Source organism: Telmatherina bonti (genome assembly GCF_933228915.1).
Source record: "Telmatherina bonti genome assembly, chromosome: 14".
Taxonomy (NCBI): domain Eukaryota; kingdom Metazoa; phylum Chordata; class Actinopteri; order Atheriniformes; family Telmatherinidae; genus Telmatherina; species Telmatherina bonti.
In genome coordinates, this window is record NC_136612.1 from 31350723 (window position 1) to 31411670 (window position 60948).

Consider the following 60948-nt stretch of genomic DNA (forward strand, 5'->3'; position numbering starts at 1 on the left):
GAACTCCCACAGCTTAAACTCATGCTTGCACCTCTTAGGGATGTGAATAAATAAACGATGCTCTTTTGGTAAAATAGTCATTCCAGAAATAATTTAACATCTGGAATTTTATAAAAAATTACCATTTCTTTTTGCCGGTGGTGGAGCTAAGTGCATACACAAAGAAACAAATTTTTTTGAGGTACTTTTGCAGTTGGTTTTATTTTTATACCACTTTATGATTTACTTTTTAAAAAAAAAAAAAAATTGTGAAATTATTACAACTAAAACAGCCTTTATTGCATATAATGGTAAAATAAAATCTAAAATATACACGTGAAGTTAAAACAATAATGCCACACTTGATTATACAGATTCTACAGATCATCACCACTCTGAAGAATAAAGCAATACATTCAATGTATATTAATAAACAGAAGAAAATTATCTCAGTATGTTATTAAACTAAAAATGAATTGAATAAATCTAAAATGGGAGGCAGAAACACATTCAAGAGCCTGGAGGGAGAGAAAATGATAAATTTTACTAAATACAAAAATGAGGAGCATTTTAGAAGAATCTAATCAGTAAATTACCTACAGACAGGTAAGGGTGTCAAAACTGGGTATAAAAGCGTAATCCGCTGAAGGCTTTGTCCTTGCCTGCAGCAGTGGGTTTAGATTCAGTCTGAGGAAATCTGAATAATAAAGGGATAGAAAGAATATCTTTTAACCCTTCCAGCAGCACTGATAAACTTGTGTACCATCATTTAGGACAATCACATGGGCTAAAGAGTTAGTTGTAAAACTGTTTTCACTGTAAACAGTTCAGCATCCATGGCACAAACGACTTCATACGACTTCATATGTGTGAAGACTGACGTTGAACAGCTAAAATACTGTAAATAAAACAGCTTTTTTTTTTCTTTTTTTTTACCAGGCAATGGGGGGCATTACCAGCTGGGCAAAAAGTCTGTCAGATTCCTGGGCTGGTCCCGCCTCCAGGATTGCACCAGCCCCCATGACATGTCATGACTCACTTTGGATGACTGTTTCCTGAAGAAAACGGTCAGTTGAAACTTCATTCATTTTCCGACCCGCTTATTCCAATTCAGGGTCGCGGGGAAGCTGGAGCCTATCCCAGCTGGCTTTGGGTGACAGGCAGGGTACACCCTGGACAGCTCGCCAGTCCATTGCAGGGCCACACACAGAGAGATGAACAACCACACTCACGCTCACACTAACTCCTAGGGGCAATTTTAGAGTGACCAGTTAACCTATCATGCAGGTGGGAGGAAGCCGGAGTACCTGGAGAGAACCCACGCATACACGGGGAGAACATGCAAACTCCACACAGAAAGGCCACTGACCAAACCAGCCAAGGATTGAACCAGTGACCTTCTTGCTGTGAGGCCACAGTGCTAACCACTGCGCCACCGTGCAGCCCCAGTTGAACCCTGTCAAGGTAAAATTTTAGCTCCTTTAAAAAAAAAATTTTCTGGTTAAAAAGAAGGTCTAAACACCTCATTTTATTTGTTTTTAAATACAGTAAAGTGATCATGTTGCACACACATTATTTACTGTTAGGTTTCTGTATTTTTTATTAAACTTTCCAGCTTCTGTATAAAGAATAAGTGTGTGGTTTGCCCAAAACATACTTACATATTTACAAACATTATATAAATGCAGAGTTTTAATTGTAGAAAAGTAATTGTGTAAAACATTATTGGTACTTAAATGATTTGAAATTTCCTCCATTACTGCCTTTAAGCCAAATTTAGGATCTGCATTGAGAGGACCTGAGTACTTCAGGCCCCACTCATCATCAGGCTACAGTGCAATCCCCCAAAGAGGAACAGCCACTATAATTCTGTAAATGGAGCCTCCTGCTGCTGCTGTTGTGCTGAGCTTTTAGTAACAGATCTCATTGAGACAGCGCAGCCAAATCAGTCTGCCTCATGCTTCCTATGCCTCCTTCTTCTTCTTTAGATTCACAGATGATGCTACATAAATATGCTTTAATCAGTTTAAGCTCAAAAAGGTTGGCATCTTGATAGTTAACTCTTCTCTTATTTTTCTGATTTATTTTTACTTGTTTTGAAGCTTTCTGTAGAGGCAATCATTGTATCATCTCTTCCTGCCTCACTGGCTGGATGTTTCAAACATGTTTCAACAACTCCTTATGGAGAAATATCCGATATAAATATCATACCATACTATTTTTATTTAAAAATTAATTTAAAGAGAACAGCTTACCAAAGCTCTGTAAATTAAATACAATAAAATAAAATTACTGTCTAATCATTAATTTATTTTAATGGTTCATTTAATTTTTAAGATAATATAATGACTTTTAAACACTAAAAGAGAAGATTCTGGTCATTTTTCCCCTCTGCTACCATTTAAAAGCCACTTATAAAATGGTCATAATTATCTGAAAATGATAAATTTGCTCTCATCCCTTCAATGAACGCAGTGCTGCAGTACTCCACTTTAACCGCTAGAGAGAGGACTAGTTCAGTTGTCTTGACAAGTTTTAAAATCACATTAAAACCAAAATAAGAACTAAAATATGGAAAACTTCGACATTGTTGGTGTGGTTTAAATGAGTGGAAAAGAAAAACTAACAATGAGCAAACAGACAGGAATGTGAGGATGGGAGGTGAAAGCCGGTTTAAGTTTGTTTCTTTAAGATCCAGCGTCTCTAAGAGGAAGAGCGACAACGAGCTGAGATTGTAAAGTTACACAGAAACACATGAAAAAACCGGAAACGCTTTTTATACATCTTCAAAATACAATTTCAGCTTTATCGCGCTGGTTAACCTTTTTATTTTCTTTTTCTGTTTTAAATCATAAGATAAAGTAAGAAGAACTTTGTGTAACTTTGAAAATTCTGTGTCTTTTTCGAAAAATATTATATCACATTTGAGCTCCTTTGTGTGTCCTTTTGATAATTTTCTTATGTTTTGTTGTAATTGTATTTATCATGTAACATATTGTTGCCCTTTTGAAATCATGGCCTAAGTTTTAGAAAAAGCACAAAAACGCAACCAGATATCTACCAAAAAAACAAAAAAACAATCTTTTGTTTTTTACAAGCTTTAAAAAAAAAAAAAAATAAATAAATAAATAAACGGACTGAACAAACCAACCAATAGGAATGTGTACCAAGCAAATTTGGCTAATTTCATCTGTTACAGGCACAAGTTTACAGTTTTTAAAAGTAAAAATACATAAATGCCATAAAATAAATAGACACAACAAGATAAGTGCACCGCAGACTTTAAAGCATTTGAAATAAATATCTAAATTAAAACAAGCTTTTCAAGCAAAGTAAACAGACTATTCCTCACTAAATTCCACGAATTTGCAAACAGCTTTTGCAAGTTTTTCCAAATTTCCAAATTTGCTTTAGTTTTAAAGGCCTTGCTTTTGTAAAGAAACAAATCCCTTCATATAAATAACTTTTCTTTTAATTTTTTTATTTATTTTTTTTTACCAGAAAATCTTATTTATCCAAACTAAATGCACATAATTTAATATTTGACACTCTTTTTGGATGGAAAATCAATTTCTCTAACTCTAACCAGCTCTGTAACTCAAAAACACTTGATGAAACTACAAGGTAAAAATAAAAAAAGAAATTAAATAAAGAAAAAGGGGTTATTTAGAATGAACATAGAGCCAAGAGATTATATGATCCCTTTAGCATCTCATTTAAACTTTATTCTGACACTTATTAGTTTGATAGACTTTTTAAGAGGCTCAAACTGTACCTCTAATGTTTAGCAGAGTAGTACAAGAAATTATTTTGAACAAAATTACTTTTTTTTTTAGAATAAAATTTCCTCTGTTTTGATTAAGAATTAATTATTTTGTTAAACCAAATGGAGCAGTTTCTTTAATGTATTTGTGACTTTTCCGCCGGAAAATGAAATATTTTCTATGAAGCTGTCTAAAACATGGGAAATCTTGGCGCATGCCACAGTAAATCCTCTTTTGCACGTGATTTTACAGCAGGTCAAGAAGCCTTTTTAGGCTGTTTTATTGTCAACCTCCTAACCGGAAGTGTCCCGTGCTCCGTGCGCGCAGCTTGACGCAGCAGCTGATCCGTGCCGTCGCTCCCACAGCAGAGGGAGGGAGGGGACTGGGCAGGCTGGTAACCGGGCTGAAACGGGGATAACCTGCAGCCTCCGTCTCTCAGACGCTCCGGATGGAGTGAACCGGGCAAAGATGCGCTTTTATTTCCTTCCTCTGACGACCATGGAAAGGGTAAGAAGCGCGACTGAAATCTGGTGCTTGTGCCGCACGCACGGATGTAGCCGTGCGTTAGACCGTCCAGCTGTTTTTATGGGTGGGGGGGTTAGGTAGGCTGGGGTGGGGGGCAGCGGGATGTTGATAGGAAATACACGCCTTACTGTCGGAATAAAGCCCAAGTCGCGCGCCGTTTTGCGCCATTTAGCCTGATCAGACCACATAAGTGGAAATAATTGTGTCACATCTTCTGGTGTAATCTTGTTAATTAGGCCTGCATCATTTACCGGATGATTGGCACCTCCCACCATGATGTGATAGCGGTGTGAGGCTACTCGGTACAGCCTTCAGCTCTCTCAGATAGGCTCTGTTTGACACGTTTGGGCCTTTTATTTACCCAGGACAGCGTGTCAGTCTCTGTGCCAACACCTTGAAGATGATAAACCTTAAGAATATTTTCCCTGATGCGTCCGGGTGACGCTGAAAAGCACCATGGATCCTCCTGGAACAGCTTGTTAAAACCATTCATGATGACACCTCCTTTTTTTTTTTTTTTTTTTTCTTCTTCTGTACTTTAATGTAAGAAACAGCGCCGCATCTTTCTCCAACACAACAGGCCTGACACTTCTGGATGTGCGTGACGGCGTTTTGTTGGCAGAAGCTGCTCTCATTTCCGCTCATCACGCGCGTTCATCGCTGCAAACTGCGCGCGTGGACACATAAAGCCGTGACATGCATAGATGGATCAGTTACAGTTGAGTGTGGCCATGCAAGTTGGTGTCTTCATGTGAGGAGTGGAATAAAACGAGGAAAGAGTGTGTTCTGTGTGTGTGTGTGTGTGTGTGTGTGTCTTACTCAGACTTCTGGATGTGTAGCCTCCATCCTCCCACAGCGGATCTTCTCATCATGTCTGGTTGGCTTGAACATAAACTCTTCTTCTTCTTCTCCTCCAGGTTCATCTGGGAGCTGTGTGAAGCTTGGACCCAGGGGTCAAAGGTCGTCCACCCATCCTGCACTCCTCCCTCTTATCCCTGCACCCCATTTTCACCGCCTTCCCCTGAACCCCTGGAACCGCTTTCTTATATCCTTTAACCCTGGTTTTTCCTCACAACACCTTCCCCATTTGCCTGTGAGTCTCACTGACCCCCCCCCCTGAGAGGAAACACCCCTCCACACCCCCCCTCCATCACTCCCAAACCAACAAAATCATTGTGTTGTTCATGACGAGCGACCAGCCGCTCAGCGGAGCCTCCTAGTTGTCTCCTCAGATAACGCCTCTCACACCCAGGCCTGAAGATGATGTGCGAGGTGATGCCCACCATCTCAGAGGACGGGCGCGGCGGAGGAGGAGGTGGCTCGTCTTCCCCGGCGGGTGGCGGAGGAGGGATGGGTGGTGGGATGGGAGGCATGGGGGGCTACGGCAGCAGGGATCCCCGCGGCGGCGGGGGCGGAGGAGGCGACGAAGGGGGAAGCACGGGCAACCTGGAGTCGCTAATGGTGAACATGCTGACGGAAAGAGAAAGGCTGCTGGAGAGCTTGAGAGAGACACAGGACAGCCTGGGGACGGCGCACCTCCGCCTGAGGGAGCTTGGACACGAGAAGGAGTCTCTGCAGAGACAGCTGTCCATCGCTCTGCCACAGGTACAGTCGCTGACGGAGGACGCTCGCTTTAACTTGCATCTCTGTGCGGAAGGACTCGCACAGACATGCAGACTCAGCCTGAAGCTGTTTGCAGCTTGCCTGCTTTGCTTTGCAGCCAAACGCTTCATAAAAACCAGAAGTGCAACTGTAGTTTCATCCAGTGGAGAGGTTGTTGACACTAGTTCAGACAGTACTGCAGTACAGGAGCAGTTTCCCGAACACACGCAGGATATGGAAGACAGTTGGCAAAGGAACAGGTCGTCTACCTGCTCATTAGAGTAATAAATACCAAACATTATTAACTTCAGCTTTAATGGTCATGTATGTCAGTCAGATGCACGTCTGTGGCTGTTGTGGCGTGACTCTGCTTTTTAATCAGACCTCTGTTGTCCCAGGATCCATAAACAGGAAGGGGAATTAGGTTATTGAGCAAAGTGTGCCTGACTCCACTCCAGTAGGTGGCGATCTGCTTTCAGCTCCTTAGTGCTGCATGCCATTTCGTATGATGATGATGATGATGATGATGAGCACCATGGAGTCACAAAGGTCTCTGAAACATTATTACTGGTTACATACTGGTATTATATTTGTTTAAAAGCTGCATTTTCTCGTCATCTTTGTGTCTAAAGTGGTGAATTTGGCTGCAGATAGACTGTTGGTGAGCAGGTGATGCAGATCCACTTGGAGGAACTCACAGAGGTTGAAATAGTAAAAGTTGACATTCAGTTAGATATGAGGTTTCCATGTTTACAGGAAGAGTGAACCGGTCTAAAGTTGATTTAAAAGAATGTAGATGTGCGGAGGAAATGCAACATGAAGGCATGTTTTACATCTGTACAGGAGGATTTGTTAGTGAGTTAGTTTGGAAATTACATGCAACTTTTATTCCAGCGTCAGTGGCGGATCTAGAATTTTTGCAGGTCGGGGGCCATGCAAGGGCCCCTATTGACAAAAATAGAGCCAAGAGTGTGTCCAGCTTCATTCGTGTTACTTTGTTTGATAAGGTCAAATCCACACGCTATTCATTGCTATTCACTGCTTTTATATTTACATGTTTTGTTAATTTATAAAAGAATTTCCAAGATGGCAGAAAATGTCCCGTTTGCAGCAGTTTTGTAATGTGGGGAAAAAAGTCTTCTGTGATTTAAAAACACGTTATTTTGACTGGATTTGTTTGCTTGTTTGCATTATTACTCCCAGCATCACTGTGATTAGAAGATGTTCTGTGCAGGAATTTACTGACACTTATAACGTTAACCCACCTGTGGTTGGACAGGGACCAATCAGATTTCAGTGTATGTGTGGATCCTCCCACAGCATACACACCTCCAATCAAGAGTGAGTCACATTCAGCACATTTTCTGGGTGAGTTAGTCTGGAAATGGACTTTCAGCTGTACTGTCATGTCCGTTTTAGTCACATGGACAACAGTGTAAAACCCTGAGTGTGTTTCTGAAGGTTTACAGCTGCATCAGTATCAGAATGTAGTTCTAATGTTGGCCAGGGTCATTGATTAATTGATTATGAATCCAGCTGTAAATTCACTTTTTTTATTTTTTTTTATTTTGCAGAAACATGGTAATAGTAGTACATGAAGTACATAAAAATGACGTTTTTATGCCTGATGCTTGCAAGCAAACCTAAACCTACATTGAATAAGCGGATGTACAGTTAGTATGACAGGTTCAATTTTACTCGAAGTAGAAGCTGGTGACTAAAATTATGGAAATATGTCGAATCCATATTAAAATAATTTTAAAAAACTAGGGATGCACCTATATCGGTATCGGCTCAATACCAAGCGTGTGTACTCGTACTTGGTATTAATACCGATACCACACTAGTCAAGCCAGCGCAGATGTAATTTGATGACATGCTTCGGACGTGTTTTAAAAGAAATAAATGCCTTGTATGTGAAAATGTGACATCTTTTGTTACACTAAAAGCTGGATCTTTGTTTCAAAACCACACATTTATAGTTGTATTTAGGTAAATTGTGCCAAATCAAACTAAAGCTTGTTAAAATAGTTAGATCTGTAATGTTATTATATTTGTATTGGTGAAGTAACTTCAGAAAGGATGGGTCGTTTATTACAACCAAATGACATCTTACACAGTTATAACAGTAATAATAACCATAGTAATAGTTATGTTCACATAAACACATCTGGTATCACATTTGCAAATATCGGTATCAGTTGATATTCACATTTCAGATATCAGTATCGGATCAGAACTCTTAAAAAGTGGATCGGTGCATCCCTAAAAAAACAACAGTTTTGCAAAAAGTAATTCTGTCTGACTTCTCTGAACGTGATTGGCTGGAACCAAAGTGCCGGATATAAAGATGTTTTCATAGTTTAGTTCCAGTGTGAACTATTGTCGTGCGCGATTTAAATATTCCAGCTGGTCCAGGTGTCCGCTTTATGTCGCGGCATTTAAAATTAAAAACGGTTTTAAAAACAATCCGAGAAAATATTTTCCTGTTTGAATGTGATGAGTTATTCAGGTAATATAAAAAACGTCTGTCACATTTGCGCAACACCTAAAAATTTTACTTTTTTCCTTTGAAATTTAACCAAATATTACGTTTTCTCTAAAAAAATAAAAAATAAAATAAATCATAAAATCTTTGTTCAGTTATCTGAACTAAGAGATTTTGACTTTGACACCCCCGCCCCCCTATCGAGCTGTAAGACGTTTACAGGAATGAACATTTTCGTTAAAATCTGATTTAACCTTATAAATCCTGAGGTCCCTCATTAACGGTGTGTTCTGACTAAACGCATTTTGAGCGTCAAAAAAGCTCAAAACGCTCAACGCTGGTCACTAAACTGCCACTTTTGTGTCCGATGCCCAAAATGCTTCCAACGCTCCTGCCGCTTGTCTGGAACGAGCGGCAAACACGGCGGAAAAGAGAGGAGGGAGGCGGAGCTTTCCTTCCGGTCAGTCTGAATGATGGTGGATTCAGTAGAGCGATGGCATTGTTTTATTTAATAAATAAAGCTAGAGAACGTTGTCGTAGGGCAGTAATAGTCACTGTTAATGCAACAAGAGCCGCACTCAGCAAAGAACCCCACCCCAAACAAAGTGTTGCTAGGCAACATATCCTGCTACTTTGCCAAATCAGTAACATTCAGCTTTTTAGCAAGGAATGATTATCCTAAATATCGCATGGAGTAATGGCGTCTCAGCCCCGTGTCTGGGTTCACCACAGGAAACCTCCAGGAGATGCGAGCTGATCGCTCTGATTGGTTGACGCCCCGCGACAAGCGGCAAAAGTTCAGCTTTGCCCATCTCTGGCTTTTGTTGCGCGTCAAGCTTAAAAAACTTAGTAAATTTTGGTTCTGCACGTAACGCCGACGCCCAAAATGCTCAAAAACGCGACACGAGAATGCTCAACGCCCCATGGCCGCGCCTCCACATAGACTTTACATGGAAACCTGCCGCTCTTGACGCCCAAAACGCGTTTGGTCTGAACACACCGTTAGGAAACTTTAAGAACAGATGGTGGCAAAATGACAGTTTTACTGTCTGTAGGAAAACATCTCTGATTTTGTTCAGATTCAACCTTTGCAGAGATGATGTGCACATACGATCTGAGCATTAGAGCTGCGTCCGCATCGTTCTGACGGGATGTTCATGTTCATCCTGAAAGTCTTTCCTTTTCTTAACGGCAAGCCTGAAACATTTTCCATTTGTGCTATGTGCCATCTTCATTTATTCTTCACCAGTTGCACATATACTGGTATTTATCCTTCCCAGTGTTCCCTTTACTATGATGCTAAAAGTATTCCAACAGAGTTTGCATTCGCCTTGTGTTCATAGTCATGTCATTATGGGCTGTTTCTGAGCAGAAGCCCAACAAACAGGGGCTGAAAGGGTTAAGGTGTAATTTGCAGCTCCGTATAAGGAGATGCAACTTGTGCAATGATAAAAATATATGCTTAAAAAAAACTGAGAAGCAGATGGAATGTTTTATCATCCAGATGGACTAAAAGAAGTTTCTCAGGATTGTGCCGATGTGAAGACAAGGGCCAAACTGCAGATAATGTCCCCTATAGTGCCAAACAAATATTATCCCACATCCCAGCGTGGAAGAGCTAATCATGTTGTAATTCAGCTCAGCACAGAAGGAATCCATCTGTATTTTCAGGCAGGAGCCATCGTCGGACGCCTCGGGCCTCCCCGGTTCCTCCCTCGTTGTTTACGCCCATTTTTCACCTGAAATATCAAAAACCAAATAACCGGTGTAGCGACGCTGCACGTTCTAACAGAGAGGGACCGGACATTAAAGGGCTGTATTACCTCAGCAGGAGGAGATCAATACAGCGCACACATCTAATGAAATACACACACACACACTGATGGAGGAGCACATAGATTGCTGTAATACATAGATGAGTTCACTGAGTTTTCTGTGTGCCGACGCTGCCAAGAGAGGAAAACAGGAGAGAGAGTGATGGAGAGGGTGGCAGCATGGCTGAGAGAGGGAAAAAACCTGGTGATATGAAACACACACACACACACACACACACACACACACACACACACAGACTTAGAAAATGAGACCATTTGCATATTGCTGTGTATTAATGAGGTGGCATCTAGAGTCTGTTTTAGATGTTCCTCATCACAAGAGAAGATAGAAATGGAGGATTTAGATGCAGGAAAACGTGCTCTGATATCTCTGGTGTGTCTCCCAGCATCTTCCCCATGAATTAATCCCAGTATTATGATGTCCTTCAGGCCCAGAACATGCCATCTGCATGCGGCAACTTCTCTTCTCCAACAAGCGCCTTCCTTCCCCTTGCCTTCACATCAGCTCGGAGGCTCGACACACACAGTACATGCTGTACTTTTTCATGCATTTTGGCTGGAAGAGGGTGTGAGCTCAGGCGCCTGTTTGCTGCCGTGTGGGGTAAACTGATCGCTGTTAACAGAGAGTAAAGATAGCAGCAGCAGCAGCAGCAGTGCCGCGCATGCATCGGTGCTCTTTACCGGCTCGTTTGCATAAGCGCTTTGGAAAACACGCATGATTCGGCGCACACGTGTTCGCCGATGTGCTCTGTGTCATATGTGCATCACGCCACGATCACACGCGAGTCGGCTGCACTTTGTGTGCATAATTCGATTACAGAAAGGAAAAAGCATGACCTCAGCAAAGCAGACGCAGCTGGAAGCTGAGCTCAGTTCAAGCTGGTTGATCGTGTTGATTTGTCGCCATGGACACCGTTTGATTTCAGGCATCACTTTTTAATTGTGCTAATCATGCAGCTAACCTCACAATTACACATAATTGGGGGTAAAATGACACAAAATCACAGCCTTTCTGCTGGACGTCCGTCAGGAGGGAGTAGGAGTCATGGCACTGCAGGGATCTGACTTTCATTACTCTCATGCTTGTTTAACCTCCGCCGTCCAGCCAATTAAAAGGTGCAGCACATGCACTGGGATTTCCTATGGAGGCCTTTAAGACTCCTGGACTGTGTGAACTGTGAGTGCTGCTGTGGGTATGGTGCAGATTGTACTGGAAGTGCTGACAGGCTGCTTTTTCAATGACTGGAATCAAGTATGTCTGGTTGTGTAAGTTTGCAAATGAAATCAAAATTCTTGTAGCTGTTAGATGCACTGCAGGTTCAGGGAGAAGTCGCATTTAGATTTAAAAAATCATCTAGCGAACTAACATCGTGCACGTCCCGAACATGCAGCCACGGCAGCTCAGACATATTCAACTGCTTTGGGCCAACCCTGCAGGGCCCAGAGACCATAGTAACCGATCTTTCAGGCCCTGCAGGGTGGGGCCTCTGTGTATTGGGATCAATCGGATGCATCCCAGAGATACTCAGGGATCTAGGAAGTCTGGATCATTTCCTGCCAGTCATTCCTGAGCAGTTTTTGTGGCGTGGCAGGTCTCATTATGCTGCTGTAGGCGGCTGCAGTCATCAGGGAGCATCAGCGTTCTTCAACAAACCTCCTTCAAGGTTTCCAGCAGAATGTTGCTCATCATTCATTTCATCTGCTTTTATCCAGATTTTTGTACTTGATGTAAAAAAAAATAAATAAATAAAATGAAAAAAAATTTAATAAGAGTGTTGCAGCCTGAAACACACTGGCCGTCCCAAAAACATCACACATTAATATTTTAATATAAATTAGCTTGATTACAGCACAAATTTGCTTTGGCGTTGTTTCATCAAGCTTCTGCAGAGTAACATTAATTTCTGGCCAGTTACATTCATTTTTCTTCAAGATCTTGTTGTGATGGTGGGAGAGTCGGACCGCTGCTCAAAGTCTTCTCTGGCATGTCCTGAAGAAGCTCAGTGGGGTTCAGGTCGGGAGTGTGTGGTGGCAAATCCATCCATCCGTGTGAAAATGATGTTTCACGTTTGCTGAACCCCTTGAACCCTGGCCCCATGAATCCCGGCCCCATGAACCCTGGCCCCATGAATCCCGGCCCCATGAACCCTGGCCCCATGAATCCCGGCCCCATGAACCCTGGCCCCATGAATCCCGGCCCCATGAATACGTCAGCGTCATCAGGCAGAATGGAATATCATTCAGTATACTGAGCTGATGAGGTCTGAGAAAACAAATATAACTGTGCTTTTACTGACAAATACTACAATTTGCTTTGTGATTTATTTTTTTAAATTCCAACTTCTGTCAAGTGCTCACACAGAAATATATTTATAACATGATCTAGTGGATTACCACATGAGACAACATCATAATAAACATACTGCTCTATATTCTAATGCAACTTAACTTAAAAAATGGCAAAGTTCAGCTTGTGGCCAAAACCCTGAACCTGAAGGTTACATTTCCTCTAGAACAGGTTTATATTTGTCTTTGTATTAAAGATGCACTAAAGAAGTGTATTTTCCCAGTGATGCACCCCGTATTGACGGCTAAATCCGTATCCATCTTGCACCCTACCTGGACTCTGAGCTCTTTCCAAACAGTAGAAGTCAGACTTTTCTGACTCTTGACTGACCTGCCTCTTTCTCTCTTTCTTTTCCTCTCTTCTTTCGATAATATGGAACCAGATTTGTTTCAGAATCTACAAGCAAAACCTTTTAAAACTCAAGCAAAAAACAACAATTAAAACCAAAACTTTCTCAAAATCAAAAATGATCAATCATCATGAAAACTATTAGGCTTTTATTTGGTTAAATTGAGTAGTTTTGTTTGCAGTTTCCTCTTCCTCTTTCTCGCTATTTTGGTTGCACTTTACAGTCTTTGGTTTTGATTCAGGATTGTTTGGTTTCATTTCTGACACAAACCTTTCATGGGCGGGCTCTTTTCAGGGGCGCAATCTGATTGGCTGGTGAGTTTTGAAGTGACAAGTTTGAGAAAGTTTTGGTTTTGAAAGTTTTTTGCTTGAGTTTTAAAAGGTTTTGCTTGGAGATTCTGAAACAAATCTGGTTCCATACGATAATGTGTTCTTCCATTTCTTTACCGAATCAGCCTTTGTGGACATGTGTGTTTATATCATTAGCGCGCAACAATGTGTGTAAGGCTAAACTCAGCAGCAACGTCAACAAAATGCACATCATAGATCTCCCTATGCCATCAAAACAAGGCAGTTATGAGGCTGGGAAGTCAGATTTAAAAAGTAAACAGTCTGATGTTATTTATTTGATGCACATCATTTCTCTCTACATGCTTTCTGGTTTGCACATGGCAGCGTTCCACCCTGATGCGCACACACAGAGACATGCTCACACACAGGTAAACACACGAACTAGCAGACAGTAAAGACATGTTGGAAAACATGAAAGCAGACGGAAATATGCTTTTCCCAGGAAGGTGAAGATGGGAACACTGGTTGAACTAGCTACATCATTGCAGTTCCTCGGCTAAAACCGTCTTTGTTCGCTTCAGAAGTGGGACTGTTTCCTGTCCACGGTTTTGAAACATTCGTCTGCAATGAGGTTTGAGAGTGTGACGTGACTTCACGACTAAGTGCAGAGATCACATGATCCTTAAAGGTAGAGTATGTAAGATTTTCAATATTTTCAAAATAAATTAACTAATAAAATAACTACAATCATAATTAATAGTTTTTTGAACATGTAGGTTCCAGTCTGTTCATATTTGACGCGTTATTAAATTACAAGTTTAATTAATGACAAATGACAAAAAGCACTTTTTTTTACTGGTAGGAAAACATTTAAGAAGGGTCTTTGTCATTAATTAAACTTGTAATTTAATAACACATCAAATATGGACAGACTGGAACCTACATGTTTAAAAAACTATCTAATTATGATTGTCGGTATTTTTTAGTTTTTTTTTTTTAAAATATTGAAAATCTTACATACTCCACCTTTAAATGTCCGTTAAATAAGAGAGACGGCAGGAATTACGGCTGGAGCTGGTGGATGTGTAAAACTGCAGACCTGCAGGTTTGAAACTTGGATCAGGCACCATGTAACATGAAAATCAATCGCACTGCTATGCAATTAGCTAATTGCTAGATTTTAAATTCCCGTTTCGATTTACTAGTTATTAATCTGTTCAGCTGACTTCTTTCTTTGGACACATAGCATTGCTGAACTTAGACCTGACCAACTGCAGCGACCCCAGGTAATAGACCTCCCCGACAGGCTTGTACGAACGGCTGCATCACTTCAGGGTAGATCTGGACTCATCAGATCACATGACCTTCTTCCATTTCTTCATATCTTTACGCTCCCTAGCAGACTGAAACATCTTTCTCCAGTTAGCCTTAGTTAGTGGTTTTCTGTTCAGTCCCAGTCCTTTGAGCTCACATCACACTTTGTTTGTGGAAACGTTATGATGAAAACATAGTCATGACTTCTGCTGTTGTTCTTTGTTTTTTTTACTATTTGATTTCCCTAAATGTATACGGTGTCCAGCTCCCCAAGGGCTGAAGTCTTCCAGGTTTTAGACATCTCTTTGAAATAACACACCTGATTCAGGTCCAAGCATGTTGACCCGTCAATCGGGTTCAGCTGTGCTGCGGCGGCAGGAAACATCAGAAACCCTGCAGGACGGCGGCCTTTGAGGACTGATTTTGGCACGCTTGGTTGAAGTTTAACCAGCTTTCTTCCTTGGAGACGATGGTTCTCCACCTTCCTTCCTGTTTTTCATGATGGGTTGGAATATTCTTAACCCACTTTTTGTAGTGTTTCATACAAGTGTTTTCCTTGCTTCGTGCCTGTGATTTGATCCTCTGGAACAGATTAGCATCTTGTACCTGACCCCAGGATGCAGCTTCTTTTCACTGCTTCGGATGGGCTTCCATCACATTTTGCTATCTTAAACAAAAATATCCAAACAGTAATTAACCAGTAGGAGCTTCTTACCTATTTGCTTTGTTAAATCCAGGTGGTAATATTTTATTTTGGGTATTTTTTTTCTCTATGTTGAGTGATATGAGTAATATCCACAAGTCTGAACTGAATGAACTTGAGTTCTTATTTAAACTGTCTTCTGTATATGTTTTGGCTTTTCTTGTCTCAGCTGTAGTGCGAGCCAAAAGGAGTCTGACGAGTGTATTCAGGATGTCTATGCTTACTTTTCTGGCATTGGCAAGTGCACTTTTGTGTTAAGTAATCAGAGATAAAATCAACAGAGAGCTTGCGTCAGAAAAAAAAAATCTCAAAAGTAGAAAATTAATATGAAATCGCAGCAAAAGGTGGCCTGCAGCTGCACGGTATAAAAAGCAATGTAATGAAGCCTTTAAGTATACGATCGAACACCCCCCACCTAATCACACACACAAACACACACACACACACACACACACACACACACACACACACACACACTATCATGAGTGTCTTTTATTCCTCTCCTTCTGAATAACCAGCTAGGTAAATCACAGCCTTCTTGTACATAAAAGAGTTCAGAAATGGAAGCTAAAGCAGCCGTGGGGATCATGCAGAGCTTCATTTCAGCAGCAGTGGAAGCAGTGACGTTAGTTTGATAAGTGTGTGTGATCAGTGTGTGTAAACAGCCCTCCTGTCCCTACATAGGAGGAGCGCCCTGTCAATAACAGCACCCCCCTTGTGACCCTTGCAGGAGTTTGCTGTGCTGACCAAAGAGCTGAACCTCTGCCGGGAACAGCTGCTGGAGCGGGAGGAGGAGATAGCAGAGCTGAAGGCCGAGAGGAACAACACAAGAGTCAGTCCCCTCCCTTCTCCGTCCTGCTTTCTGTTCTGCTCTGAACCTGTTTAAAGATCTCACCATGTCAACCTCGTGGGTTTGCAGCTGCTGCTCGAACATCTGGAGTGCCTGGTTGCCCGCCACGAGCGCAGCCTGAGGATGACGGTGGTGAAGAGGCAGTCTCCGGCCGGGGTCTCCAGTGAGGTGGAGGTCCTGAATGCCCTAAAATCCTTGTTTGAGCACCACAAAGCTCTGGATGAGAAGGTGCGGGAGAGGCTACGGGTGGCTTTGGAGCGTGTCTCGGTCCTGGAGGAAGAGCTGCAGTCTTCCTCCCAAGAAGTAAGATCCTGATTCTGCTTGTTTTTCTACAGGAAGGATGAAAGTGACAGTTAAAGTCTCTGTAATGATTCATATCTGCATTCATCCAGGTTGTGACTTTAAGGGAACAAATCAAACGACGGCAGCAAGGACTGGACAGTGGCAAAGAGGTAACGAAAACTGTCTTCATTAAACATGCAGAGGTCACTTGTTTGCGTGTTAGTTAGTTTAATTTGCATGTTGTAAATCACCTGCTTGTGCCTGCTCATGGTGTTTTACATTCAGAAATATATGATGACAGCATACCACTTCAGGAATCGCACAGAAATCACTTGTTTTCCTCCTTAAAGAGATGAAGAGGGAAAAAAGGGATTTTGAGGCCAACTAAACATGTCTTCTTGTTTCGCTTATTCTGGCTAAATTAACTGTTATCTAAAAAAAAGAAAAGAAAAAAAAAAGGTTTAAAGCACACATTTTACAGTTCAAGAGTGGGAGATAAATATTATTTAACTGTAATCTGAAACAAAATACTGCATGAAAATGTAAAAAAAAAATGGAAAGGGAAGTGAGAAATGATTTTCGATCAAGATGAGATTTCTCATCTTGATCGAAAATCTGTCCAGGGTGTACCCTGCCTGTCGCCCAAAGCCGGCTGGGATAGGCTCCAGCTTCCCCGCGACCCTGAATTGGAATAAGCGGTTTGGAAAATGAATGAATGAATAAAAAGATAATCACTGTATCAAAGCAAAAGATGTAAAAAAAAAAAAAAAGACACGGCACAAAGACAAGACGTATCAGCAGTAAATGAAGGACAACATTTAACAAAACCGTCACTTTCTGTTGAGGTGTTTTTATTCTGTAAATTTCTAGTTTTAACCTTTCAAAACCTGACCAATAAAGTAACAGACAAAAGGGTAACTTTTTTTTAATCTACAGTATTTATTTAAGCCTTCAACAAAGTTTAAGAAAAAAGGCTCAAAATGCCAGTTTATTACTTTGTAGTAAGTTCATGTAGTGCCACAGGTGTCCACCAGGGGGCAGAAGACATGCACCAGATTGGAGCATAGTTTTTACCAGAAGGTGATGCAGTAGATCTCAGAAACCGTTTGCATTAGAAAACGAGTTAAATGTTCTGAAGGAATAAAAAGAACTTACTTTGAAGGTGGAGTATGTAAGATTTTCAATATTTAAAAAAAAATTAACTAAAAAAATAACTATAATCATAATTAGATAGTTTATTTTAAACATGTAGGTTCCAGTATGTCCATATTTGATGTGTTATTAAATTACAAGTTTAATTAATGACAAAGACCCTTCTTAAATGTTTGCCTACCAGTAAAAAAAAAGTGCTTTTTGTCATTTGTCATGAATTAATTAAACTTGTAATTTAATAACACATCAAATATGAACAGACTGGAACCTACATGTTCAAAAAACTTTCTAATTATGATTGTTGTTATTTTATTAATTTATTTTGAAAATATTGAAAACTTTACATACTCCACCTTTAATGGGATTTGGACACACATTCTCAGCTTTATATTGGCTCTTTCTGGTTTAACACCAGCCTGATGTTGGATTGTTTTAAGGAAATAAATGCATTTTGTGCCCAGAGAAAAGACCGTATCCAACATGTAGGATGTAATCCAGGTCAGTTAGTGTCTGAACTATCTCCTATCTCATGTCGACGACCAAAACTCACTTAGATGTGTGCAACTCTGTGACACTAGTCCTGAATTATGACTAAAAAGCTCATCAAAGTCAGACGCACTAAGTTTAAAGCATCTTTTAACAATACCAGATCTCTGTTACAGGTGTTTTTTTTGGAAGTGTGAAACCAGTGACTAAACATCATTATATTAAAAAAAGATTATCAATCTGATAAATATAATTTTGACGAGATAAAGGATTCATGTCGATGCTGCGATTGCTGGAACGCCAGCACAGATATGACACTTTCTATGCTCTTAAACTGAGCATTTTTGTAAGTATAGGTTGATGAATTCCACACTGGACTTTTACGGCTGGCATTCACCCTGATACTTCACATTCCTTTTGATCCCTGAAAATAAAAACTTGACCGTGTAAAACTGAACCTCTAAAGCACCATTCATAAGAAATAAATCGGTGGCCCAGCAGTTAAGGAGCTGCGGTGAAGTTAACAGGCATGAAAGATGATATTTTTATTTGTTTATTTATTCATTATTTACTATCCATTCAGGATTTCTTGAAAGAAAATTATCACTGAAGTATTTTCCCCCATTGGCAACATATTTTTATAAACTGCTTTCCTGTCCTTTCAAGAGTCGTTTCCACATTAGGTAAAGCATTCAGTAGTCAGGACCAAATTATTGGACACGTCAACTGAAAGCACAGTTTGTTTTCATGGATAAAGGATGATTTACATCAACTCCACGATGCTGCATGGGTCTGTCTCCACTCTGCAGCTGGAACCCGGATCTGAGGCCACCGATTGCCAGAAGCGATTGCATTTTTTGCAACAGTCTGCTGTAAATTCCTGGATCAGTTTCCATGCCATATGGCTTCCAGCCATCAGTGTCTTTCAGTGAGGAAGACGTTATGAAAATTCTTCTATTTTTATGAGCTGAATTGACTTTGAAGGAAACTTCAATCTTCAGTCAGTGAGAGTGGATTGTGTTTAGTTTAACAGTCTAGTTTTAGGTCTATTTTCTAGTTCTGTTATGGGACAAATAAGCACCAAAATGTGCACTTCCACTCAGACAACTCAAAGTATACAATATTTAACAGACCAAAAACACTTGATCAGATGTTGCAGTGTAAAGATGCTTCTCACAGAGTGCAGTTACTTTTGTTGTGTGTATGTGTGTTGTAAACCGGGCTGCTGTGATCCATGTTGGGGATGCCGATCCGGCCCCGTGTGCACGGTGTTGCATGTGGATCCCTACAGTACCCAGCAGGCAAACACCCAAATTAATTCATCAAACATTACTTACAGTTGTGCTCATATGTATTTATATTCTTTCATTAAAGAAGGAAAAAAACAGCTGCCTGTAAAATAAGCTGAAAATGACTAAAGTAATAATAAATGAAGATTTGATGAAAATCATTACATTATTTTCTAATTCTGGTTCAATAGAAATATTTTTTTTTTTAAAAAGCAAATAAATAAGATAATTTATTACATATTACATCACTCATAAACTAATATTTAGTTCCTAAATCCTTTAATGTTTCCGCACCAGTCAGGTGTTTTCTGTTCCTCTCAGTCAGACTTCTGCACCTGTTGACAGGTATTTTGTCCCACTGTTCAACAGAAAAGTCTCTAATTTGTCCAGGAACAATTTGTTTGGGTTTTTTTTCTTTCTTCAACTCAATTAAATGAAAAAAACAGTGTCTTATATTACTAAATTATATTTTTGCACATTTTAGTTATTGTTCCTTTTTTAAGTCTCAAGTTATTTGAGTGACTGTTGTAAATTCAGCTTTTCTTTAATGAAAGGGGATGAATACATATGAGCACAGCGGTACAAATTTCCTTACTTATTTATTTCCTTTATATTTAAATCCATTATATTTAAATATATGTAAATATGTGTGTGTGTGTTTTGAGCTAGCATGTAGCCTTGGCATGTAGCACCCAATGATGTAGTAATAGCAATCATGTAATAACTTAGCCCATTTTAGGTGTAATAAAGCCAATAATATTGTACCTAATAAATCAATGTGACATAAGGTAAAATAAAACAAAATTTGATTCAATAATGTTGTTATGCTGTTGGTAGTTTACTGGTCTAGCATTAAAAAAATCATTTTAACTGCAGCTGATTATGTAATAATACAAATATTTCTGCTAAATATTAATAAAATATCTTAGCTGTTTTTGTGCAGTTTGCACATTAAAAATATCTGATTGCATCGTTAGCAAGTCATTGTTACTGGCTTTATGACATTTAAAATAACCAAAATCATGATTAACAGGTATGAAGTTATTGCCATTATTACTGGTTGCAACACAGTGCTAAATGTGCAGTGCAGGCTGACCAATGGCATTTTAAATCTTTTGCAATATAAATTCATTTTAGCTGCATGCTTCAGCTGAACTGCATTGGACTCATTTCTTTTTGGATTACCAGAAAAACTGAAATTTGGTGCATGAATTTATCCATCCACACTTTCGCTCATTCCCAGCGGCTGTCAGCTGGTTGCCAGTCCGTCACAGACACACACAACCACTCACACACACCTATTTAGAAAATTTAGAAACACCAATAATCCAATAAAGTTCTTTGACTGATGGCTGCATTTTGCTCTGTTCTCTGTGGAGATGATCCCACACTGCTTCATTAGTGTTGAGGTCTGGGCTGCAAGGAGGATTCATCACCCCCATAAGACCTGTTGTCACTGATTTCCCTCCTCTGAAAATACTCCGGTAAAAGGACTAAAAATGAAAACCCTTAAAAAACACCATTTTAAAAGATTGTAGGAAAGCTTGGCTGTTTAGAAACAAGCTAAAAGAAACAAGAAGAGGCTGAAAATTGTTGCCCTGCACTCTATGGCTTAAACAAATCTTCTCCAGTCGCATCACGGTATCCCACATCGGTCCTCTGTTAGTTCAGCTGTCCAAAAGCACATTTGTTGTTGTGTTTTCTTTGTTAAAACCTCCAAAAACAATTAACTTCTAAGCTTGAGTAGGTCTGAGCAATAGCAGTTCCTTTCTTTCTATCTGTAGTGCCATCTTGTGTGTGGACGCTGTAGCAGTTCCTTATATGTATCGGCAAAAGTCAATATAATCATTAGCTTCCTTCTGAGCCATAAATTAGCACCAGTGTGAGGTTTCCCGCTTGTGAGTAAAACTGTCCCTGTGAGACTCCCAGCAGTTTACTGAAGTTGGATATTAAACCTTTCAGGCAATTAAAATCAACACTAAAAGGTTTAATGTGGAAAAACAAAAATTCAAAATAGCAATTATAAGCTTTGCTAAATTGACAGCAAGTGAACCTTTTAATGACATAAAGCTAAATGTACTTTAAGCTCTTCTTGTGCCTGATAAGCCTCCCTAAAAATTATATATATTAATGCTTGTAGATAATCTAATTTACTGATATCTTCCAACTCAATTTAGCCGATGGGCAAAATGAAATTCCGCTTTATGCACATATTTTTTCCACCCAGCTGCAGAGAACATCAAGTCTCTCCTGCAGTGAAATGAACATACTGTTATGACCACTCTCACCACCATGATCCACTGATGTACACATGAAATAGTCAACTTGTGAGCATTAATCAGGTTTTATATCATTTTTTTTTCATGCTTCTTTAATGTATTCTTATTGTGCATCCTGCTGTCAGTGTGTGCACAGCTATAGTATTGTTTCATGCTGGATGTAAGCAAATACCTGCAAAGAAACTAATAGCTCCTTTTGTTGCTAAACAACCAGGAAAAAGTGACTTTAAATTGGTTGAAGATGAAGAATAAGGAAACATCACGGTTCAGTCGGATCATTTTGATCCTTTTATTGAACTGAAAACACATTCCTCCAAAGCAAAGTGTAACTAATCTGTCAACATAAACCCTCAAGGTTCATTCTTTGCTCTGTTAATTGGTGTAAATATTTTCACTCAGCGGCTTCCCAACGGGCCGTCCTCCATCTTGGATGACGGTGACATCGACCGGCAGAGAGAGGGCGAGATCGAGCGACAGAGGTCAGAGCTGGGGCAGCTGAAAGAGAGACTGGCCCTCATGTGCAGACAGGTACTTCATCCAGAGGGGCTCTTACAGACCACAATAAATGGTAATTGTGCTTGTGTCAACCTTTCCGTCCCCCACGTTCATCTCCTTTCAGGTTGGCGAGATCGAGGAGCAGCTGACGTCCGCCAGGAGGGAACTGGCCCGATCCGAGGAGACCAATCAGAAGTTACAGAGGGACTTGAAAGAGGTGATGCCTGTGTATTTGCTAGCAGTTAAACCTGCTCACAGGTGCAACCAGTCGGTTACATGAGAAATATTTACTGATTTGTTTTGGTAACGAGGCGTTCGCTCCCCTGGCAGCTTCAGCTGCTACTGTACATTGCAGGAGCTTTTGCCCTGTCGTCATGGTGACAGTCATCAGTGGAGCTGCAGGCGTTTCTCGCATGGATGGGGCCCTGTTAATCAGTCAGTGTGCTGGTAGCTGGTTGAAAAGGCCTTGAGGCACTTTGGGACGAGATGCAGCAGAGGCGGTTTTTCTTAGAAAACCTCTCCTACTGGCGCATCTTCGCCATTCCTCAGAGATTCTCATCGCTTCCTCGTCTTTCGTCTTCCCCCTTGCCCCCAACAGCTGCGAATGACACTCTGTCAACAGCATAATCAACCTGTTATCATCTTCAGGGAATAGCAGTTGAAGCTTTGTGAATTCCCTGAAAGTTACAGCTTGTTATGAACCCACATTTACACTTTCCATGTCCTCTTTTTTTTCCTGTTTCGGCCTCACGGTCTCTAAATGCTGCTTTTCCCCATTTTTTGTCCCCCCCCAGGCCCTGTGTCAAAGGGAAGACATGGAGGAGAGAATCACCACATTAGAGCGCAGGTTTGTGCTCCTTTGCAGACTTTGTCTTGTTGCAGAATCCTGTCCACTCACCGCTCCACCTGTTTGCCATTCTTTACTGGTTTGCAGGTACCTGAGTGCCCAGAGGGAGGCGACGTCTCTCCATGACATAAAAGATAAGCTGGAAAATGAGCTGGCCAGCAAGGAATCTTTGCACAGACAGGTGAGAAGTTTCCTCCTCCTCCATCTCTCTGCTGCTGATCGACAACTTGGCTGCGCTTCATGTTTGCACACAGAGTGTCCGTATCAATGCATTATTTTCCCCTCAGTGGCTTTAATAATCTCTGCTGCCTCGGGCAATCTTTGCTCCGAGTTTCAACTCCGCCTCCTGTCATCCCATCTTCCTGCAGAGTGAAGAGAAGAACCGGCAGCTTCAGGAGCGTCTGGATGATGCCAAACAGAAGCTGCAGCAAACCCTGCAGAGAGCCGAGACGCTGCCTGAGATTGAAGCTCAGCTCGCACAGAGAGTGGCAGCGCTCAATAAGGTGTGTGTGTGTCATCATCTGCAGTCATACCACTGCTGATGGTGCAGTTTGGAGTTGGAAAAGTGTCACACACCCTTTTCTGTCCCTTTTTTAGTTTCATATAATGAAGTAAAAAAAAAAAAATGGAAACGCTGTTGCACTTTGAGTGAACTCCAATGCAGACACGGAATTGCATGTGTGCGCGGACGAGGCACGTAGGCAGGTGGAAGCATGGACATATGTCCGTGTGTGTGTGTGAATTAGTGTGATTTCATGCATGAGTGACACAAAACACAAGATGTCAAATGACAGATGCATCCCAAATATTTCATCAAGCTGAAGCCAGCAGTTCATACAAACACATGCTGAAGTGAAGCCATCTGAGGACACGGTTGGCGTGTAAAGAGCTGCGAATAATCAGACGCTTCGTTTGATTATTAACCTTTCCTGTAAGAACACCCCCCCCACCCCTTCCATGCCAAAATGTATATTACATTCACTCGTGTCGTATTAGTCACCCCTCTCAAATAGTCGTAGTTTCATCTTACGTGTTGGTGCAGGTCAGCTTCCGTGGCAGGATCACATTAAGTAAGAGGCTGGCAAACAAACTTCCCTGTTTGGCTGTGATCTGTGGAGGCACGTTATTAATTAGTTGACTCAGTCAACAAGCTTTTTTCCTTTGTGTTAATTTGTATTAGTGTTGCAACATGGGTCTGGCTCTAACCTCTCTTCTTCTTCTTCTTCTTCTTCAATCACTCAGGCAGAGGAGCGTCATGGCAACTTTGAGGAGCGGCTGCGACAGATGGAGGCGCAACTGGAGGAGAAGAACCAGGAGCTACAGAGAGTGAGTCATGCTCTCCTTTTTTTTTTTTGTTCTCTCTTCCTCTCTTTTCATCCTCCCCCACTTTTGTACCGTTCCTTTTGTCAAGATTTAGCCGGCACAAAGGCACGCTAATTTTCTAAAAACCCTCTTTTTTTTTTTTTTTTTTTTTTGACCGTTTGCATTCAGATTGAAATCTTTGTCTCGCACTCGCAGTCAAGCAGAATGCTTGTTATTAACTCTCCTCCCACTCTCTCTTTTCTGCTGCCTCATGTTGAATTTTTTTTTTTTTTCTAATCTTTCTCTCCGACTTGTCTCACTGTCTTCCCCCCAGGCGAGGCAGAGGGAGCGGATGAACGATGAGCACAACAAGCGGCTCTCTGACACGGTGGACAAACTGCTGTCTGAGTCCAACGAGAGGCTGCAGCTCCATCTGAAGGAGAGGATGGCCGCCCTGGAGGAGAAGGTGACTTCCTCAGACCAAAGCAGCAGTTCCCAACAACCCCTTTACTTAACCTGAAACTAACAAACTGTTGTACATAAAACTAGTTTAAAAATGACCTTTTTAGTCCAAGAAAACCCTCAACCTTAAAACCTCAGTGATGCAGGAAGTCTTGTGTTTTTCTTTGCTCCATCACTGAATAAAAAAATGAAAAAAGATAATTTACTCTTTCATGCATAGTTCCTCAGATCCTCCTCACTATTTACTCCTTCTGTGCAGAATGCCCTGTCTGAGGAGCTGTCCAACATGAAGAAGCTCCAGGATGATCTGTTGGCCAACAAGGTGATCCCACCTCCAGACGCCGTCCTTAGCTGAGGCCAGCAGACTTACTGAATCTTCTGTTTGTCACCTACTCTGTGTCTTTCTGCTTCCAGGACCAGCTGATAGCAGAGCTGGAGCGGATTCAGCTGGAGTTAGATCAGCTGAGAGCGAGGCCTGGAGGCTCTTACTCCAGGTTGGTACCATTCACACATCAGCACCACAGGAAGTGTTCAATTCCTCTATGGTCTTACTTGACTCTAAGATGCCAGCGTTGCGTTTTAATGGAAATACGGAGTAACTCTTTTTTTCTATTAAAGGTAGAGTATGTAAGATTTTCAATATTTTCAAAATAAATTAACTAATAAAATAACTACAATCATAATTAGAAAGTTTTTTGAACATGTAGGTTCTAGTCTGTCCATATTTGATGCGTTATTAAATTACAAGTTTATTTAATGACAAATGACAAAAAGCACTTTTTTTTTACTGGTAGGCAAACATTTAAGAAGGGTCTTTGTCATTAATTAAACTTGTATTTTAATAACACATCAAATATGGACAGACTGGAAACTACATGTTTAAAAAAAACTATCAATTATGATTGTAGTTATTTTTTTAGTTAATTTATTTTGAAAATCTTACATACTCCACCTTTAACCTCCTCTGAACAAAATCTGTTTTTTCTGTTATTTTTTACCCAAAATAACAAAGTGCATTTTCACAACTACAGGGGCTGCATGTATGATGTTGCTATGTAAGAGTAAACTCACTGGGAACTCGGTAGAAAACGTAAATTGAGGATAGGAAATAGTAAAGTAATGTCCGTAACGGAAGTTTTAATAGAAGTGTGATGCAGGTAAATAACTCAGGAACTCGTCAGCCGATGCTGATAATTAACTCTTCTATCAATTGTTATTGAAAGGAGAAATGAGTGCTCCCCCCAATAATATCTCTTAAACTCCACGATTATCCAGAAAGAAGTGAAACTAATACAGTAAATTAGAGGAAGAGTGAACACTTCACTATAAAACCCGCTTCATCCTCATGCAAACTACCGGGACCTTCAAGATTAATATCAAACTACAACAGTCACAGGAGAACACACGAGCAGAGGTTTACTTTTGAGGTGAAATTAATATTATTTTGACCACAAACAAAGCAAAGGTAAAACATGATTAATGACTTTATTCTGTGGCTGCTGACTTGCAGAGTATTTGTCCCACAGTGATGAGACAGACTTCTTTGTAATCAGCAGACTCTGCTTTCATGACCCTGTGGCCTCATAGGAAGAAGGTTGCTGGTTCAAGCCTCGGCTGAGGGGACGTTAAGACAGTGGCCTTTCTGTGTGCATGTTCTCCATGGGTTCTCTTTGGGTTCTCAGGCTTCCTTCCATCATCCAAAGACATGCATGTTAGGTTAATTGGCTACTCTAAAATTTCCCTGGGAGTGAGTTTGTCTCTCTGTGTGGTCCTACGATGGACTGGTGACCTGTCCAGTGTGTACTGTGTCTCTCACCCAATGACTGCTGGGATAGTCTCCAGTTCCCCCGCGACCCTTAACTGGACTAACAGGAAAATGGATCCAAAGTAAACAGGACCAACTTATAATGTTTAATGTTTTTGTAACGTTCACATATAGTTTCTTTCACTTTTTCAGTTTTCTTTGTTGTACCATCATCTGCAACTGTCTCAGCCCCCGCAGGGATAACTACCATTTCAGCTTATCTTTACTTGTATCTCTGCAGTCGCTCTCTGCCTGGTAGCGCCCTGGAGTTAAGGTATTCCCATGGAGGCGGGTCTCTCCACACAGGCTCCACAAACCACCTGGACCCTTTTGGCAATTCCTCTGGTGGAGGTGTGGTCATGCGAGGCCATCGGACCCGCTGGAGTTCTGCACGTGAGGACTCCAGTAAGGTAAAAACCTCCCTACCCCCACCACTCCCACTCTACAAAGTACACATGAACCTACATCAGATGCTGAGAAAGAGATTTTCTCAAGTTTTTTTTAAATAGAAGAATGTCCTTTTTTTGTCCTAATGAAACATCATCTTGAGTGCACGTGAACCTCAGTGGTGCATTATTTGTTTTAACTAACAGTAAAGTTATTCAGCACACAAGAAGGAGCTGAGATCTGTACGATACAACGTTATAAACCTCTGACAAGCTGCAGTAGAGTTGGATTAAAGGTCTCGAAGCTCTGCTGTAAAAATATAAGAGTACCTTACAACCTCCTTTTAGTTTTATTACAGCTGGGTGGACAATATGTTCCTGGAATCCTGTATAGGAGCATTAAACTTTCTTTTTACCTTTTTTTTTTTAACTGCTTTTTTCCCTCTTATTAAAGCAAGGAAAAGCAGTTTTCATTTTAAGTACATTCTACTGATATAAGTGTGGTTTTCTTTTATCCAAAAATGTGTTTTAAATTGAATCCTTTGCCGTTTTTAAGAGGCAGACAGTGACTACAGCTGTTTTGTTGCATGCTATATACAGATGTGCTGTGCATATAAACTTAGCTTAAACAGGAAGAAAAGTTTGCCCTTTATCATTTATTTCTCTCCACTGATGATAACAATTGGCAATGTTGTTGGAAAGCCTGGTTAATCACCTTTACAATGAGGTATAACTTGAAAGAATCATGCTTCTGTCGAACTAGCAGCACAGCTAAACAAATGGGTTGTGCCCCCAAAAAATCCACTGCATTCTGTCTTTATTGGTATTTGTTTTTTGGGTGGTGGATAGAAAGTGTTTTCATTCCTTTGGAACAATAAATTTATCAAGAAAAATGCAGGAACACGCTCTCTTGGTTGCTCTGCTCCGGTACCTTGCCATGTTCATACAGCTCGTAGTTTAGGGGTGTCGTTTTATTCATCTGCACCAGAAGATGTCGTTTCATGTTGCACTGCAGAGGGAGCAACAAAAAGTACAGAAATGCAACATTAAATCCATTCTAACAGCACAATGAAGCTGAATATCCGCACGCAGATGCTAGGAGTTATACTCCTGATAGGTCTATATCAGTCTGTCCATTAAGATGTTTCAGTTTGGACCAAAGTCATTCATCTGCATTTCCCCTCTATGTGCAGTACCCAGACTGGGAGAGCGGGGCTCTGCTGGGGACCGGGTATGAGCCTGGTATAGAAGTTGGCTGCTCAGATGATGAAGATGACGGAGAGCATCGATTTGGCTCAGAGCTTCTTTCCCCCAGCGGACAGACGGACGTACAGACCCTGGCTATCATGCTGCAGAAACAGCTGGAAGCCATCAATAAGGAGATTAAGTAAGAAAGAGGCAGGGAGGAGTTTGAGGGTGAGGCGAGAATGTAAGAAATGCTCCATCACTTTCCTACAGCCTTAGAAAACAAATATAAGAGGCTGCAAAGTGATTAGTTTTGGATTTGACCTTTTAGGTTGTTCAAACTGATGCAAAAAGCAGATAGTAATGCAACCGCTGCAGCTGCTTGAGGTGGAGTTTTAACCTTTTAATAGGGGTCAGCCTTTTCCAAAAGTTCACAAGAAAAACTAGAGAGGTCAGGAGAGGATTAAACAGAAGGTATCTAATCTTTATTCATTTATATTTCTGTAACCTTTAATCTGCTTGTGAAACATTGGAGGATTTTTATCTCTTTAAACCTTATCAGGTTATTTTCAAAACTTTTTGTCGGGTTGCAACAGCTCACAATCTGAAACATTAACTGGAGCTCAAAATTTATTAAGGTCAGCTGGTCAAAGGGTTTTAAAACTAAGATGGACTGAAGCGTTGTTTAAAACTCTCCTGCAACCTGATCAGTTAAGCAAGGAAAACTATGCATTTTCTGACCAAAAAAAAGAGGAACCTTCCAGTTTATTGTCAGCACAGACAAAGCCAGCATTAATATATGTCCACTTTCTGTGAAAACACCAATTCAATATGCAATTTAAAGTATTTATTAGAACAACAACAGACTTATGAGACTTAAAACCATTACAACCAGAAAGCAAAATATATTTATCCCAAATACGCCCCACATCCGCGGTTTTGTTTGATCAGTACTTGACTCCATGTGACTGTGGCTGTGACATGAGCACATTTAGCCCACAATCAAAGCTATAATCTATGTTGAGGGTGGCTTCTCATATTTTGGCCACTTCTAGCCCTTGTAACACCTGCCAGTGCCATAACTGAACTATAAACTTGTCAAAAGTAGCTTTAATCAGATGCCTGCAATCTGGCCACCAGATGCTACTTAGCATAGCTAAGATGGTGAAACAAGTTTGTCATTGTCTCACTAAAAGCAACAAAATTATTATTTTTGTTTTGAACACAACTAAAACAACATAATGGGCAAGTTAGTGAGATAATATGCACTCAAAGGTGTTACCTTTAATTAGGTGATCTGTTTTCACCATGCACATTATGCTAAGCTAGCTTGCTGCTAACTGGAGCTAGCATTTACATTCAAGGCAAGTTTATTTCTGCAGCATAATTCAACAACAGGGTGACTCAAAGTGCTTTACAGAGACAATAATTACAAAATAAGAAGCATAATTTAAAAGGAAAAATGAGAAAGCAAGGAAAAAGGAAGAACATTAAGTAAAGAAACATGTAGATTTGGAATAGAAATAAACTCAAAATAACTGAATACTGAAATGCAGCGGAAAACGGGTGGGTCTTTAAACTTGAGTGTTTCAGCTGATCTGAGACTTTTTAGAGGATGATAATCATAATTATTTTCTCACCAAGAGCACGTAGAAACTTCCAAATCAGTCAAGCTTAAGCTACAGGAGTTTCATCTTTCATCATAATATCGAAATCTGTCTCTCTTTTCTCTTCTTATGCTTTTTTTTTCTTTAAAAAAAAAAAGGCTGATCCAGGAGGAGAAGGAGAACACAGAGTTGCGTGCTGAGGAGATTGAGAGCCGCGTCAGCGTGGCGTTGGACAGCCCGCCCGTTCCTCCCTCCTCACTGGGAAAAGACAGCGCAGGACGGGGCTTCATCCCATCCTCCATCACATCCTCCACTCTGGCCTCCCCGTCTCCCCCCAGCTCCGGGACCTCCACCCCTCGTCTGCCTCATTCCCCGGCCCGTGAAACTGACAGACAGGTACAGCGTGGAATGTATGAGCTCTTGATCCAGTTCATGTTTAACCTCTTTCCCCTCGCCGTGTTATTAGTCTCAATGTTTATACAGAAAGGAAGTCTTGTAAATAAAGTCCAACTCCATCAGGGATGGAAAAGTTCAGTCGATCTCAAGCAAAGCGTTGGACTGGGAAAGATCGCCAAAAGTAACTTGTGGAGTGTATCAGAAATTAATTGATGGGTTTCAAGAAACGATGCAATATACAACAAATCTAAGTCACGAGCCCAAAGAAAACAGCTAAGAGGGAGGTTTCGGTATTGGCAACAAAAAAAAACTAATTTATAATGAAGGTGTGGTCAAAGTATTTAGTTTTTCTCTCTTCTCAGCATATCATTATCAACTCCTACTGAAAAATACAAAATCTCTGTCTTAAGCTTGTTGCACCATTAAAATGCTTCCTATTTCACATTTAAGAACAACAAAGAAGATGATCGATCCCTCGCTCTTCTCGACTCGACGCCTCCTCCCACTCCTCGTGCGCTACGATTGGACAGAATGACCCTCACCCATCCGGGGGCGATGCTTGACGACCCTCGGGAGTTTCGCAGGTACTGGAGCCACACATCAGCTATATCACATGTAATGATTCTGTGTATATTTTGCCTTCCATACGGTCTGATTTCTTTGTCTTCTGCAGTCTTTCTGCAGATGGCAGCAGCTCCAACAGCAGCCAGGACTCTCTCCACAAGTCCAGTAAGAAGAAAAGCATCAAGTCTTCCATTGGTCGTCTGTTTGGAAAGAAGGAGAAAGGAAGGATGGGCCCGCCTGGACGGGATGGATCTGCTTCTCTGGGTAATGAGATGAAGAACAGCGGAGAGATAATCCCATCTCTGCATCCACTTCATCTGAAGTTGCACTGAAACATGTTTGAGTTGTGATATTTAACCTTTCGTTGTCTGTCCCAGCATCCACACCCTCTGAAGACCTGGCCTCTGGAGACACGATTGGAATAAACAAGACGGGAACTCTTGGTCCAGCAGATAAAGACCGCCGCAGCAAGAAGAAGTTAGTGAATTATGAGCCATCTTTTTTTTTCTTTATTTTCTCTTGAATTTCACTAAATTACCTGTTTGTAGGAGTAAAAATTGTTTTATAACGGTTATAAATGGGAATTAATTGATTTACAAACATGAAAAAAATGTGTTTTAATCCACACACGTATCAAGCATTATAACACATTAAAATGCATGCATGGCCTGGTGTGCACAGATCCGCTGGTATGTTTGGCTGTAGTTATCTCACACCTTTTTATTTATTGCATTTATGTCTGTATCAGTATTTTTAAAGTCTAGAAAAGTTAATTTACACCGACATGATACAATCAAGAGGTGATGAACTCTTCTGTTTTCCACTTTGAAATAACCATAGAGGGGAATAACCTCCCTTTAAAATCCAGAAGACCCGGCATCCCACGAGGACTTAAACACAGCATGTATTCATAGGACTGTGTAGCCGTGAGGGTGCTGTTCCCAAAATTCCCATTCACACGCCAGATGATCATGCACTAATGCAGTCTAATCTGTGCAAACGAGGCCACGCATGCACACGCGCTGAACAGTTTGTATGCAAAGGGAGCTTTTTCCAAACACAGAAATGATCAAATCTGTGAGGCTTGAAGGTAAAAATCTAAATGCAAAATATTCATTTTTGTGCAGTTTTTAATGTGGGCATGCATAGTTACGTGGATTTTAACACGCATGTGGTCTCAGAAGAGGAAAACTCTTATCATATGAAAAATAAGTAGAGAAGAGCGCTAGAACATTGAATAAGTGAAGAAGTTTGACTGGAAATCTGAGGCTCACAATGACACCAACGCTACACTGTGGAAAGAATTTCAGTGGAAGATAATTATTAGATTTTTCAGAATACCACAAGTAGTTCCAAGAATAAGTCCAAACCAGTCTAGTACATACTGGAAGGGGTGTGGAGAGACAATGACAACACAGCTACATACATTCTAGCAATGCTCAGTGCTAAGAAGCTTTTGGAAGTCTGTTTTTGATACTGTGAATAAGGCGTTAGAAGTTCATTTACCAACGGAGCCTCAGATAGCAGCGCTCGGGCCGAAACCAGCTGCGGTCAGCAGCAGGAAAAAGATACTTGCTACAGACGTTCTCAAGCTCAAAGAAAGCAATCACGATTAAATGGCTTACAAAAGAGTCGCCGAATTCTGCTGGGCGGCTAACAATTTTGAGAAATATTTACAGCGTGGAAAAAATTACCTTTATGTTGAGATTGATAAAGAAACCTTTAATTGACAGATGGATGCCACTGATGAGGGTGACCGATCAATGGGACTAAACCCTGAATATTTAAATATCTCCTAGATGAGCTTTTATGCAACCCATGTTCTGGTTACCTAGGATATGTTTTATTTTTGTTTACTTATTTGTTGTTCACTGATCATCTTCACTGGCTTAAACTAATTTATCTTCTTAAATTGCTTAAACGCATAGCAGCTTGTGATATTGTTACTGTGTAAGACAAAGTCACTTGTGAGAATAACTGCTCATATGGAAATTGAAGAACGATCAAATAAAAAACAAAAATTTTCAAGTAAATAAATTCCCACACATTTATACACATTTATAAATCATGTAGATCTCGTCTGAAACTGTTTTTACAAATTTCCCTCCATAAAAACATGCAATTTAGTCAAATTTGAGAAGGAAAATAATCAGTTTAAAGTTATTTTATTTGTTTAAATTGCTTGATATTTGTGTTAACACACATTTTCTGTTACCATAGTTACCACTTGTTTTACATCTGTCTGAGTCACATAGCCATATTTGTTTATTGACTATGTTCACCCCATACCTGTAATGGTTCCTCCTCTTGTCAGGCATGAGCTGCTTGAAGAAGCCTGTCGCCAAGGGCTCCCTTTTGCATCCTGGGATGGACCTACTGTTGTGTCTTGGTTGGAGGTAAGCAGCCCTTACTTTAAAAAAAGAAAAGAGTGAACCAAAATGAACATTTTTTAATACCTTGTGCTGTTTATTTCTCTGCTTCCCTCCAGCTGTGGGTGGGAATGCCTGCCTGGTATGTTGCAGCATGCCGTGCCAACGTGAAAAGCGGCGCAATCATGGCCAACCTCTCCGATACGGAGATCCAGAGGGAGATCGGCATCAGTAACCCGCTGCACCGCCTCAAACTGCGGCTGGCTATCCAGGAGATGGTGTCCCTCACCAGCCCCTCTGCCCCGGCCAGCACTCGCTCTGTGAGACTCTGACTGCAACATGCATTTAACAGATTCATCCACCACACAGCAAGGGTGTAAAACTCCAGGCCTTGAGGGCCGATATCTGGCAGGTTTTTGTGTTTTTTCTCTGCACAAACACACTTGATTCAAATCGAAAGGATCCAGCAGCTTCTTGTCAACTTTCAGTCAGGTGTGTGAAGCATGGAGACAACAAAAAACCCAGCAGCTACTGGACCTCGAGGGCCGAAGTTTGACACCTGCGCCATAAAGCTTTAATATGAGCTCATACTGCTGAAAGAATCCACGTCAGACGGCTTAAACACCTTCATACGCAGAATTATACTGCCAATAAAAGCTCTTATCTTAAAGCATAGGCCTACTTACTCTGCCTCTGGTTTTCCAGATGTGCTCATAGAAAGGAAGGTAAAAGCTGTTCTGCCTCATTTCTGAGTGCTCTTTACTGTACATTTCTGATGCTAAGCTATGTAAAAACACCAACAGTTGGAAAAACAACTTTGTTTGATTGTCTGTTGTGGAGTTTGGAGCTAAAAGCAGATCACAGTTTGTTTTGGCATCCGTCCGGCGTGTCCTACACCTGGATTCATCTTGATTTACAGTTGAAACCAAACTAATGACTTAATTGTGGGTGTAAAAGTATCAACCGAGAAAGTTTCTTGAGCAGAAAGGATAGATTTATCTGTTACTGGTTCACAGAAGCTGGTTGGACGTCTTCTTCGTGGAAATCACCATTGCAGTGGGAAAGCAATTTGTCTTTCTGGCTGGCTTACAGTTCTCACAGATCTCGATGCGGCTTTTCTGGCACAAGAAAAATACGCAAACAACTGAGTCAGTGCCTGAAGCATGCCGCGCTGTCTGTGTGTTATCTATTTTCTTGTTTTTAATCTCACAGCCTTATTTGTTGTGTTCACGTCCTCGCAGTCCACCAGCAACGTGTGGATGACCCATGCAGAGATGGAGTCGCTGAACGCCGCCACCAAACCCCCGGTTAGTCCCGCAGCTGTCCTGTCCTCCGTCTGACAAAACCCCCTTTATGATTATTTCACTCAGTTTTGAATAACGTTGGCTTGTCTGGTCTGAATCTTGTTGACGAGTCTCTCCCATTCCTCCCCCTCTCTCTCTGTATTTTCTTTTTTTTTTGTTATGTCTCTATCTTTTTATATGTCTGTCTCTCCGTGGGCCCAGGCCATAGTTTTGAGCATCTTCTTCTCTCCCTGTGGTCGCTGTTTCAGTGTGAACTGCTTCCAACTAATTACCCGTTCACTAACACACTGTTCCTCACTTTTGTCCTCTTTTCCCGCTGCTGCTGTTGCCTCTCCCTCCTTTGCTTCTCCCTCCATCATCTCTCCATCCCTCCACCTGGCTTTGGAACCCCGCTTCCCTTTCCCTCACTGCCTCCCCTTCACTCTCTCCGGCTCCGTCTCTTTCTCTTTCTGCCTCTTCTTCTCTCTCGGCATTCCAGGAGCTGAAGGAATTCAGCTGGGATCAGGTAAGGATCAACCACAGTTTTTGGAAAAGTCTGAATCAACACAACATGATGCATATTTGCCAGTCATTTCTTCTACTTGCAGTGAGTCATGGGTGCTTAGACGTTAGATACCGAGCCTGGCATGAATCAGTGTGAATCATCTGCGCTTGTCCCCTTCAGATACTGGCCTATGGCGATATGAATCATGAGTGGGTGGGCAACGACTGGCTGCCCAGCCTGGGTCTGCCACAGTATCGCAGCTATTTCATGGAGTCCCTGGTGGATGCCCGCATGCTGGACCACCTGACCAAGAAAGAGCTGAGAGGACAGCTGAAAATGGTGGACAGCTTCCACAGGTTGAGCTCACACTTCTGTCATAAGTCACTCGCTTTGTCTCTTTGTCGTAAAGTACTCCCAAGACATTGTTGTGACACTGAGGTGCGTGTCTCCAGGCGCGCTCTTTTAAAAGACTTGAGTAGTTCAAAGATGGTGGGTTTTTCCTGAGACATATGAGAAAGGGAAAACAACTGCCTCTGTTATCCTGCTTGAAGCTGTTGACCCTCTGGTTTTTCTAACCTCTTGCAGGGTCAGTCTGCACTATGGCATCATGTGCCTGAAGCGCCTGAATTACGACCGCAAGGAGCTGGAAAGAAGGAGAGAGGAGAGCGCCCACCAGAACAAAGGTGACCTCTTTGTTTTCAGCCAGTTTTCTCTCTGAAAGTCAGACAATGTGGTGCAGTTGTTCAACCTAAAGCACACGCGAATCATTAAAAGCCATGGAAATATGTATGAGTTGTCATCTGTATCCAGATTATTTATTTACACTACTCTGATAATTGATCTTTTAATGTAGAAGGGTTCATGTTGCTTCAAAGAAACTCAGGGGGTCTAAAACTAAACCCACCCCCCCAAAAAAACACCTGTAAAATCTTATTAAAATGAGAAGTGACTAATTTGCGTGTGGTCCAAAGATTAAAAGGCAAAAAAAAAAAAAAACTAAAAACAAATAAACACCTAAAAATTCTTATTAAAAAGAGAAGTGACTATTTTACATGTGATCCAAACATTAAAAGGCAAATAGAAATGATTCCAAACTCCATTAAAAATAATATATTTTCATACTTAAGGTTTACAAAGGTAAAATAAGTCCTTTGTTGTTTTTTTTTTGTTTGTTTTTATCCCTTTTTTCCACATTTCTGGACGATGTTTGGACCACACGTTTGTTATTGTTTCCCCTGCTTCTTACTGAGGGGATTAAAAGCCACAGCTTTGTAGTTTGGCTGGATAACAATTACACAAACATCCTCATGCTGAAGCCTCTCCGTCTCCTGCCGCTGGGCCTCGGGAAACTCATGTTGTGCGTTTACAGTCAATCCATCTTGGCTTTCTCCTCGGAAGAATCAAACAGATCCGACTGTCCTTGTGTGTCTAAAATTCCACAGTTTCTCTTGACCACTCATCAGGATTTCACAGCGGCTGCAACGTTAAAGCAGCTGACTGAGGTGACGGATGTTTCACCCCTCCCTCCACATTCTCTCTTGCTCCCAGATGTGATGGTGTGGTCCAATGAGCGTGTGATGTGCTGGGTGCAGACCATCGGTCTCAAGGAGTACGCTGACAGCCTCCGTGAGAGTGGCGTCCACGGGGCTCTCTTGGCTCTAGACGACACATTTGACTACACAGACCTGGCCCTGCTGCTACAGATCCCCAATCAGAACACACAGGTAACGTACCACCTGCGTGATGACATAACGGCAGGAATAACTGGTAAAGAGCAAATGGTTTACACTAATAGATCAACCAAATAATAAGTAGGAAGTAGTTTGTCTGTGGATGACCTGGCAACCTGTCTGTGGATGAACTGGCAACTTGTCTGTGGATGACCTGGCAACCTGTCTGTGGATGAACTGGCAACTTGTCTGTGGATGACCTGGCAACCTGTCTGTGGATGACCTGGCAATCTGTCTGTGTATGACCTGGCAACCAGTCTGTGTATGACCTGGCAACCTGTCTGTGGATGACCTGGCAACCAGTCTGTGGATGACCTGGCAACCAGTCTGTGGATGACCTGGCAACCTGTCTGTGGATGAACTGGCAACTTGTCTGTGGATGACCTGGCAACCTGTCTGTGGATGACCTGGCAACCTGTCTGTGGATGACCTGGCAATCTGTCTGTGTATGACCTGGCAACCAGTCTGTGGATGACCTGGCAACCTGTCTGTGGATGACCTGGCAACCTGTCTGTGGATGACCTGGCAACCTGTCTGTGGATGACCTGGCAACCAGTCTGTGGATGACTTGGCAACCTGTCTGTGGATGACTTGGCAACCGGTCTGTGGATGACCTGGCAACCGGTCTGTGGATGACCTGGCAACCTGTCTGTGGATGACCTGGCAACCTGTCTGTGGATGACCTGGCAACCGGTCTGTGGATGACCTGGCAACCTGTCTGTGGATGACCTGGCAACCTGTCTGTGGATGAACTGGCAACCTGTCTGTGGATGACCTGGCAACCTGTCTGTGGATGACTTGGCAACCAGTCTGTGGATGACCTGGCAACCTGTCTGTGGATGACCTGGCAACCTCTCTGTGGATGACCTGGCAACCAGTCTGTGGATGACCTGGCAACCAGTCTGTGGATGACCTGGCAACCAGTCTGTGGATGACCTGGCAACCAGTCTGTGGATGACCTGGCAACCTCTCTGTGGATGACCTGGCAACCAGTCTGTGGATGACCTGGCAACCTGTCTGTGGATGACCTGGCAACCAGTCTGTGGATGACCTGGCAACCAGTCTGTGGATGACCTGGCAACCAGTCTGTGGATGACCTGGCAACCTGTCTGTGGATGACCTGGCAACCAGTCTGTGGATGACCTGGCAACCTGTCTGTGGATGACCTGGCAACCAGTCTGTGGATGACCTGGCAACCAGTCTGTGGATGACCTGGCAACCTGTCTGTGGATGAACTGGCAACCTCTCTGTGGATGACCTGGCAACCAGTCTGTGGATGACCTGGCAACCTGTCTGTGGATGACCTGGTAACCTGTCTGTGGATGACCTGGCAACCTGTCTGTGGATGACCTGGCAACCTGTCTGTGGATGAACTGGCAACCTGTCTGTGGATGAACTGGCAACCTGTCTGTGGATGAACTGGCAACCTGTCTGTGGATGACCTGGCAACCAGTCTGTGGATGACTTGGCAACCTGTCTGTGGATGACCTGGCAACCTGTCTGTGGATGACTTGGCAACCTGTCTGTGGATGACCTGGCAACCTCTCTGTGGATGGCCTGGCAACCAGTCTGTGGATGACCTGGCAACCTGTCTGTGGATGACCTGGCAACCTGTCTGTGGATGACCTGGCAACCTCTCTGTGGATGACCTGGCAACCGGTCTGTGGATGACCTGGCAACCTGTCTGTGGATCCAATCCAATCCAATCCAACTTTATTTGTAAAGCACTTTAAAACAACCACAGTGGACCAAAGTGCTGTACAGAAGAATAAGACATAAAACAGCTATACAATTAAAACAATAAACAAAAACAAAACAAAAAAATAAATAAATAATAAAAATAAAATAAAAATAATAGTACATTCAACATCTCACATGGTGTCAAAAGCCAAGGAGAAAAGATGGGTTTTAAGATGAGATTTAAAAACAGACAGAGAGGAGGCCTGTCTGATGTGGAGAGGCAGATCATTCCATAGTTTAGGAGCTGCCACAGCAAAGGCACGGTCACCTCTCAGCTTGCGCTTCGTTTTAGGTACACTCAGGAGCAGTTGATCAGCTGACCTGAGAGAGCGGGGGGGTGTATAAGGCTGCAGCAGCTCGGAAAGGTAGAGCGGGGCAAGACCATTGAGGGATTTAAAAGTAAATAAAAGAATTTTAAAACTGATCCTAAAACGTATGGGCAGCCAGTGAAGTGAGGCTAAAATGGGGGAAATGTGCTCGTGTTTACGTGTGCCAGTTAAAAGACGTGCAGCAGCATTTTGCACCATCTGAAGACGGGCCACGGAGGACCCACTAACCCCCACATAAAGTGCATTACAGTAATCCAGCCTAGTGGTCACAAAAGCGTGGATTACTGTTTCGAAGTGCTGCCTTGAAAGAATAGGTTTAATTTTGGCCAGCTGCCTCAACTGGAAGAAGCTCGATTTAACGACTGAACTGATCTGACAGTCGAGCTTGAGATCAGTATCCACTTTAACCCCAAGATTTGTGATGGTTGGCTTAATGAACTGGGCCAAGGGACCCAGATCTACAAGGGGGGCCCCAGTGGTGCCACCAAAAACCATCACCTCTGTCTTTTTCTCATTAAAATTTAAAAAGTTTATAGCCATCCAGGCCTTTATGTCGTCAAGACACCTGAGTAGTGGTTTAACAGAATATGCATCTTTCTTTTTGAGAGGGACATAAATCTGACTGTCATCTGCGTAACAGTGGAAAGAAATACCATGCTTCCTAAGTATGGAACCAAGTGGAAGCAAGTAGAGAGAAAAGAGAAGAGGGCCTAAAACTGAGCCCTGTGGGACCCCACATGAGAGACGAGCAGAGGAGGACACAGAGTCACCAAGGCTGACACAGAAAGTTCGATCAGCCAAGTATGACCTGAACCACTCCAGTGCTACACCCCTGACACCCACCCACTGTTTCAGACGAGAGATTAAAAGTTCATGGTCCACTGTGTCAAATGCAGCAGTTAAATCTAGAAACACAAGAATAACACAATCACCGGAGTCAGTAGCTAAAAAGATATCATTAAAAACTCTTAGAAGAGCTGATTCGGTGCTGTGCAAGGTTTTAAAACCAGATTGGAAGACCTCAAGAATTTTTTGCTCTTCCAGAAAAACCATTAATTGGCTGCAAACTATCTTCTCGAGGATTTTTGAGATAAAAGGCAATTTAGAGATAGGCCTGTAATTTGCAAGAACAGTAGTATCTAGTCCTGTTTTTTTAATCAAAGGTTGCACTACTGCATGTTTGAAATTTCCAGGGACCACACCTGAGGACAAACTGCTATTGATAAGGGTCAGAACAGAGGACCCTATAGTGGGGAAAACCTCTTTAAATAGCCGAGGAGGGACCACATCATTCGGAGAACCTGAGGGCTTTAACTGACCAACAGTCTTCTGTAACAAGGACAGAGTCACAGATTCAAACCTGTCGAAGACAGCAGAGCAGGGCACAGAGACTGAAGTGTCATAGGCAGAGGGTGAGATTAAAGCCCTAGTGGAGGCAACCTTATCAATGAAAAAGTGAAGAAAATTTTCACACACAGCAGGGGAGGACTCGAGACAGACAGTCTGTGGGGCATTAAGAACAGAGTCAATGGTTTTAAACAAAACACGAGGCTTATGACAGTTAGACATAATAATATCAGAGAAATGCTTCCTTTTAGCATCTTTCACAGTTGTCTGATAATGACGCCAGCAGTCCCTTAAAATTTGAAATGACACCTGCAGTTTGTCCCTTTTCCACTTCCGCTCAGCTCTACGGCACTCGCGTCTGACAGCACGAGTTGCGTCATTCAGCCAGGGCTCAGATTTAGTCCTAGACTGCCTGGTTTTTAACGGAACCACGGTGTCTAAAACAGAGCGGCAGGTGGAATGAAACCATGAGCTAAGCTCCTCCGTATCGTTGTCCATACACTCAGTGACACAGTTGTGAGTCTGACTGAAAACGGCCGAGAACTGAACAGCAGTGGAAGGGTTAATGATGCGACAGCGTCTGGCAGCAGCGCGAGGTTTAACTGTATTACAGGCAAGAGCAACCTCAAATAATACAGGCATATGATCAGAAAATGCTGCGTCACAAACCTCTAAGTTAAAAACAGGCAAACCAAAAGATAAAACAAGATCAAGTGTGTGTCCGCGTTCTTGTGTGGGATCAGACACAGACTGCACAAGATTAAAAGAGTCAATGAGGGTTAAAAAGTCCTTTGCCATTGGCTTATCAGGACAACATACATGAATATTAAAATCCCCAACAATAAGGACGCGGTCATATTTAGGCATGATTTCAGCCAGAAAATCAGAGAAGTCATTTAAAAAGTCCTTATTGTATTTGGGAGGGCGATAGACCACTGCACACAACACAGTGTGAGAGCGACAAAGTTCAAACAGGCTCAGTTCAAAGCTGGTGAACGAGGATGGTAACGATAGCTGCTTACACTTATAATGACTCTTAAAAACAGTGGCAATTCCTCCACCTCGGCCCGACGTCCGCGGGGAGTTAAAATAGCAGCAGTTCTGAGGTAAAAGTTCAGTGAAAGCGCTGGACTCACCAACACTCAGCCAGGTCTCAGTCACACAGAGAAAGTCCAATCCTCGGGACGTGAAGAAATCCTTAAGAATAAAAGTTTTATTTGCTAGTGATCTAGCGTTTACCAGGCAAATCCTTACAGGAACCGGCGGCTGCGCGGCGTCAGCTGCCCGGGGAGCCCGACTCAGGGGCCGCAGGTTACACAGATTCACCCCGCGTCGGCGGGGACGGGGAGAGCAGGGGCCGCGGGGCTGAAACATCTCATCCGGGCCGACAACAGGCACCAGCCAGGTGTCGACAGGGTCCAGCGGGCGCCGAGAAATAAAGATGCGAGGCATCGCTCCAAACGGGATCCAGGAAGCCGTAGAAAAGCGCGCCGTGCAGGCCCTCAGCCTCACCAGCTGACCGCTGCGTTTACCTCGGCGGCGGGGACGCTTACGCCGGAGAGGTGGAGCTAGGGCGCGGCAAAGGTGAGCTGGGATCCCCGATAGAAACGGGGGCAAGGTTTTATGCCCCGCATAATCCAATTTCACCAGATCTTTGGTAGAAAGTCGAAGATTTAGCAGTGTTTGGCGATCGTACACCAGTAGAGAGTTGACATTACGCGTAACAAGTGACAGAAACAGCACAAACAGACACAATGTTGGCAGTGACAGACGGCAGGCCACACACACTGGCGCCATCTTTCATCATTAGCAAACAGTGAATGGTGGATGACCTGGCAACCGGTCTGTGGATGACCTGGTAACCTGTCTGTGGATGACCTGGCAACCTGTCTGTGGATGACCTGGCAACCTGTCTGTGGATGACCTGGCAACCAGTCTGTGGATGACCTGGCAACCAGTCTGTGGATGACCTGGCAACCTGTCTGTGGATGACCTGGCAACCAGTCTGTGGATGACCTGGCAACCAGTCTGTGGATGACCTGGCAACCAGTCTGTGGATGACCTGGCAACCAGTCTGTGGATGACCTGGCAACCTGTCTGTGGATGAACTGGCAACCTCTCTGTGGATGACCTGGCAACCAGTCTGTGGATGACCTGGCAACCAGTCTGTGGATGACCTGGCAACCTGTCTGTGGATGACCTGGTAACCTGTCTGTGGATGACCTGGCAACCTGTCTGTGGATGACCTGGCAACCTGTCTGTGGATGAACTGGCAACCTGTCTGTGGATGACCTGGCAACCAGTCTGTGGATGACCTGGCAACCAGTCTGTGGATGACCTGGCAACCTGTCTGTGGATGACCTGGCAACCTGTCTGTGGATGACCTGGCAACCTCTCTGTGGATGACCTGGCAACCGGTCTGTGGATGACCTGGCAACCGGTCTGTGGATGACCTGGTAACCTGTCTGTGGATGACCTGGCAACCTGTCTGTGGATGAACTGGCAACCTGTCTGTGGATGACCTGGCAACCTGTCTGTGGATTACCTGGCAACCTGTCTGTGGATGACTTGGCAACCAGTTTGTGGATGACCTGGCAACCAGTCTGTGGATGACCTGGCAACCAGTCTGTGGATGAACTGGCAACCTGTCTGTGGGTGACCTGGCAACCTGTCTGTGGATGACCTGGCAACCTGTCTGTGGATGACCTGGCAACCGGTCTGTGGATGACCTGGCAACCTGTCTGTGGATGACCTGGCAACCTGTCTGTGGATGACCTGGCAACCGGTCTGTGGATGACCTGGCAACCTGTCTGTGGATGACCTGGCAACCTGTCTGTGGATGAACTGGCAACCAGTCTGTGGATGACCTGGCAACCGGTCTGTGGATGACCTGGCAACCTGTCTGGATGACCTGGCAACCGGTCTGTGGATGACCTGGTAACCTGTCTGTGGATGACCTGGCAACCTGTCTGTGGATGACCTGGCAACCTGTCTGTGGATGACCTGGCAACCGGTCTGTGGATGACCTGGCAACCGGTCTGTGGATGACCTGGCAACCTGTCTGTGGATGACCTGGCAACCTGTCTGTGGATGACCTGGCAACCTGTCTGTGGATGACCTGGCAACCAGTCTGTGGATGACCTGGCAACCTGTCTGTGGATGACCTGGCAACCAGTCTGTGGATGACCTGGCAACCAGTCTGTGGATTACCTGGCAAGCTGCGGTTTGCCGACCCCTGCTCTAAATAGCCCCGAGGAGTGAGTGTGAATGGTTGTTTGTCTCTCTGTGTGTCCCTGTGATGGACTGGTGACCTGTCCAGGATGGACTCTGCCTCTCTCCCAGTGACTGATGGGATAGGCTCCACCTTCCCAGTTTCTTTTTAACTTTGGTTTCCTTTATATTTCAGTACAAAACATTGATCGTCTTGTACTTGTTATAATGACAGTAACAGTAACGCTACTGTATTTTCCTCTGAACCCTTTTTTTATTGGCTGTTTGTTTCTGAACACATTTATATACATTTATATATTTATGCTTGCATGGAAACAAACCAGATGATGTGTTAGTTTAAAATGATTGGCTGTTGAGTAGTTCAATAACAATATTCCTCTATATTCCTTTATCTATGCTTGATAGTGAGAATTTATGCAAACTTTGCTACTGGTTTTACGAGTCAATCTAAATATTACTACTTTTTGCACTCCACTGTTATGTCCTGATGGACAAGCAGACATCATCTACAAGTAGGAAGTTATGTGATTCACTTGCAAAATGTTCACGGTCAGGTCTTTGTCCCAGAGACTTGAGGTAAAACAGCTGCAGGGGTTTTGTCACCTCTGGTTTTACTAATTTTTTTAAGGTTTGCACACTGAATTTGACTGATTTCACTCTCTCTGTGACCTGGTAGGAAGAAGAAAAAGACTTTTTTTTTGTATAATTTGGCCCAGAAGTGTTTATATTGTTGAGCTGTTGCTGACTGTGTCTAAAGATGACTTCTTAAATAGAAGTTTTAAAAAAAAATCTGCCGAGATGACTGCATCCGCCTTATGGTGATGGTGATTTTCTTAATTCAGGCTAAATGTATTAAATGTCCTAAAATGTAGAAAGTAAAAGGTTGGACTGTAGGAAACTTACATCTTGTCATCTTTCTGCTCTGTATTGTCAAACTTTAACACTCTCCTATGTTATTGAGCATCTGTACGCACACACATGGAGAAACATGCGAGTCCAAACTGATCTCATCGCCTTTCTCCTGCAGGCCAGACAGCTCCTGGAGCAAGAGTACAACTCCCTCATCTCCATGGGAACTGAGCGGCGACCTGATGAGGTCAGGATGCTTATCTTGGTTTTATCTTGGTAAGGTTTGACACTGGGATGGTTTGCATGAGGAGTTTTATTTGGCGTGTTGTCAGGACGGAAGTAAGACGTTCACCCGCTCGCCCTCCTGGAGGAAGATGTTTAGGGAGAAAGACCTTCGGGGCGTGACCTCCGACTCCGCCGAGACCCTGCCCGCGAACTTCCGTGCCTCAGCCATCGCCACACCCTCCGTTACCCTGAGAAAGGTCCAGAGTGACGGTGAGCGTTTCCCATGACATAATCACACCGACAATTATTCATGTTTTTATGGCGCTTCGCGGCTGACATGAAAAGTTGCCAAGCATGACAGGAAAAAAGGAGAAAGGTTGCCTAGCGATGAGTATGTGCAGCTGCTTGTTTTCATGCCACTCCTCAATTAGTTTGGAATGAAGTTGCTTCCTTCAGCAGAGGTGCAGACTCCTTTAAAGTGCAGATAAACACCTCCTTCCACTTCCAGAAAGGTCAGCACTGTTAGATATTAACCGTCTGTGTCTGTCTCGGGTCTCCAACGCAGCCAGCTCTGGTGCCCGCGGTGAGTCTGCGTCGGTGAGGACGTACTCCTGTTGAGGGGCTGAGGTGAGAACCCACTAATTAAACTGTCTCGTTGCATTTTACTATGCTAAGAGCTTCCACATGCGCTGTACTTTGAAGCTTTAATGTATGTTTTTGCTGTGATTTTGGAGTTTTAGTAGCTTGTCTAAAGCCTTGAAAGTGGTTGGTGGGGATTAAGCAGGGGTGAAATAAGGCCAGCGGCGCTTTGACGTGGCAGTAATGCTCCCTCTCTCCTCAGGGCGCTGACTGGGATCGCTCTGGAGGACCCTCTCCCTCATCCACGGAGAAAGAAGCAATGAATATAACCATTTAACTTAAAACTAAACCTATCTGTCTGACCATTCTGCAATAACAGGAGCAAAGGAATAAAGAGGAGAATGACATGAAGAATGTATGAATGTATCGTCAGACTGGGAGGGTTGAATGGGATCGGCTGTTTTCTCTCTCCGTCTTTTCCTTCCCGTCTTTCTGTCTCTTCTCTAACTCTGTAAGTGTAACTGTGCTGTGGGGTGAGTAAAAGGCAACGGTGCCGGTCGTGCAGGATCCCTGTCGGTGTCTGCACAGTTTGCAATATCAGGGCTCATTTTCCTACCTTGGGAGGAAACCTCTCGCTGCCATTTATCGTCTTACAAAACAACGAAAAACATGTCGCCTTACAGCTTCTGCTCGACTAGATGTGTTCTGTCATGAGGGTCCGGCAGAAGTTAAACCTCGCTCTCGAATGGAGGAGGAGGGGAGGGGGACTGAAGGGGCGTTATGATCTGAAAGAGACTAGAAGCGATGGAAAAAGCTGTGAGAAACAACATCAGAGTTCCTCCTGATGCTCAGAGCCAGTTGGTGTCCAGTGTCGGCCATTGTGGCTCTATTGTTGGCTTCTACAGTCCTGTCACTGGTGTCCAGTGTCCCCAGTAGGCAGGGGTGGTGTAGTAAAACATGTTCGAATTCAGACCACCATTTAACCTGACCACATCAGAGGGACCCTTCTCATGCTTTGTGTATCGGTGCATAGAAAGCCGATAGGCAGAGGATTCTCTTGTAAAGGGAGTTTGTTACGGAGATCAGAGGCGCCGAGCGGTTTGGGACGAGGTGGAGCGACGCCACGGACAATTTAACGATGTCTGTGGCGGGAAGTCGGTTACTGAGGGTGTGAAGAAAAACTGTCCCTCTACAGCTTCTTTCTAAGTTTGGTGTTTTAAATGTAAAAGAAGCCCTTATGTGACAACTCAGCATCATGATCATCATGGTTTCCGTCCAGCGCGATGAAACGGTTCTGCAGCAGCTCCGTGATTTTTTACTGGAGTGTTTTAAAGCTGGAAAAATCACCATGTTGTGATGCTGTAGTGTTCTGGTCTGGTTTAGGATTTCTGAGTTAGCGTTTTTGATGCTACACCCACACTGCAGACTAAAAGTTAGGATACTTTGGCCTTTCATTGTGCGATTTTTACCCTTAAATAGCACTAAATAGTAGGATGAAGTCTTTAATTTTATATTCTACAAGCTTTATTAATCAATAAATTAAAGATTTAGGGTGCTTTATTTAAAAAAAAATCCATTTTTAACAGCATTGACAGATGAAAAGAATGTTTTATTTATAGATGGGCGATTAGTGGCTAACTGGAAGATGCTTGTGGTTAAAAATATATATTTCACTCTAAATAAATTGGCCTTAAAATGTATTATTTTCATTTTAAAGTCTTTAGCACTGTGTGTAGTTTACAAAAATGTTAATAAATAGAGATGACCTTTAACCAGAGTAAAAAATGAAGTTATTCTAAAGGATTATTTTTACAACACTGCAGCCCAAAGGTACATCTACACAGATCGTAATCATCACTCGCTTATAAATTGGTAATATATATATGAAAACTGAGAAGTTATATGTATGATGTATGTCTATGATACCCAGTATGATGCATGTCTAACCAGCAAGTTTTATCCCTGTTGAGGAGGAGGACATGTGAGGGGAAGCCAAGCTCAAACTCCTCATGAGACCTCTGCATAGTTATCACGTCTGACGCGCAGTCATCAGCTCAGGGTCTTCGTTAATCCTGATCAGGGCAGAGGCGACAGAGAGATGAAACAGCAGGCAGGAACCGGTCATTTTACTGCACACACAAGCCATAACCGAAACCAAGAGCTCTCTGGGGGAGTTAGGTTACCGAGAGGCAGCAAAGAGGTGGGGGGGGGGGGGGGACAAAACCTTTAGCCTCTGTGTTTACGATGCATGTCACATAAACGACGATGACCTAAAAACATTTTTTTGGTAGTGAAGATGATTTGAGGTATCGTTACAGAAAAAAACTAAAAAACTACTTATATCTGTATGATAAACCTGCGGGGAGGGGTGGGGGGGGGGGTTGCCAGGGGATCAATTTGTAAAATGTGTGTATTTTTTTCAGTTGTATTTTTTTATTTTTTACGATAAGTATTTATTTTCTTCAGGTATGTATTGGATAAACGTATGTACATGTTCTGTTCCTCCTTCATTTGATCTAGTTTTAAAAGTAAATATGAAACGGAAAAATAAAAAGGTCAAATACGCTACTGTATGTGTACATTTTGAGAACAACTTGTGCAATGATTTAACAGATTTCATGATTCAAGTGATGGTAATATCAATTGAAAATTACAGAAAAATAATGATGGAAATGGTGATGTAAAAGAAAAAAACAATAAAGCGATCCAGGTGGATCTGCTGGTAATCATACATTTTCCTGGTTTTCTTCTTTTAGGTAGGCGTTAAGAGGCCAGAAGCCTGGGTAAACCTCAGATGTCCAATTGCAAGTGAATGCAGCATGTACTGTACTTCTGTATGATGTTTTACATTCACGTTTTACCACATTGTCAGTCATAATGCAGCATTTGTACGTCATTTATCACCAACTGCTCTTGTAGGTGATGCATTTAGTGTTTACATTTAACAAATAGGAAGTAAAACTCCTAAAAACCACCAGATTTGTCAACCGAGTGAAATTAAACAACCAAATATGCTGCAGAAACCCTGATAAAGCTGCTGTTTGGGCTCAGAGCGAGTTGTTTTGTTTTGTTTTTAATGAAGTAAAAGTGTTTATCCAGCAGTTGTTAAAGCCATAAAAACACAGGATCATTGTAGATAAACAATAGTTTGCTTTCCTTTTTACATAAATGACCTTTTTGGTTGTAATAATCTGTTATTTCTTAAGAATTAGGCTTTTTTTTTTTTCTTTCTTAAAAAGTCGAATTTACATGCGCCATCCTTTTTCCGGTGTGTTCCCCGGTCTGGCCATCTGCCTCTGATATATAACTTTGCCTGCAGGTCAACTTTTATTAGGAGTTCTAAATATTTCTTTCACTTCTAATATAATATGTTTCCTCTTACATATTTTTACCAGCAGATCACAACAGTGCAATACTGACGTTTCCCTGTTCCCTGCTTTGACAATTCATACATGAAGGACATTGATATAAAGATCCTTTATTACCATGTTTGGCAGCACAACTGAACAAACCAGCAGATTGTGGCTTATTTAGATCTCTCATCATTTACAAATCACATGGTTTTTACATTTAGGAGCCACAACTAGTAAAGCATCCTGCCACAAATCGTCCAGTTGACCGACACTGCATGAAAACGCGCTGTAATTACACTGCCACATTTCCACCGCTGCAGCATTCGTCCACACTGTGAAGAGCACTTTGGAGCAATGAGAAGAACCCTCAGTAGGTGGCGCTCCTTGCTTTTAGAACCCGGGAGGAGCAAAAGCTGGAATAATCATCAGACACTGGAGAGACGGGCTACCGCACGAAGACGCCTTCTATAAATACACACTGATATACATAGCTTCATATATAAAGGTATACTGGTGTCATATTATACACAGTTATGGAGGAATATATTAATATCAAAGACATACACATGCGTACATACTAATCAAAAATAACTTAGATTATGAAGAGAGATCATAGAAAAAAAACAACAGTACTTCTTATTGTAAAATCTCAATGTAACAATTTCCCTAAGATCTAGAGTTGAGGTCGTCTTGTTTGTTTGTTTTTTTGTTTGTTTTTGTTGTTGTTTATTTGCAATAGTGACCTGAAGCTGTAAGGGAGGGGGAGGGGGGGGTAGAAAAAACAAAAAAAAGAGTGGACGGGCGTTCAGCGTGTCTCTGGAAACCAACGGTGGCGAGTGGAAGTGCACACACTCCGCTGATCTGCTCTGCGTCACTTTCTACCCCCCCCTCCCCATACACACCTTAGCCTCTCCCCTGATTCATCATGACCCCCCTCCGCTGACTTGATCGGGACAGCAGCACGCAGACGCAGGACGAGTCTATTCGGATCCACCTCCACTTGATTCTGTTGTTTGCATCTTTGGTGAGCGCTCGGACGAACGACTGCTTGATTTTACACTCGCTCAGCCACTGTTTTTTATCCACTCCCAAGCATGCGCCCCCAGCTAAGCCTGTGCCCGCGGGTTTCGCCGCTGCGCCCTTCGTGCTGTTGCCACGGCTCTGCTGCGCAACCCTGCAGCGGGTCTCAAAAAAGTACTGCTTTATAGGTCCAATCCGTGTCTTGATTTCCTTTAAGACCGTCACTGTCTCTCCGTGATCGTCGATGGCGGTGTCTCTGTGCTCCCAGAAGTTTTCTGACTCGCATACAGACTTGTCCCCTCGCCTTTCCGTCAGGTCCGAGCGTTTGTCTCTCTTAACAGGATGGACAGCCTCCTTACTGGTAACTTTGGAGTAGTCAGCCCAGCTGGGAGTGGTGCTCTTGTCAATGGCGTGGTCACCGTGACCCTCGATGTGTCGGTCCGTGTCCTCCTGCTCTTCTCCATCGTCCTCCAGCAGGCTGCTCTCCAACATGAGCGGGAGGGGCAGGTGTTCTGGGGGCGAAGAGGAAGACGAGAAGAAAACTCGTGGGTGCGCGTCCAGAAACAGCTCGTCTCCGTCCAGGAAACTCTCCATCCTCAGATCCGCAGATTTGAGGTACTCCTGCCGGCTTCTGCTGTCAGCTTTGTAGTCTTTTGGTAAGAAACTATCCTCAGAGTGGTCTTCAGTCCCGAGAGCTCCTCCTTCAGCAGAAACGCCCAAACTGACAGCGCTTTTGTCTTCGCCGTGTGACCTGCGTTCTGACTGGTTGGTTACTTGTTTCTCCAGTTCAGACGTGGAAGTCTTTGCGTAATCCTTTTGGTTTTGGAGGTTCTGTCTGTCGCTGTGCTGGCGTGCAGCAGCAGCCGCGCTGTAGTCCGTTTGTGAGGCATTTCCTCTGAGGCTGTAGTCCACAGGAGAGGCTGCGAGGCGAACTGTGGGGTCACGAGGGCGCTCTCTGCGGCGGTCGGGGCCAGGCTGTGTGGTCGGTACTGCGGCGCTGGACACTGGGTTGTGAGGGAAGGGCAGGGCCGAGGCAATCACCATGGCAACCAGGGGAAGCCAGTGCATCACTCCCAAGACGTATCAGCTGGTGGTTAAAAGAGAGCAGGAACACATGAGAAAATGTTATTCTTTTTATAGAACGCAAATTGTGGCTTTTATAGTCAAAGTGCCCCAATTAAAATAAAAAAAAGCGGTTTTACTGGTGGCCTGCAGCTTTATGACCCTGGAGCTCTAATTGCAGAGGTATGGCTTTATAATCTTGGCAGAACTCATGGAAAATTAGAAGCAAGCACGGAGAAGCTCGCTTTGTTTCTCCATGTAAAGTTCAACAAAGAATGTTGCAGAGTCTGGCGTCTGAGGAGCTGACCTTCAGATGGAGACAACCGGCTTTGTACGCATGCAAGTCAGAAACTTTCACAAATTAGAAAAAAAGAAATCTTTCATATTTTGCTCTTAAAGCTTCTCTGAAACTTAAGAATCCGAGAGTCTTTATAAATCTCTAGCAATTTGCGATTTATCAACAAGTAAAGACACACTCCCTGCAGTAAGGCATGCAAACCCTGCAGAGAAAAACCCCAGGTACTCCTTCCAGTCTCACATGGGGGTGAATTTGTTTTTCCTTGGAAAAGCATAAGAGTGCAGCATTAGATTGTCAGAGTTACACTTATGTTGCGATCACTACTGTAAACATCATGCCTGCCGTAACCTGCATTATCCAAACCGAGCTGCTTCTCATTACAAAAGGATTAGTTTCACTTTTTGTGTTGCAGAATCATGAAGCAAACAGTGCAGATAATTCTCACAGCTCCTTAAACGGCTTCAAATGAAATGGATGACACTCGCATTTTTCAGGGGCAGCACACCTTGTAGCTAAAATGTATCGAGAATGTTCCTAAAAGGTCATTAAAAGTTGGATCTCTTATTAATTTGCCTTTTCATTCACCTATTTTTAAGCAGAAAATTCACATTTGTTGCATCTAAATGAATAAAAATAAGTTCAAACTTATTGGAATCGGTCTGAAAACGACGCAAGTTGTACTTTTCTCTTACTCAGTATAACGGCGAGTGAAAGGTTATAACAACAGTTACACACATGTCCAAAAATGTAAACATGTCCGCCATTGAGAAATCTTTTCACATGTATCATTTTAGCATCTCTGACGTTTGCGTGGATGAAACGAACAAGTAAGACATGATTCATCTGCGTTCGCCCTCTGACTAACAGGACAAATATTCCAGTCATCCATCCTTGTGGCAGCTACATTGTGCTGACATTTAACCGGCTTACAGAAGGCTTCGCAGCGCACACAAGATTCTCTTATTTGTCTGAAAACAGAGGAAGTTACTCTGAAAGAGTTAAAATAGGTGGAATGCCCAGAATGTCAGTGATGCGGCGTTACTGGCAAGACTTCTGCGTAGTTCCCTCAAGCAGTGAGAGGAAGAAAAAAATCAAGATTATGAGGAACAGAGGTGAGACGAGTGCAAAAAAAAAAGTGGTCGTGGCTGTGTGGGTTTCTGTGCAGGTGTCGTGTTTGTGTTGGCCTCCACAGGTGGGTTACTCTGACTGAGCAGATGTGTCATCGGTGTCGCGGTATCGCTGAGCGAGCATGAACAAAAAAAAAAAAAGCCCTCTGTGACAGGAGATGTACTCAGTGGGGGCCACACCCTGGACACAATGCACCTGGTGAGGAGCAGCAAGGTTTGGTTGACACATCAGTCATGCGCTCACCTCGGGTGCTTTAAGACCCTTTTTCATGCAAATCCCATCAAAGTGTGCAGCATCTTGTTTGTTCTGACTACGATTTATCTTCAGTTTTGCACAAAGTTAAAAACAATCTGACAAATGAAAGCCGAAGCTACGAAGGTGAGCGCAGGAAATCGGGTGAAACTGAGCAGAGAGGGGATCGCTGTCCGACCCCCCGCAACACATGCAGGCAGGCTGTCTGCAGTAAGTGGTGTTTTTGTACAACGGCAGATCTCCGTCGCCACGCTCCATTTGCTACAATGACACGCATCATTTGCTTGCAAGGCTAGACGGGGAGCACGACGTTCTTCCACCCTCTGGACCAAACCAAGCAGGCTCATTAAGCTCACATACACATCCCCATTTATCTGACAGCGAAGGCCTCGCCCGAGTCTGAACACTTGTGTTAATCCCAATCTCAGCAGGAAATCAATCCAAGTGAGGAGATGGAGAACACCCTAAAAACCGCATTAAATGGCCCTAAATAAACAGGAGGAAACCAACCTCGTCGTCATGCTGAATAAACTGACATCAACCCGAACGCCGTCATTTGCAAGTTGATCTGTGTTTTATTTAACACTGGTTATCACTGTTTATCAATAAGATAAGTCGGAGGAAAAACAGATGAACTGGGGAGTTGCAACTCGCCCTGAGCTATGCAGCTCAACATTCCCAAAGCAAGAGCATTTTAAGTGGCAGCTTGAGGCGGATATACTTCGGTTTGCATTCAAATATTCTCTCTGATCAACTAATATGTAATACTTTTTATTTCTTTTCACTTGCTTGATTTTTTGCAACAACAACAAAAATTCCTTTTTGTTTTGGAGTAATCGAATGACAAGTTGATAAACTTAATTTCTTTTGGGTCAGACAATGAAATATTACATTTTATGCCTTTTTATAGATCAAGGAAATATCATAAAATTGACTTTTTTTGGTTTTTTTTGTTATACCAGCACTTTAAAACCAAGACATCTCACAGTTAACGTGAGTGTAGAGCAAAGAAATCAAACCAGAAATGATCATAAATAAGACTTTGCTTTTCTTGTTGATAAGATTTTTATAAGTCTTCTTCAGCACCTGACAGTGTGGTCTGACTCCTGTTTTCAGAACTGTCACTGCCTTACAGGGATGTCGTCCAGATGAACCGGAGGAGTTGGAAAGATTATGTCTTTTGTTGCAAGTTGCGCCCCCAGGAAACAGATGAAATAAAGCAGATCCGCTCATCACCTTGCAGTGGCTACTGTGCTGTTAGCACGTTTACAAAGTAATCCCTCTCATGCGTGTCTAATGTCAGGCACGTCAACCTGACAGAGAGGTAATTCATTCTGTTAATGTTGGGACTGCGCCCCGTCCCGGCTTAATCCTGCCTCTTTGAAGTTGTGTAACCCACAAAGTGACAGGAAGATGTCTGAAGGCGGGCTGACATGAGGAACTTTTCATGAAGACTGTTTGCACCACCAGCTGCAACTTTGTTTGGCTGCTTTGAATGAGGCCGAAAGGTCTGCGACGTGCCAAAAAGTGTGCAGGCAAATGTTTGTTCCTCTCTTTGTAGAGGTAATGTTAAAGCAGAGCATATGTGCTCACTTACAGCAGCCCCACTGTGCAAACAACCCATTAATTCCAGTTCTATGATTGTTTCATACCATGCTAGGCCTGCAGGATTCAACCACCTCCCCTCTAACTTTGGCTCCATCTGAAGGGACAGCCCTTGTATCTCTTCTCTTCTAATGAAGAAAAACCTTCAAATAAAACAATCCAAGAAAGCTGAAAGCAACTTATTTACATTTTCTGGGTGTTTTGGCTTGCATTTCTGGACAAATTACCACCCACAGTGTGTGTTTAGTCTCTTAATCTGTTTACAACATGGCATTAAGAGATCTGCTGCGGGCATGTTTCACTGGGCAACTTGTGTGATCTACCTGTGTTTGGTGTGGTGCTCGGTAGCTCTCACCTCACCTGAGTGACTGCCAAGGAAAACAAAGTATGAAATTGCCTACAACTGCAGGACTGCCAAGATAAATACAAACTGAAATAAAGAATAAGTGTGTGTTAAGTGCCTGGAAACATTTGCACGAAACAAATGAAAAACTGAAACCTGCATTAAAGTCCAGTTAAATTAGAAAATGTAGAAAAACTGCATGCAACTTTCATGAATGTCAGTTAATAAATAAGCAGATTAATAGTTCGCCGAAAAGGTGCACAAATTTGCTCATTTAAATCACTTTTTGGATGTTTTTCTTATTATTTAGGTTGCATGATTTATTCACTCAAGTACGAATATTAATAAAGCAATAAATGTGATTGTTAATCCAATCTAACACATTTAAAAATATGCATTAGGCATTGTTTAGGGCTTATATATATGATTTAAAGCCATACCGTTTAGGTGAGATCCGGACCCCTCGTCCTTCCAGCTGACACCACATTGATTATAGAGTCCTGTCCCCAGTTACTCAACTGGTTTTAAAAGTAATAAGAAGTTTACAAAACACTTTTACGCGTCTACAACCAAACTATTGAGAAACATTTCCTTCTCTTTTTAACAGACAGTGACATTGCATGTGCCCCTAAAAACCCGACGAGGGGAGAAGGGGAGAAAAAAGGAAACTAAAGTGGCTTCAACCCAGTGTCTCCTGTCCCGGGAGCATTTCCACCGGAGGAAAAATGCTGCGTATAATAAACCCAGAAAGAGAGCCTGAAAATGTAGATATCCCACGCAGTTAGTAGTCCTCCGAGGCGCGCACGAAAAAGACTGTCTCGGTTCAAATGAACGAGTGAAGAAGTTGGACAAATGTTTTATGATCTGAACTCCGCCTGGCTGGAACGCAGAAAAAAAAAGTCGCGCTGGTGTCAAGTTAAAACAAGCTAGAAACGTAACTTCCGGTTACTGCTTTCAAAATAAAGCGTCGTTTAAGGACTCCGAATGTCATCTAATGATGAAGACGCGCTTTTATTTTTAACATAAAATGTCTGTTTCTGGTAAAAACTCTTGTGCGCTCGGAGATAACAACTCCAAGAAGCGCAGAAACAAAGCGAGGTTAGGAAGTTAAGACAAGATATACAACGTCAGACTAATAATAATTATAGAAGCAGACCCTCTTAAGTTGATTGACAACATATAAAACAACTATTTAGATTTAGTGTTGCAAAGTTATCCATAAAGTCTACTTCACTTTCTAGCAATTAAAACATTTACCCTCATGTGCGTGACAGACATTTCTAAAGTCATCTACCCCTCTTCTTATTTTCCCATCCCAGCTAATGGTACTGGCATGGATCCACGTACTTATTATGGTCTTGTAACAGTGTAGATCAGAGGTGTCCAGCTCCGGTCCTCGAGGGCCAGAATCCTGCAGGTTTTCTATGTATCCCTGCTCAGACACACCTGATTCAAGTTAATCAGTAGTAGAGCTTAATCAGTTGTGCATGTCATTGGCTGTTTGATCCATTTAGTGGAAGCTAGATGTGTTGGAACAGGAATACATGGGAAACCTGCAGGACAGCGGCCCTCGAGGACCGACTTTGGACACCCCTGGTGTAAATGATCGGAAACACGCTGTAACGAAACTGCGTGGCGTGATTCTTCAAGGTTTTTATCTGCAAGTGCAACGAGATGCAACATGATCCTGTTTGGCACAATCAAACTGGAGGATGCAATCATGTTTTAATGCCAAATCCAAATCTGCTTGCAAATTGCTTCCTGATTGCTGGTGCCAGATTTTCTTTTGGTATTTAGATTTTAGCATATTAGGTACGTGACAGGTTTTTATTGACATGTATGAAAACACATGGAGGTAAGATCAGGAGATGAGGTCTAGATTGAAGAAAACTAGTCAGGTTGAAAGAAAAAACATGCAGAAGATGTAGGCCTTAATGCAATCATTTCAACAGGGGTGGACTCAGTGATATGGAGTTCCCCCACCACCACCACCACCACACACACACACACACACACACACACACACACACACACACACACACACTTCCAGCCCTGGCTAAGCACAGCATTGTGTAATAATCAAGTTTTTAGACAAGTTTTACAATTTCAGTCTTTCATGATGCCTTCTTCCAAATCACTTTTCTCAACTAAAGATTTGATAAGCTTTCCACCTACTTTAAACCCATTGAGCATAAACCTGATTATTTGATCTGGTGTGTAGAACTGCCTGTATCTCCACATGACACGGGTCAGAAAAGCCACCCATAGACAGCTTATATCTTCACTTATTTCTACCTTATCTGTTTGCCTCCTGTTGTTCAGACTATATTTTATATTTAGTACTTTTAGGTTTTTTTGTAAGTTTCTGGTGTTTTACTACTTTATTATTACTTTTTTGTGCTATAGGGTTGCACAATATCCACATTTGTCACAAATTTGTAAAAATTTATGCTTGTTTGAATGTATGTGCAAACAAATACTGTAAAGCAGTTGCATTGCTTTGCCATATTGTCATATTATCTAATGCATAACAGTGGGTATTTATGAAATATTGAGGGCATCATCAGCAAATTCAGAAGTTTGCTTCTCTCATGCTGGAAAGTAGCCAGTAATCTGTCGAAAACGTGACAGGATGGACATACAGCTTTAGGTCCAATTAGAAAAAAAACCTGAATATCTTACCTTGTGTTGCACAACATGCCTGAAAAGCGCCACAGTCATTATATTTATATTTACCCCATCAGAGAAATGGTTGCTGGGGTGAGTTTATTTAGAAAACTGTTTGAAAGGGACGAGCGCCAGATGCATTCTGCTGGACCAAATGAAAAATGAGCTCTTAGAATCTTCTGGTTTCCAGGTTACAAAATATTTCTCCACCCGAAATGTTTTATTTGGATATTTTAAGAATATATATCAACTTAAATGTCTTCGGTCTCATCCAGGTGCCAACAGCAGTGATTTCATTATCCACCATGAAGCCAGCTGAGCCTACTTGGATGTGAAAAGTATTTATTGACACTCCCAGGAAAGTTTTTGTCATCTTTTTATTACAGTGCATTTTTTATTAAACTGTTCCTCTGCACTTGTTTTGTTGCCTTTACTATCTGTTATGTTTGCATGTGTCTGAACACCTCGAAATCTAGAATAACCCACAATGCTGCAATGTTATCAGGTTTGTTTTTTTTAAGTCTGCACAAACAAGCATGCATGTGTTTGTAAGACACTTGCAAACTATCTTTAAACTGCTTTAAAGTTAAAAGCTGGCGACTGGCTGTTCTGTGCACCCACAGGTCTTTGGGGACCGGCCTGTGGAGGACACAGCAGACAGTTCAACGGGTCCTCGATGCTGCACACACCAGACGAGGGGTTCACTGTTATTGACCCACGAGAATAGCGCGTCCACTGAGCCTCCCCACCTTGAATGGCCTTGTTGAAAAGGAGAGCTATAAACTGGCGGATGAGCAGAGAAGGGGAAAAGACTCTGCCTCCCCCCCCTCCTCTTACCGCCTCCTTTTCTCTCTCACTCTCTCACATGCTATCTCTTTCTTTCCTTTACCAAGTAGTGGTTTCCATCTCACCAAACCTCTTTCCCTCTGAATGTTTAAAAAGATGAAAGGATAAGGAAAAGAATGGAGACAAAAGAGCGTGGGTTTGTGTTACAACCCTGCCCCTGAGAGACTGCTCATGAAAGAGTTTGGGGATGGGAGAGATAGGGACTAGAGAGGAGACGCAGAAAGAGACGGGGAATCATGAAAAGAGGTTTTTCAAGCCGCTAAAACGGGTCACTTCTGTATAGAGAGACAGACTAAAGTGCAGTCTTCACTCAGGAATGGAGACATTTAACATTGTCAATACCCTCAGATGGAAGGAAGCGTTGATATACTTGCACTCATTGACTGATTGCGCAAACACACACACACAGGATCATACACACTCTGCCCTTCTCAACTCTCTCTGTTGATCTCATCCATGCCCATGCTGTGGAAGCAGTCAGATTTCAAAGAATCTTTTGCAATGATTGTCTTCACCGCCAGCCTAAAAAACATGCGTGCACACACATACAAACTCCCTGATGGTATTCCTCCCTTTCAGCATTAACCGTCAGTCACTTCAAATCCTTGCAAACCTCCAGCCATTCTCTCTAACTGGGTCTTTGTCTGAACTTGCCCTGCATGCACTTAGATATTTTCACCTCAGGGAGCATGAGTGGAAGTTTTGAGTGAGAGAGCAGGAGAAAGTTGTTGGTTGCGGACAGGAATGGCGGTTAATCAGAGGTGACGACTAAATGGGAAAGGACGGGTTTTCTTCAGTTTTGTTTTTTACCGTTTTGCTCTCTTCAGTTTGTGTGAATCTTAACTTAAACCTGTAAAAGTAACCACGACTAATTCACTTTCAAACAAGACGAAGGGTTTTATTTAAGACAGTTATTAGCAGAACAAGTTTTACTTCATACTGTTGCAACAAACGTCATTTGAAGATTTCAGAAATCCTACAGTATTTAAAATCACAATGCATGACAGTCCATACAAAGCAGCGCCTCTCTAATGGACTCCTGAAAGTTATTTTTAGAATTTAAACCAATCATTAAGGGTGGCATTTCAGAAGCATTAAGCGTATTTCTTACTATGTTGCTTAAAAAAATGTTGGCATGTGAATCGAGAAACTGAGAATGTTCTGCTAAAACTTTTTCCAGACATTCATTGAAACATAATTTAATATTAGCAACAAAAAAAAAAAAAAAGCAAAAACTTTCCTTGATTATGATGAAATTTGGATTTTTAAAAAGAGAGAAAAATTTTCCTTGGAGGGAAGGCATCATGAACATCACAGCAGTCGTTATGCAGTCTGTGACCCTCCAAACCACTGTTGCCCTCCAGCAGAACAGACATTTCTAAGCCCCATGCCAAGTATATATAAGTTTACACACTGTCAACCACCCACCCACACACACACACGTACATATTTACTTGTGTTGCTTTTTTACACTGTTCACAATTTTCACTTTTTTTTTTTTAATTTATTATTTTTTTTCTGAAGGTGTTCCTGATGGTTGTCTGCTGTGTTTTCATTAAGAAGTCAATGTTTTCTGTGTCTTTCCAGGTGAGACACCTGGTCAAACCCATTTTTTCTGGTTGCGGTTGTTTTCTGTCTTTTGTATCTTTGTCTCCTGGTTCGACTTTTTTCTCTTCATCCTTCTTTTGTTTCCTCTTTCAGGTCCAGCATTAAAGATGCACAACAGAGCAATCGGTGGCTGGATCAGCATCTATATTTCATCCTACCTGTACTGTCAGTTCTGTCCAGCCAGGAAAAGTTGGCCTTTTCTTGATTCTTGCTCAGATCCTTTCTCTTTTCGTTTCCTCTCTTATTCTAAAAATGTCTTCTTGCGTTTCTTTGCTAAATCAGCTACAGTGTTAATGCAAAACAGCCAGTGGGTTTATCCGTTTGTCAGCATGTAACATGGTGCATAAAGCTATATTCAACTGCAGCATCACCCAGCGTAGCAGGAAATGAAAGTTTTTTAGGGTTTCTCTGGCTCAGGATGCTGTTGTGTAGTAACCACTCCAGAAATGCACATAAGATACGTCACTATGGCATGAAAACAAGCTAGGAAAGTTACGTAAAAGGCCTTTAATATGTTTAAATAAAAAAAATAGCAAAGCAAATACATTAATTAAATATATGATTAAGAATATACACACACACACACACACACACACACATATATATATATATATATATATATATATATATATATATATATATATATATATACATACATACATATATGTGTATATATATATATATATATATATATATATATATATATATATATATATATATATATATATATATATATATATATATATATATATACATGTTACATATATATATATATGTAACATGTATATATATATATATATATATATATATATATATATATATATATATATAGATAGATATAGATATATATATATAGATATATAGATATATATATAGAGATATATAGATATATAGATATATATATATATATATATACACACAAATACGTCAGGCCATTTATAATATATATATGTGTGTGTCTGACAGGATGATAGAGCGTAACATTTTAAAAAACTCATCAAAACTTCCAATTCATTCCGTTTCTTGTTTTGTTTTCAACATAGAAATAAAAAAGATGAGGCGTCTCTATCCTAATATTTAAAACTTAGCTTGCTATTGTCTTCCTCAGTCTGCACAACAGAATGATGTTGTTTTCTCTCCTGCAACTGCTTTCAGCAAAGATGGGAATCACCATAGCAACCAGAAACTCACGGGGACCTTTATGACTGGTCCCACCGTTGCAGTATTACCACACACTCAAAAATAGAGGTACCAGCTTGTACCTAAAAAGGTACAAATGCTTGTCGCTGGGGGTGTACTCTTTTGAGAAACAGTTTTGTACCCTTCAGTTCTGGTCTGTTTTTGTACCTTATCAAGTTCAACCTCACCTTATCAAGTTATGTTTTTTTATGTTTTCCACAGCATTAGGCCTGGTCCATGCCACTTAGCAATATTATCTTATCTTTAATCTAGAAATAATCTTCAAAAACTCAAAATACTGACCAGACATACACTTAGTTTGCAGCATCTGACCTTCATTGTCTGGTGTAGTAAATGACTGTTAAGTAGTACTACTGTAGTAAATGACTGTTAAGTAGTACTACTGTAGTAAATGACTGTTAAGTAGTACTACTGTCATCACTCAACTCTGCTCCAGTTTGTAACATTACAACCGCAATAGTTTTTTTTCCCACCTTTCCTCTCATCCAAAGCACGTCCACTTCAATGTAAACAAAGATGCGAGTGAACAATGTGATGTGCGACGTGATGTTGTCGGCTACAACAAGTGTTTTGAGGCTAAACCGGTCTGAACAATACCTTTCTTTTGAGGCAACTTTTTAAAAATGTTTTTATTAAAATAATAGCACTGCTGCTAACAATAGTTTTTGTCACTACAAACATTTTTCAATGCTGCAGGTACCTTTATGGTTAAAATGGTACAAATTTGCACTCTTTGTCACTTTGAACCCTTTTTCGTACTCTGAAGGTGTGCTTCTGGTCTCTTAAAGACCAGTATT

General features: G+C 42.2%; 2 protein-coding genes across 3 annotated transcripts; one reads left to right on the plus strand and one right to left on the minus strand.

The window, feature by feature from the left end:
- Positions 1–5528: 5528 nt before the first annotated feature.
- ppfia3 (PTPRF interacting protein alpha 3) lies at positions 5529–44808 on the plus strand (the record flags this gene model as incomplete). Its single annotated transcript, XM_079252313.1, has 29 exons — positions 5529–5873; positions 15927–16028; positions 16116–16349; positions 16439–16498; positions 21934–22062; positions 22154–22246; positions 22824–22876; positions 22964–23057; positions 23245–23379; positions 24119–24202; positions 24513–24644; positions 24900–24962; positions 25055–25134; positions 26686–26893; positions 28024–28217; positions 29781–30018; positions 30469–30602; positions 30692–30846; positions 30960–31059; positions 32897–32978; positions 33071–33271; positions 34193–34258; positions 34734–34760; positions 34920–35095; positions 35325–35422; positions 36288–36463; positions 44144–44212; positions 44298–44460; positions 44756–44808. The coding sequence occupies 29 exons, from the start codon at positions 5529–5531 to the stop codon at positions 44806–44808; spliced, it is 3744 nt and encodes a 1247-aa protein (XP_079108439.1).
- A 3487-nt stretch (positions 44809–48295) lies between these two features.
- On the minus strand, positions 48296–54693 carry ntf4 (neurotrophin 4). 2 transcript variants are annotated; one of them, XM_079253279.1, is made up of 2 exons: positions 54271–54693; positions 48296–50229 (listed from the first exon to the last, which is right to left on the minus strand). In XM_079253279.1, the coding sequence occupies exon 2, from the start codon at positions 50208–50210 to the stop codon at positions 49026–49028; it is 1185 nt and encodes a 394-aa protein (XP_079109405.1). In that variant the 5' UTR covers positions 50211–50229; positions 54271–54693; the 3' UTR covers positions 48296–49025. The 2 variants fall into 2 exon arrangements, with proteins under 2 accessions (XP_079109405.1, XP_079109406.1); XM_079253280.1 differs by lacking the exon at positions 54271–54693 and adding an exon at positions 53535–53611.
- Positions 54694–60948: the final 6255 nt, after the last annotated feature.

Coding starts and splice junctions, on each gene's coding strand:
- ntf4 (XM_079253279.1), bottom strand. CDS start 50,210: ATGCACTGGCTTCCCCTGGTTGCCATGGTGATTGCCTCGGCCCTGCCC.